At 38.4% G+C, this 72089-nt stretch overlaps 3 long non-coding RNA genes and 2 pseudogenes across 5 annotated transcripts; all 5 read right to left on the reverse strand.

Annotated features, from left to right (window-relative positions):
* Positions 1-2981: 2981 nt before the first annotated feature.
* LOC145550390 (synapse differentiation-inducing gene protein 1-like) lies at positions 2982-10907 on the reverse strand (annotated as a pseudogene). The gene is made up of 3 exons (XR_014086291.1): positions 10501-10907; positions 6017-6163; positions 2982-4269 (listed from the first exon to the last, which is right to left on the reverse strand). The product of XR_014086291.1 is annotated as a synapse differentiation-inducing gene protein 1-like (transcript).
* A 3839-nt stretch (positions 10908-14746) lies between these two features.
* Positions 14747-16208, reverse strand: LOC145550385 (uncharacterized). Its single transcript, XR_014086286.1, has 2 exons — positions 15837-16208; positions 14747-15720 (listed from the first exon to the last, which is right to left on the reverse strand). It is a non-coding gene; the product is annotated as an uncharacterized LOC145550385 (long non-coding RNA).
* A 9052-nt stretch (positions 16209-25260) lies between these two features.
* On the reverse strand, positions 25261-28889 carry LOC145550384 (uncharacterized; annotated as a pseudogene). The gene is made up of 8 exons (XR_014086285.1): positions 28674-28889; positions 28485-28584; positions 28243-28310; positions 27919-28160; positions 26426-26491; positions 26204-26338; positions 26058-26120; positions 25261-25965 (listed from the first exon to the last, which is right to left on the reverse strand). The product of XR_014086285.1 is annotated as an uncharacterized LOC145550384 (transcript).
* Positions 28890-58344: 29455 nt separating this feature from the next.
* On the reverse strand, positions 58345-59017 carry LOC145550389 (uncharacterized). The gene is made up of 2 exons (XR_014086290.1): positions 58843-59017; positions 58345-58661 (listed from the first exon to the last, which is right to left on the reverse strand). It is a non-coding gene; the product is annotated as an uncharacterized LOC145550389 (long non-coding RNA).
* A 9904-nt stretch (positions 59018-68921) lies between these two features.
* LOC145550391 (uncharacterized) lies at positions 68922-70177 on the reverse strand. The gene is made up of 3 exons (XR_014086292.1): positions 70015-70177; positions 69398-69434; positions 68922-69217 (listed from the first exon to the last, which is right to left on the reverse strand). It is a non-coding gene; the product is annotated as an uncharacterized LOC145550391 (long non-coding RNA).
* Between the last annotated feature and the right edge of the window lie 1912 nt (positions 70178-72089).

Raw genomic sequence — 72089 nt, forward strand, 5'->3', positions numbered from 1 at the left:
AGCATCAGTGAGAAAATGATCACCACCATTTAAAAAGTATAAAACTACAACAGCGTATTTGGGCCATTGAAGAGAAAAGGAGCACATTTTCACCAAAAACAATCCATATGAAATGTTGAGAGTAATCTCAGAAAAATTTTGAGAAAACTTGAAAAATATTTGGAGTTTAACGAGACAACAAATGTTTTATTTAGAAACTCAGAAATTTCCAGGTTTTTCTAAAAAATGTGTAAATTTTTCTAAAAAATTTGCAATGTTTCAAACTCATGAAATTTCAACGTTTTTTTTCTAGAAAATTTCTGAGATTATTCTCAAAATGTGTTTTTCCAAGCAAAGTTTTGATTTTTCAAAATCAAAATTTTTTAAGTTTTTATAGAAAATTTGTAAATGTTAATTTTTTTCTAGCAAATTTGCAACTTTTCAAATTTAGAATTTGATATATTTTCTTTTCCAGAAAATTTCTGAGATTATTCTCAACATGTATGAGTTTCTTCTTGCAAATGTGCAACCTTTTTTCAAACTCAGAAATCTCCATGTTTTTTCTAGAAAACTTTTGAATGTGATTTTTTTCCTAGAAAATTTGTGACTATGTAAATTTCATAGATTTTTTTTCTAAAACATTTCTGAGTTTATTCTCAATGTATGAGTTTCTACTAACTGAATGAAAAACAAACATGTTTTAACCAAAACTTCTCCACAGACACACACCTGCTGTTTTTGTTAAAGTTTAATCAGTTTTTTATTGAAAGAAACTGATTTGGAAATTGCTTAAATGCTCAGAGTCTCCATCCAAACTGTTAAATATTATAACAACTACATACCTAAATGTGATATTTTAAGTGTTTATTTTTGGTCCTTACAATACCAAAATTTTCAGTTAACTTTATATTTTGAAAATTTTAACAATTTTCAAAATCTGAAATTTTTGTGAATTTTTTTTCTAGCAAATTTGCAACTTTTTAAACTCATAAATTTCAGTTTTTGTACAAGCAAATTTTTCAAACACAAAAATGTTTTTTCAAGAGAATTTGAGTTTTTTTTGTCTGTAATTTATTCCTGTTTTTATTACCATCTATAATGATCCTGATACGCCTTTATATAAAACAGCCTTTGGGAAGCAGATGTAAATATTACAAAGCAAAAATACGAATCACAAAGATATTAATGAACCTAATTAACAGCCCTGAGAAATAATCACAGTTTTGCAGCATCACATTGAACCAGTTTAAAATAACAGATGGATTTCAGAGCTTCATTTAGATCATTTTAATTCAGTTTTTCTCATTATTTTAAGGTTGAGTTTGCGACACCAGTTGTTCTAAACAAGCTGGTATATTCATTTCAGTTCAGTTTTACAAATACGTTATTAACCTCAAAGGTAAATTAAAAGTTGTAGCTCAAATTATTCAAAGCGTTGCTGTTGATTTCTGTGGGTAGGAAGGATCTCCTGTAGCGGTCTGTATCACACCAGCTTCATTCAGTCTCTGACTGAAGACGTTAATGCTAAGCTAGCAGTTTCAGAAATCCACATTTTAAATTTTTTAAAATGTCTTTGGTTTATGGCTCTTTTTTCAATCCTGTGGCATAAAAGTTTCACCATTTCTAGCTTTCATTTGTAAACACGACGTCAAAAACTAAAAACTAGACAAAAATATGTGGTAAGGTTTTGATTTGATCCGTTTTACTGATTCTGCTAAATTCTAATTTCTGTATTTTTTTTACTAACCAAACTTCACTGGTACCATCCTATTGCAGAGACGTGATGTGAAATGCTTCCTTCATTTTACTGGGATATTTTCTTTAAATGACTACTTAAACCAATATGGTCAGATTTTTTTTTTTTAGGGTTTATCAAAGTTTTTCTTTCAAGAACTTTGGACCCAATAACAAAACAGATAAAGCTATGAACATGTTTGTAAAACACAAAAGTGCCATGCAGACAATGACTCGTCACATTAGCTTTTCCAGCTTTTATCTTACCTTATTATTATTTTTTACATCTAAACATGTGCACTGCTATCATTTTTTATGGCTTCAGCCTGACAAAACCATTTCCCTGTGTATTTTAGTCCTTTTTTAGCAGGAAAAAATATATGTGAATTTACATTTTTGGAAGATTTTCTTCACAGTCGGGTCACTTCGATATTTTTGGCACTTTTCCTCCCAGCAGCATTTTCTTCACTCCAACTTCCAGATGCGTTTCAAAATATCCACATTTCATATCTTGATTTCATTTCGTTTCATATATAATGGCACTCTGTTTTTATCATCATAAAGATAAAACTTGGCTTTAAAACACAGCAAAAGGCAGTTCTTTCTGCAGGTAAACGACAGGTGAAGTCAGGGTGGGACGTTGAGGAAGAAACTTCGCTTCGGCAGGCGCTGGATGTGGAAAGTCCAGCTGGATTCGCCTCCAACTCTGATAAATATGCGAACTTTGACTCTTCCTGTGTCTACTGTCATCCATTCACATTGTGGAAAATTCTGCATTTACTAAAAGGTGACCTATTATGCATAATTTGGGTTTCAAATGCTTCTAAAAAAATCACCTTATTGCATTTTTGACAATAAGTTAATGCTTTCTGGTGTCTGGAAAATGAGCCGTTTCAATAACTTACAGATTTTTAAATCACAATAAAAGGAAACTGTGCCATTGGCTAGCAATGCCAGCTCAGCCCCGTTACCTAGCAACGCCAGCCCAACCCAGCCCCGTTACCTAGCAACGCCAGCCCAGCCCAGCCCAGCCCCGTTACCTAGCAACGCCAGCCCAGCCCAGCCCCGTTACCTAGCAACGCCAGCCCAGCCCAGCCCAGCCCCGTTACCTAGCAACGCCAGCCCAGCCCAGCCCAGCCCAGCCCAGCCCCGTTACCTAGCAACGCCAACAAACTAACAAACTACGGCTCATACAGCGGTAATAATGTAAAACTACATCATTGACATTGCAAAAGAGAAATTTGCTCAATACGCTCTTGGATCAATCAAAGTGTTTCCAGATTTTTATCCGGGGACAGTACATATTATACATCAGCAACCTCTTAGCTTTAATTTAAGCCATATTTTATAGAAATTAAAAAAAGGGCGATAGATACAACTATTTTGTGACAGATTCCTGCTCATCCCACAATTGAAGCAGAATGGTTTTATGGACATGACTCAATGTGTATTAATGGCCCCTGGACGTTCACTTCACGAGCTTCAGCAGCTAACAGCAATCTAGTAATATACATCTATGGCTTTACCGCTGCAAAAGTGTTTTTCTATTGGTTTACCATTCATAAAATACGTTTGTATGAAGTTTAAAGCCCATCTGTTTTCAGCCATTTTTATGTGCGAGTGTAAACGTTGAGTTTAGTGGGCGTGGCTAAATAAACCATTTATTTGGATTTAAAGTGACAGAGGCTCATTCTGAACGCCGCTAAACACGAGTACTTTTGGCAAATTCCCATTATCTAAGAATGATTTTGTGCTAAAAAGTTTAATGAAAATGTTTTGCATTGCTCTTAGGCCAGGGGTGTCCAAAGTATGGCTGGCGGGCCATTTGTGGCCCTTGAAATGATTTTGATTGGTCCCCTGGCCACAGTTCAATAGCGATAAAAATTTGGCCAACAAAATATAAAACAACTGTTGAAGAGAAAAATGTATAAATTCTCCCCTTGTTCTTTTTTTTTTTAACAAAGCAACAATCTGTAGCCTTTTTTATGTTTTGGGTTTTTAAGGTTTTCATAAAAAAAATACTTTTTATTGATCAGTTAAACTAAAGAAGAAGAAAAATTACAATAAACTAATTTTTGCATTTTAAACGTAATAAATATTTGTAATTTAAATTTGTCAGTTTTGGACACCCAAAAGTGACAAATTTTCTAGGAAGCACAATAGGTCACCTTTAAATTCAGTTTAAGCTCCACATGTGATGACAAGCGTGACACAAATGTTTCAACCTCAGTGAGAAAGACGAGCCTGAACGTAGAGGAATGTCCTCTGGGCTGCTTTTCGTCCTGTTCCAGTGAGACGTGGTTAAAATCTCTTCGTTTATTCGTTATTTTACAGATGATGTGCTGATGTTCATGGAGGATTTGTGTCTTTGTGCGCCGCGTCTATGTGCGAGCCGCGGCTCTTACGATGGCTTGCAGACAGGTAGGAGATCAGCGCTGCGATGGCGCAGATGTACGTTATGATGCCAAACATGATGGAGAGCACGGAGAGCCACAGGGCCTGGCGGGACGCCGCGTTGGCGCCCTGAAAATCCCCCTGAGCTGATGCCTTGTTGGTCTGGAAAGCAGAAGACAGTGGGATAAGGATTAGTGGTTCTGGAAAAAAATAAAAAATGAAGTAAAATCAGAGAGAGGGGTATTTGTCCTGCATGGCTTTTCTCCTCCCCTCAGTTCAATCACTCGCTAATCCCACATTATGCTCCATCCCTGAATCATAAGCAGCGTTCAGGATTCATCAGGGTTTTCTGTCCTCGTCTCCGAGTTTGACCCTGGTTTAGGCAACGCTCCACAACATCGGAAATCCATCCGAGGTTTCGCTCTTTTCTGATTCAATCTTTAAGAAAATGTTTTTTGCTGCTGTTGACACTGCAAGGCTTAGTGGATGTTTTTATTTCTGAAGGGCGACTCTGTTGAAGATGGATGGTGGAGTAATAAAGAAAAGCAAAGAAAAAAATGAATATCAAACTCGTAGTATTACAAGAATAAAGTTGAAATAATACAAGAGTAAAGTCATAAGGTAACCAGAATAAAGTTGTACGAGAATAAAGTCAAAATAATGAAAGAATAAAGCTGGAATAATGCAGGAAAGTCATAATTTTACGTGAATAAAGAATAAAGTTGTATGAGGAAAAAATCCTAATATTAAGAGATAAAGGCACAATAAAGTGGAAATAATGCAAGAACACATTTCTACGAGAATAAAGTTTAAATAAAAGAAGAATAAAGTTGTAGTATTACGAAAATATTACAACTTTATTTTATTTATTTATTGTTATCTTTGATATTTTTATGGATTAAATCAAAAATGGAAATAAATCCTAAGCAGCTAAATGTTCTGGTTATTTTTTCTGAAAATGGAGGATAGGAATCAGAAAAAAAACAAAGTTAAACAATAAATTCTGATTTCATCGCAGCAAAATAATACTTTTACAGTTTCTTAAACTTTGATATTTGCTCTAATAACATCAGGATGTTGAAGAAAACTGTTCAGGTTTCAGTTCTTACAATGTGTGTTTTTTCTGTTTGTCTCAAAATATATAAAAACTCTGTTACATTTAAACCAGGGGAGTCCAAAGTGCGGCCCGTGGGCCATTTGTTGCACGTCAACTGATTACTTTGTGGCCTCAACTGTCGTTCAAGAATAATACAAATTTGTTCATTAAGCTTTTTATTTTTAATCAGGGTGACATTATTATTATTGACAATTTTCTTACAGTGGAAAATCTTAATTATAACACAAAATATTCGTGTTTTTATGAATAAACTTTCATAATAGGTACAACCAACTTAATATGTAATTTATTTATTTAATAGATTAATAAATTAAGTTGAAGTTAAATTTTAATTTTAATTTCAAGAAATTCAATAGATAAAATATTTATTGAAATTAATGTTTTATTTAATAAATTAAAATGCAATTTGTTTATTTAATAAATCAAAATTTTTTAAAAATTACATTTTAATTTAGTCAATTTATTAAATTATTAGTTAAATATTAATTCCATATTAATATTTATCTAGTTTATTTAAAATAAAATATAAATAAATGTAACTTGAATTTAATTGATGTAATCTATTAAACTGAATTCAATAAATTAGTTAAATTAGATTTTTATTTATTACTTTAATTTGTTTATTTTTTTCTTGGCCCATGAGTATCTTTGATTTGATGATTTTGGCCCATGTGACAGAAAGTTAGGAGTTTACATCAGCGGCACGATAGTCGCAGCAGGCGTGCCGCCGCAGCAGGCGTGCCGCCGCAGCAGGCGTGCTTCATGCTGGACTGTGTGAGTTCAGGCTTGTACCTTCTGAGACAGGTAGAAGGCGGCGATGCCCAGCGGCCAGAAGCAGCAGAGCATGGAGAAAAAGGCCAGACCCAGGTAGTCCTGAGGGATCATCAGGGGAAAGTTTCCGTCGCTGTCCGTATCGCTGAGGTCATCTATCGACGAGTCCTGGGACCCAAACAGAGAACATTCAGGGGGGACAGTTTCTGCAGATATTTTTCTCTTTTAGATCCAGATCTGAGCAGCAGGAACGAGGAAACACCAGGTTTTCATTTTGAGACAAATAAAAGATTATTTAAAGAAATTTACGTCCATTTTCAAGTTATTAAATTTGAAAACTCAGTAGAATAATCTTTCACTCTCACGAAAGCAGAAAAAAATATTCTGCTTTTATTAATCTCCCGTGTTTTTTACAGCAACCGGAAAACTTTGCTCGTGACTTAATGGGTTACGCTGTGAATGTGCACAAACTCCACTGACTGCAGGCCAACGTGACTCATACGTCTGCGCACGGCTCCACATATTCGATCCGACTCCCCAACCCGACCAGGCTACTCTGCTTAGCTCATTTTTTTTGCATGAACAAGCTGCACATCAAGCGAATGTCCTTCTGTTTTAAAAGCACATTTCCAATCCTATTAAATGCCTTTTGTTGCTCCTACAAATTAATTATGAAGTCCTGAAATGCAAAAAATACGATTTGATGATTTATTTCCAAAGTGGGCCCAACTTTGTGTCTATGCATCTGCATGTGGCAGTCGTCGTTCTGTTCATGCTACAGTGATCAAGCTCTAAGCTGCTGCTAATGATTATTGTATTAATCGATCAATCTGATGATTAATCACTTAATCGGACTAAAACAAAATTGACAATCTGTTGATTTTTCTATAACCATTTAAGCTTTTTAAACATTAGAAATGCATTAAAAGATGCAAATAAATAATTTTATAATTTTTTTAATTAACAAAACATAGCATTCCTTTAGAGAACACTTGATTATTTATAGCAATGGATGCATCTGCAGAACATTTTCACAGAAAAGGAAGGTTTTGTTTTTTTAAGTGCAAAATGTGTATTTATTTTATATAGTTTTTTGTTAATTACTCCTCAGAGTGTTGTTCTTTCTGCAAACTGCCTTTTTTTTTTTTTACTTGGATACTCCAGTTAACGATTAATCGATTACTAAATTAGTTAATGATCGTTTCAGTAATCGATTAATCATAATCATGCATATTGTATTCCATCCCATCTCATATTTTTATTTTTTTTATCAAGTATTTATTTTTATGTATGCTTTACATGCTGCCTTTAATTGCACACTGGGGATATATAAAATTCTTTGAATTTGAATAATTCGATTAATCGTTTCCTTCCTATAATATATTGCAGATTCTATCAAACCAATTATGTTATTGTTGTTTTTTTTTGTTCATTTAATTTGCCTGATGGAGCTTTGTGTTTGTTCTGAACATTAATCCAGGTATTTGCGTTGTTGCCACACACAGCTGGTGCATTTAGGGATTTTCAAGAAGCTGTTCACAGATCGCCATCTGCCTGAACGTCCGTCCCACTGTGACGCCTGTGGGATGTACATTCCTCATCTGCGGCTAACTCCCGCTGCAGTGGACTGAGTGCAGCGCAGGATTTTACGGCGGAGCTCGTGTGCAATGATGAGACTTCTGTTCAAACTGGACAACAATGAGCAGGACAGCAACAAGAGAACTTCAATAAATATGAACAGTTCATGTAATGGATAAAAAGGAGCAAAAAGAAGGACAAGCTTATGATATCTGCCCCCAATTAACACAAAAAGAACATTAGCTATTCAACTCAGGAGACTATTACTAGCATATTTCAAATATACAATAAATACACTAAAAAACCCACAAAAATCAGCTCAATGACTTGTTTAGATGTAAAAATGAAGAATTATAAGATTGTTTCCAACTCTCCTTCCCCAATCAGTGTTTTATTTCTTCTGCTGCTCATTTTCTATTTTCTAAGACTGCAACTAACGATCATTCTGACGATTAATCAATTAATCAAATAAAAAAAATATTCTGCAGATCTTTCTATAACAATTTAAGCTTTTCTTAAACATTAGACATACATTACAAGATGGAAATAAATTATTAAATACCTTTTTTAAATTAAAAAAAGTAGGCATTTTACTTCCAAAAAGGCAATGACTCAGCATTCCTGCAGTGAACATGTTATAATTTCTTTAGTAATAATCATCTGCAGAACATATTTAGAGACATCTTCTTTTTTTTTTTTTTGCTAAATATACACATTTTGTAGTTTTGGCCAATTACTGCTCTGAGTGTGTTGTTCTTTCAGGAAATGGCCTTTTTTAATCTATAAACTCTAAATAATCAAATAATGATGAATCATTTACTAAATTAGTTGACAATTATTTCAATAACTGATTAATCATGATTAATTCGATTAATCGTTTCAGCCCTAGTGATTTCAGTCGTTAACTGTGTTTTTGTTGCTTTGACTCCTCAAACTCAGATATTTCCAAGTTTTTTCTTGAAAATTTCTGAGTTTGGGCTCAAACATTCTTAATTTTCTGGGAGAAATTTACTCATCCCCCCCAATCTATAATGGCCCTACTGCACCATCACAGAAACATGTGTATTGCTTCATATTCTCACTTGCTTTCTAGAGCTTTTGTGTTGCTCACAATCAATACTTTTCATCAGCTCATTTTGCAGCTTTCAAACATTGCAAAATTCACTACATTTGGTACTTTTACAAACAGTAAGTTTGTCTCAGGAAAAGTAAAACAGTGCAAACCCATTTTTTGGGCATTTTCTGTATTTATGCTAAATAATCTTAGCTGCAATAACATTAAATATTCTAAATTAAATTTATTGAAGTGTTTTAAACAACACAAACACAGAGGATAAATATGTTTTTAACAGATTGAGAGAAAACTTAGTTTTCTGCAGTTTTCACCTCAGCTGGGAATCTAAATTCAAAGAGTCCTTAAAATAAATAATCTAGGAGTGTTCGACACTTTCAACACATATGGTTTCATGGTTTCCTAAAAAGAGACAACATTTCTTTTTCTGTTGATACCTGTGCTAAAGCACCAGAGCAGCTTTATATAACCTTATAACCTGGCTTTCTGACAGAAACAGGCGAATTGCTGCCTACCTTGAATGCATTGCTCATATATCTATTTTAGGTTCCTGTTCAGCCGCCAGTAGCTCTACAGAGAACATAAAGGTCTCTTGCTTTCATGTAAAAATACAGTAAGAAGAGTCAAGAATGCAAAGAGAAATGAGCCGCCTTTCAGTGATTCAGTGAAAAACTAAATATGTTTCCTTAAATTTATTCCGCTTTGCCGGAAAAACATTTATTTCTGTTACTTTAGCGTCTAAAGTCCTATATTTTATGCTACTGATTGCTTTATATCTATATGAACTCAGTCAAAGTTCACTATATCTTTTCCACTTTCTTATTATTTAGTCTCTGAACTGGGAACTTCTGACTCCCCAGTTGGAAATATTAACTGAAAATCCCTCTGCAAACCGATTTCCCACTGGAAAACTGGGAACAACTTTGACTACCCCCAGTTACGACTCGTAGGACCGACTTTGCCTTTCAATATGGCCGCTCTTCGCATCAACACAAGACAAATAGGAGAGTCCAACTGCTTAGGCACCGTTCGACCTGAGGAGGGCAGCACTGAGGCAGTTTCAGGCAACATAATGTGGAACTAAACAAATTTGTCAAAATGTCAAAATTCACACAATAACATGAAGATGAAACCCTAGAAAACCTGTTTAGAACAGAAAAGGATTAGCTAAGATTAAAGACTTTTTAAATCAGAATTCTGATTATATTAAAGTCAGAATTCTTTCATCTCCGAATGGTAACCTTTTCTAGGGGTCTGATCGTTGAAGATTAAAGCCAAAATTCAAACAGAATTATCAATTTCAGAAAAAAGAATTTGAGAAAAGTCAGAAGAGGAAAAAAGTCAAAATTTTGATTAAGAATTTGACAAAAGTCAGAATTCTGAGATTAAAGTTGGAATCTTGAAAAAAAATTCAAAATTCGGAGGAAAAAAAATAAGAAAGGTGAAAAAATTTTAAGAAAAAAAAGTTTTGAGGGGAAAAAAAGGCCCAAATTCTGAGGTTAAAGTTACAATTCTGAGATTATCAGTGATAATACTGGGGGAGGCGGGGGGGGGGGGGGGGGGGAGTTAAATTTTGAAAACAAAAAGAACTTTGAGAAAAAAAGTCTAAATTTTGCAAAACAAGTCAAAATTTTATGAGAAAATACCCAGAATTCTGGGGGAAATGTCAAAATGTTGTGGGAAATTTTTTTTTCTTTTTTCCAGTGTCCCTAATCCTTTTCCATTAATTAGACACTTTATCTGCTAAGTAAAAGTTGACTGGGGTTAGCTACACTCTAAACTGTACAAGATTTCCTTATCGTAACTATTTTCTTACAGATTTCAGTTAAACTCAGGAGTTGTTTTTCTTTCTTACGTCAGAGTCAGGAAGCAGGTCGTCCTCGTCATCCATGCTGTAGGGGGCGCTGTGGAAGTCCTGCGCCTCGGCCAGCAGCTTCCTCTCCAGCGCCGAACCGGGCCGGATGTCCACAAACGTGGTCTCCAGGTACTCCTTGCTGAGCAGGTCCGCTTGGCCCCACAGCGGCCCGGCCGGGTAGAGCGACTCCAGGCTGCGCGGCAGGGCGCAGGTGTCCAGCAGCTCCGGAGGATGGCCGCAGTAGCCTCTCCAGCCCAGCGGAGGGTACGCTCGGTCCTCCTCACACTTCACCAGAATGCCCTTAAAAAGCCTGACCGGCACCTGGTTCTGCTGGTTCTGGCCGGACGGCAGCCTGTTGGCGGCGCTTTCTCCCAGCAGGGGTGCTCCAGCTCGTCTCTGTTCTCCATTAAAGACGAACCGCTCCAGTGGGATCTTTTAGAGTGATCCAAAAACGGTGTGAAGCATATAGTCAAAGGGGGTGAAATGCTAATGTTTGTGTTAATGTTAATAAACTGCCTTGCTGCGCAATAACATAAAAAAGGCTAATATTATTGCACCGCCTACGGCGGTGCACTGAAGTGAGAGGAGCATGCAGGCTTTTATTTTGAAAGTATCAGTAAGCCTAATTTTAATGACCACGCTAATTCAATGTGCAACTGTGGTTTGTTTAAACCAGTACCATAAAGCCCAAAAGACCAATAACCTGATGTGAAAAATGTCAGGGCTTTTATTTTGAAATTTTAAGTAAGCTTCATTTTAAATAGACACACTAATCCAATGTGTAACAGTGGTTTGGTTAATCCACCAATATAATGCCCAAAACAGCAAGTAGCTCTACATTCCAGCTCCTCTGTAATAACTGAATGATCCGCCATGTTGTAGTTCCGACCTTCTGCTCTGCCCTCTGTATTAAGGTGTTCCACCATGTTTAGAACTACAGAGACCTTGTAGGCCAAACCAGCAGTTGCCATAGCGATCAAGCCTCTGCCAACTGCTGTGTGTGTGTGAGAGACACTTCATGCAACTTTGAGAACACCCAGTCACTTTTCATGAAAAAAGTAGTCTGAACGACCCCTTCCAGTTCAGGAACCGTTATGCCGATCCAAAAACCGTTTGAAGCGTATGAGAGGGCTTCTTGTCGTCTCCGATAGTCCTGTGATTCATATCTGTAGGTCATTCACAGTAATTGCACTGATGAGAGAAATATGGTGTGTGCAGAGCTCAGTAATTTTTCAAAAACCTATATTAAACACTGAGGAGGAGCGTCAGTTGGTCATGTCCCATCACTTTGCTCTGAAGCACCTGGACAGAAAACCGTAAGCCCTAGAGAAATTTTGAAAACATTTTACCGGAGCAGGCATGCGGTGCTATTTCCTGACCAACTTTCATACCAATAGCACAAGTTTTGCGGCCATGAGAGCGATTTCAAAATTATTTTTGGGTCAAAATTCCACTCTGTTTCTCACTCTAAAAAAGCGGCAGTTGGTGTCAGTTACACTCTGCGTTTCGGCAGTTGGAAATTTCGCTCGTTTTTCGCTTTTTACGTCGCCGTCGTAAGTCCGATCCCCAATAAAAGTAATAGCTCACTTGCCGGGATTGAGCCGCACGTTTTGATACCACTTTTGTGGGTCGGCATGCAGCGGTACGAGCCGCATTAACGGTAACGGAAGAATAATAAATTATATTTATAATAATAACTAGAAAATTCCTGCAGAAATTTTAAAGGGGCATGCCAAAGTGTGCCCGTCGGCTTTGACGCAGCGCTTTGATGCTAAAAATTAGCATTAATGCTAAAGAAAGCTGCAACGTAGTCAATAACCTGTGGAGAGGCAGAAGCATGTTGACTAAGCTGTACTTGTACCATTCATTATGTTAAAATTGATGCATAAGCTAAAATTAGCCAAAATGCTAATGTTAGCTTAAATGCTGGCAGTAGCATGTGGAGCAAAAGGACCATGTTGTTTTAATTTTACTACTCCATTCAGTATACTAAACATGTCTAATTAATGAGAAAATTAGCTAAAAGCTAACTTTAGGTAAAAGTGCTAGTGCACTAGTCAAAGACAGTGAAATGCTAACTTTTGTACAAATGCTAATGAACTGTTACTATCCTGAGAAATAAATAACATAAAAAACACTAATATTATTGCACCGCCTACAGAGGTGCACTACCACAAGAGAAATATGCAGACTTTTATTTTGAAACTTTCAGTAAGCTTCGTTTTTGTTTCACATTGGATTCATGGCCACATTAATCCAATGTGTAACAGTCCAGCTATATAAGGATTAAAAAAACTACATATTATTGCACCGCCTTCGGCGGTGCACTGACGTGAGAGGAGCATGCAGGCTTTTATTTTGAAACTTTCAGTAAGCTTCATTTTAATGACCACGCTAATTCAATGTGCAACTCTGGTTTGTTTAAACCAGACCCATAAAGCCCAAAAGAGCAATAACCTTATGTGAAAAATGTCAGGGCTTTTATTTTGAAATTTTCAGTAAGCTTCATTTTAAATAGACAAACTAATCCAATGTGTAACAGTGGTTTGGTTAATCCACCAATATAATGCCCAAAACAGCAAGTAGCTCTACATTCCAGCTCAGCCCTCCACTGTAATAACTGAATGATCCGCCATGTTGTAGTTCTGACCTTCTGCTCTGCCCTCTGTATTAAGGTGTTCCGCCATGTTTAGAACTACAGAGACCTTGTAGGCCAAACCAGCAGTTGCCATAGCGATCAAGCCTCTGCCAACTGCTGTGTGTGTGTGAGAGACACTTCATGTAACTTAGAGAACACCCAGTAACTTTTAATGAAAAAAGCAGTCTGAACGACCCCTTCCCGTTCGGGAACCGTTAGGCCGATCCAAAAGCCGTTTGAAGCGTATGAGAGGGCTACTTGTCGTCTCCGATAGTCCCGTGATTCATATCTGTAGGTCATTCACAATAATTGCACTGATGAGAGAAAAATGGTGTGTGCAGAGGTCAGTAATTTTTCAAAAACCTATATTAAACACTGAGGGGGAGCGTCAGTTGGTCATGTCCCGTCACTTTGCTCTGAAGCACCTGGACAGAAAACCGTAAGCCATAGAGAAATTTCGAAAACATTTTACCGGAGCAGACATGCGGTGCTATTTCATGACCAACTTTCATACCAATAGCACAAGTTTTGCGGCCATGAGAGCGATTTCAAAATTATTTTTAGGTCAAATTTCCACCCTGTTCCTCACTCTAAAAAAGCGGCAGTTGGTGTCAGTTACACTCTGCGCTTCGGCAGTTGGAAATTTCGCTCGTTTTTCACTTTTTACGTCGCCGTCGTAACTCCGATCCCCTATAAAAATAATAGCTCATTTGCCGGGATTGAGCCGCACGTTTTGATACCACTTTTGTGGGTGGGCACGCAGCGGTACGAGCCGCATTAACGGTGACGGAAGAATAATAAATAACTAGAAAATTCCTGCAGAAATTTTAAAGGGGCATGCCAAAGTGTGCCCGTCGGCTTTCAGCCAGTGTTTTTATGCTAAAAATTAGCATTCATGCTAAAGAAAGCTGCAACGTAGTCAATAACCTGTGGAGAGGCAGAAGCATCTTGACTAAGCTGTATTTGTACCATTCATTATGTTAAAATTAATGCATAAGCTAAAATTAGCGAATATGGTAATGTTAACCTAAATGTTTGCAGGAGTAACATGACCACATTTTTTTCATTTTACGTGCTCCATTCAGTATACTAAACATGTCTAATTAATGAGAATATTAGCTAATAGCTAACTTTAGGTAAAAGTGCTAGTGCATTGGTCAAAGGCAGTGAAATGCTAATGATTGTGCTAATGTTGATTAACTGCCTCGCTGTGAAAAGCAGTTCACTATCCTAAAAAATAAATAACATAAAAAAGGCTAATATTATTGCACCGCCTATGGCGGTGCACTAACGTGAGAGGAATATGTAGACTTTTATTTTGAAACTTTCAGTAAACTTCATTTTAACTAAACCAATTCAATGTGTTACAGTAGTTTGTTTAATCCAGCTATATAATGCCCAAAACAGCAAGTAGATCTAAATGCCAGCTCAGCCCTAATGTGTGGTATCTGAGAGTTCCGCCATGTTGTAGTTCTGGCCTTCAGTCATTGTAGTTCTAAAAAGCAGCTCAACCATCATGTGAATGAGACACACAGGGAGAGATTGAATTCTAACTGTTTGAAGCAGTTAGTTTTTCTGAACAAAACAAAAAAAACACACACAAACAGGTCACAGTTTAAATATATATATTGAACTTTTGTTAAAGATTTATACAAACTTTTTACAGGTGAAGATTACAGTGAACAAAAATTACAACATTTAAAGAATACAACAAATTAAATTTAAAATTGGATTGGATGCCTCTGCAATAAAAATATTTTGCTATCTTTTTTTTTTATTTTACATGTGTCCTGTCCGGCCGTGTGGCACTCAGGGTTGTTTTCTGAGTGTCAAGGTGAGACCCAACAGTTTTAATTTCACAAGCGAAACATTATGGCTTCTGCCATAATGATCCACTTGTTATAAATATGAAACTATTATAAACATATACATATATGAAAAAGTATTTGAAACTATAAAAAATAGTTTTATGTCTCTTTTTAAGCTACTTGATTTGATTAACTTCTATTTTCAAACATCCAATCTATTTTATTATTTTTTTACATATTGCAGTTTCTACAGTACAAATGAAACTAATTTAAATATATACATACATGAAAAACTATTTGAAACAATATAAAAAACTGCTCCAAAAGCTCCAAAGCTCTTTTATTTGGCCAAGTAGTTCTTCGGGATCCAATCTGGAGTGACACATCACGGACTCTGTAGTAAAAAACAACAAACAAAAAAAAGACAAATTAATATACATGAAATTTTTAAACATCTATTTGATTTATGAATGAATAAAGTAAAAATGAAACTTTGTTTAAACAAAGGTTTCAGATTGATTAACATAGATAACAAACATCACCCAAGAAAAAAGAGCATATATACCCACTGGATTCCTCCCATCAAACCTAGATATACAACATCATCAATCTCAAGTTAAAATAAACAAAATCAGCAAATATATTAGCCTTAATTAGTCATGTACTTATCTGGTCAGATTGCACCACCTGGGACATCTAAAGAAACAAGAACTCCATCTTCTCCTCAGATTGGGTGAGTGTCCAAGTCCATGAGGTAGGCGAGAGTGTCTTGGACTAAAAATACACAGTCATTCCATCAATAGACAGCTATCATCAACAACAACGAAAAAAGTAACTACTTTTGAGGTTGCTACAATTTAGATACATTTGCTACATTTCATGGGCCTAACCTCCAGGTCTCGTTTCCTCTCTCTCTTCTTGGGCAGCCTCCATAGGATCATTTTGCTTGAAACTACCTGCAAAACAACCTGCTAAAACAGACTAAAACTGGGAGAAAAAGGGTTAACTCCACCAAAACCAGACAAATTCTCACCATGTGGAGGGAGTCTAACAGGACAAATGTGAGTTTAACTTTTGTTCTGCTAGAGAAGTGAAGGTAACCACTAGGAGGCTGCAGCAGTAAAAATGCAGTGTGATTGGGGAGCGATGAAAAAAGGAGAGCTTTAATTAAATGACGCAAATAGTGACGAATAAAAAAAGGAGTTTCGCAAAAAATTATCAAAGAAGGGCAACAGGTACTCTAACTGGATTAGAAAAATAAGGAAAAGGTGGGCCACATTGAAGACCTATTTAAAATTATTTTTATTTCAAAACAGAACAGAATATAAATGTAGTAGCTGATTGTTTTATCTACTTCTCCCTGGTGCAATATTTCCAACAACTCCTCTGACAGAGAACCGATGAGTGTTTCAAGATCAGCCACTATCGTATTCTCAAAGCTCAAACTTTCATGTGCACATACAAACCCTATTTATGAAGCCTCCTTTCTATGGAACTAAATAAGTACTGAAAAGATTCACAAAGTGTACAAGAATATTTGTAAGCCTACAGCAAAATCCACAAGCATACACCATAATTCACAAATGTGCACAATGAATAAACATATATCAAACCCACTGCAACAATGATAAAGAAAAACAATCCACAATGTCTTCTGATTGTCACATGTACGAAGGAAACAGTCAGATAAAGTGACATTAAAAATGAAGTGAGATCTTAACATTTTCTCCAAAAAGAATCCCATGTTATGAATTCAGGGTTAAGATGTACAGTGCTTACAAAGTAATTATACCCCTTGAATTGTTCCATACTGAGACATTACAACCACAAATATATTTCATCGGAATGTAATATGAAAGACCAAACTGAATCCCCCTTATGATGAGTGAGACCGTTTGATTCAGTGCTCCCTCACTCAGACACAGGTCACCGGAGAACACCCTACCGTGCCTTTTTTCAAAAAGGGGAACCGGATGGTGTGATCCGAATAAGCCTCCCTGGCAAGGTCTATTTGGGGGTCCTGGAGAGGAGGCTCCATCGGATAGTCACCAGGGCAGAACACTTTGCGGGGGTTCTTCTGGGAGTATGGAGCACTGGACCCTATGTTAGAGGCTGTTAGGTTCCTGTGTGACTGGTACCCGGGTCTGGTGTGCATTTCCAGCAGAGTCAGACTCGTTTACTTGGTGGAGTCCAACTCTCAGCAGAAATGAACCAAACTTACTGTCAACAATGCAGACCAAACTCTGGTATCAGTCACACAGAAACCTTACAACCCATATCAAAAGACCTTGGATGCCATACTCCCAGAGAACCCCCCCAGAAGGTTCCCAGAGGGACACTCTCAAATGCCTACTCCAAGTCCACAAAACACATGTAGATTGTTTGGACAAACTCCCATGCATTCTCCAGGACCTTACAGACCCTCCTTTCCAGGACCCCAGAAAAGACTACCAGGGAAAAATCAACAGTGTTGTCCTGTGGGTCAAAAGCGACCCATTGGCATGTTTAGCTGTAGAAAAAAATATCTTAACCCTGGTGCGATAGTAACTCCTCGTTTACTCCTCTTGTCCTACGGGTCAAAAATGACCCACCCTAACAAAAGCCCATAAATGAAACAAATTAATAAAATTTTAAATCCAAAATCTATTTTGCATGATGACACAATCTGTTATTTATTAATTCAATTAAGTTTAATTATTTTTTTATCATGTAAAATTGTCTTTGAACAGCATTACACCTTTTTTTCTTTTTACCACAAACCAAATGTCATAAGTTTTCTTTTACACAGTAAAGATTTATTATTGAAATTAGATCAATGTTAAATTATTACTTCTGGATTAATTATAATGAAAGAGAAAAAGTCAAGAATTTGGATCTTTTTTTATCAACAGTTCACTCTTTTATAATTTACTTATAATGTTGAAGGACGTTGTATGAGAGAAGAATTTTCATAATTGATGTCCTAAACTATATAAAAGAATTAACTGTTGACAAAAAAGTTAGATTGTTGACTTTTTCACCTTTCAATATAGTTAATTCAGAAGTAATTACTTCACATTTAAATAATTATAATAAACCTTTACTGTGTAAAAAAAACCTTATGGCAGCTGGTTGTTCGTAAAAAGAAACGTTTAATACTGTTGGTTGTCTTTTTATGTTGTGTACCAAAAAAAACACACTATAAAAATGAATTAAACTTAATTTAATTGATAAGATCGTTTCATCATGCAAAAATAGATTTTGGATATCAAATTCAAGTTGCTTTATTTTGGGGCTTCTTTTGACCCGTTTTTTAACCCGCTTTTTGACCCATAGGACAAGGGGAGTAAACAGAATGTGACGATCGCACCAGGGTTAAATACTAGTTTCCCCCACTGTATTTTTACATTTGTGGTTGTAATGTGATAAAATATGAAAAACTTCAAGAGACATGACTCTTTTGCAAGCCACTGTAGAAGCAGCTTATACTAAAGTCAACACACAATATATAGGATTGTGGTAACTGTAGTAAGTCTGCAAGACACCCGACTGGACACAGTATTCTGGATGGGAGATGTAAATGTGATCAAGGAGAGTGCGTTTTTCTGTAGTTGGATCAGAGATAAGTTGAATAAAGCCTTTTGCTCTGAACAACTCATTGATGGATTTTTTACCAGGAGGAATAAGATCCTCATTAAAGTCTCCTAATATAACAGTGGGCTTAATATTCATTGAATTCAGGCCATCCAAGAGGTTTTGAAGATTTCTTAAGAATGTTCCAAGATCAAAACTTGGTGGCCTGTAAACGGTCGCGATAAGGGCTGTGATTGGGGAGTCCACTTTGACAACGTTGAACTCAAGATCTGTAACCTCGTTAAAGAATCTCCGTTCCTGCGGTTGGAGAAGACTCCGGCAGTAAGTCGCTACTCCCCCACCCTCTTTGGTAGCAATGTCGACTCTGTTTGAGTAGGAGACATGTCTGTTCCGTGAAAAGAAACAATAGCCCTCCAGTTGGCAAGAAGCTGGAACAGAAGATCCAAATAAATGAGTCTCCGTTAGGCATAAGATATCTGCCAACATGAGTTCATGATGTTGTTTCATGTCCTCAGAGTGACAGACAAGACCTTCGACATTGTGGTGGACAATTGTTAAAGTTGGACCCTGATGACCCGACTGAAAATTCAAGAGGGGTCTGGTGTGCAAGAACGATGCTGGTCTCATTGATTCCATAGCTGCTCTGATGTTTTCATCAGCGTAGATCTTACCTTCATCGAAATCAATGATTTTAAGTCCTTCAAGAGAAGTTGTGCGACTGAGGGCCACATATGCCATTCCGGGTTCAAAAATCCGCTTCAAGGAAATTACCGCAGACTTCATGGTCATCCCTTGCACTTTGTGTGCTGTACATCCAAAGGCCAACTTCATTGGAAATTGCCGTCGTACCACTCCCCTTACGCTAGTCTGTTCCTCAAATCTTTCAATGTAAACAATGCCGTCTGGTTTACCTCGAATCTTTTTTGTGTGTCCAGCTGTGGGATTATCCAGTTTGAGTCCAATTAACTTTACACTAGTCGCTCCATCTTTGGTACTGGTAACAATATCAGCAATGGTGCCAAATGTTCCATTTACAAGACCATCCTCTACATCCAAATTTCTTATAATCATTACCCTAAAACCCAAACCAGCCTGTATGCTGTTAGACAAGTCTCGTTTGTTACCCGCTATGCAACAGCCCAAGTTAATCATGTTTCCCGTCTTTGTAACCCTTTTGTAGTCCTCTGCCGGAATGTCAACTGTTGCTGCACCTAAAGAGGCCACAACTGCTGCGTTATGGGTGTCCACCTGTTTGTTTGTAGCAAAAATGTGTAGGACATCCATTGGACACTCTTTGGGGTCAGTAACAGCTTGGATCAAAAGAGCCCTGTCATCCTCACTGAGCAAATCCCCTTTACCTTTAACTCTAATCCGGTTCAGGAGCTCTGCAAATGCCCTGTCGTCTTTCTGCCGCATGATTTCCGTTAGGCTGACCATCTGGAAATTTTCATTCCAGATATCAAGCATGCCATCCTCGGTGACACAAAGAGGTTTTGCTCGTCCAAGGGGTGGCAACTGGAAGAAGTCGCCCACGGCCAAAACCGAGACCCCCCCCATAAACCTTGTGTTTCCCTTGATTTGTTGAAATCTCCAGTGAACATATGCAAGTAGGTCTTTGGAGACCATGGAGATTTCGTCAATGATTAAGATTTCCACATTAGAAAAAACTGCCCGCACTTCATCCAATGAATTTCCAAGTCCCTTGTACGGTGGTTTTAAACTCTTGGGCAGTTTCAAGATGGAATGTAAAGTCTTCCCCGATATGTTGTACGCTGCAGTACCAGTAAAAGCTGTGAGGAGCACAGTGGGCTTGGACATGTCACCAATGTCAAGAAGTCTAGGAAGCTGGCGCAAGAGCTTGGTTGCCTCCTGGTAAACACATTTGATGACATGAGATTTGCCACAGCCAGCTCCTCCCGTCAAGAAATAAAGAATGGTTCTGGGTCGTCACCCCAGACGCGCTTCAGGCACCAATCGCGAATGGCGTAAAACACAGATGCTTGAGTCTCATTTAAACTCCTGTACATTTGTCTGATGAAATCAGGGCTCAATTTAGGAGCTTCAATTTTTGGCATGTCTCCACTGTTGACATTAATTTCATAATCTGGAATAGGGTCCTGTTCTTCTTCCTCTTCCATTGGTGGTCTTTCAGCAGCGCATTCCAAACGGTCCAACTCAACCTCGGGTGCAAAAGTGTTCCAAGCGTTACGAACCGGGCCTTGCTTTTTCAGTTCTTCCATAATCTTGTCAATTTTCTTACCTTGCCCTTCATACCTTTTGCGGTTGAAATCCACATACCGTTTTACCTGATACCTACCTCGGGAACCATTGTTGTAAAAGGCTTCGTAGGTTGTGTGTTCCTCGTTTCTAAGGTCCTCATCTCTTCTGTGTGGAAAATACAACTTCAGAAGTCGTCTGTAAAACTTTTCGGGGGTTTTTTTCTCAGAAAAGCGAGTAAATCTAATGACTGCAGGTTTGCCCATAGTTCTTTTCTGGATGTATCCTGCATCATTAAGGAGAGGAATTGCGTTTGGCCCTTCAATTTGATTACCGTATAAAACCCTGTATTCTGACGCAAATTCTGCCAGGCACATGTGTTCAAATTCCAGCGTTTGTGGTCTGTTGAGATATTTTTCTGGCAATCCTGTCATCCAAACATTCTCCTCATCTGGGGACATGTTCACAAGTTTACTCATCGGAAGGCTCATTTTCATACCGTCTTCATCTGTTTGAAGAAAAAGGACACTGCGCGAGGACTTTTGAGCGGTAGGCTACAAGTGCGCGCAACTGATTCTTGAGCACTAACCTCTCTCTGTTTTGAATAAGCCTGCATGATTTTTTTCATTTCATCCCTTTGGCTGACATTGGCCGTCTTTAAATCATCAACAACAGACTTCAGGAACTGTGCCATTTCGTGTTCCGGCTTGGCTATGTACGACATCATGTACTCAATACAGCTATACTCATCAAGCACATACTGAATGTCCATGTTGGCGTTCCATGCACGTAGGAGATCAGGGTTGTATGCATTCACCCAGCTGTCTTTAGGATCACGTTTCATCATTACCACCATTCCAGAAGTCAGAGCATCAACATGGCCATTGTACTCCACTTTGGTCATGTTACAAGCATGGAGTAACTCTTCTAAATCCCTGAAAGATGATTTCTCATCCTTCAGTAAGTCCCTTATTGGTTTCAGTTTCTTTTTAGCCTCTCTTTGTAGGTTTGAGACAAATTTTGATCTGGATTTTTTGGACTTTCTCCTACCTTTTTGCTTTTCTAGCTTTGGTTTTTCGTCATCATTTTCCAGATCAAAGTCAATTACAGGGACAGTAACTCTGGTGCGTTCCATTGGTAATTTGGGGAATCCAAATCGGCATTCAACATTACCTTTTTTGCATGACTTTGAGTGCTTTTTGCTGTGCATTTGAACCTCTGATACAATTTTGTGGAGCTCGGGATCCTTTGTCTCATCAGGCAACTGACAAGATATGTAACGATCTATGAACTTTATCACTTCATCGCAACAAGAGGGGTCTTCCATTTCAGGTGTGTCCTTAATCCATATCACAGCATGTATATGGGGTGAACCCCTTGCCTGAAATTCCACGCGATAAAAGTAATCCTCAACTGGTCCAATGGGTTGTGCAGGGGAAAGAATGAGGTCTCTAAACAGCGCATCCACCCTCTTTTCAAACATGCGCATGACTGTGACAGGGTTGCTTCTAAGAATGTCACACTTTGCATTCCAGTCAAGCTCAGAAAAACTTACCTGCTCTCCATGTTGACCTTTGATGGCCTCAATGACTTCTGGCCATCTCATTTCAGCAGCAGAGAACGTGCAAAAGAAAGTGGGCTTTCCAAGTTGCCTCACCATGGCGTGCAAATCACGTAATCCTTTCTCCCAATAAGCAGGAGTTCCTCGTAACGGCTGCATGAAACGAGTGGCTTCTTTATTCTGGATCAGTTTTTCCAACTCTTCTTTGTCCTTTAGCATTTTGCTGGAAATGTTTTTTCCATCTTTGGTGCTTGGTTTCCCTTTCCTTGTCTGAATGGACATACTATCATTGGCAATATTAGTTTCTGTAACAAACTGAGCAAAGAAAAGGTAACTCTGGTCTTTCGCAAACCGACTATCTATTGAGAACAGACGTGCATTGAAATACATACTTGGAGAAAGTTTAACACGGCGGGATTCATCTAACGTGTTTACTCCAGTTGGGAAATGCACAGGATACGCCTTGGCTTCAAGTCTCGGAACACTGAAGAAGGAGATGGGCTTATTCCCCTGGGCCGGCGCAATGCTAAAAATTCCCTCTCCATAAGACAGCACTTCCTGTGCTATGTCAGGAGGCTGCATGCAAGTGTCCAAGATCAGACCAGGTCGAAGTGCCTGATGCTCTGCCCCTATATGGTCAGGTTGCTGGTCTGCTGCTGCATCCATTTCAGTCTCCTCTGCATGTGTATCTAAGTCCTCGACTGGCTGATCCTCTTGGAAACCCTCAAATGTGGCACTTTCATTTATACTTACCTCTTTGTAATCTGGATGAGTCTCTTTAAGCTTGCGCAGTCCAGCTAACACATTTTTCATGTTGACCGTGTAAAAGTATTGATGGCCTTTGTACTTGGTTTTCCTCTTCAGCTTCACCTGTAAAAGCTGGGCTTCCGCACGGGGCCTCGGAAGACTGTTTACAACAGTTTCCATGTCAGAAGGAACACAGACAACTGCTCCATGTATTGCCCTTTGCTGTCCCTTGGGCAAGGAAACAATTTTTGCAAAAGGTAGAATTTTTGCAATTAATTGCCTTTCAAGTACGTTCAATTCCGCAAGCTCTGGGGGAACAGGAGCTAAATCAAGGTTATTGGCAACAGCAATCGATGGCATCTTTCCCCTGCTTAGATGGCTGTCACACGTGTAGCAGATCCACTCCCCCGTCCTCTCTTCGGGTACAGAACATGGAGTTGAGCAAGCAGATTCACACACGTGAACATACATACCTGTTAAACAATCAGCTACTACACGCATATTCTTGGTATATTTATCTCTTTTACAGTGCTTCACTTGATTGGGAAAAAGAGCTCTGTGACACACAGTGCAAACGTATGTCGGTCCGTTTTGAATGTTCTTATAAAGTTTTGTATTGCAGCTTTCATTTCGTCAGTCATTAGAGGGCGTGGTGTTTGAAGGTGGAAGCCTACGTTTCTTTTGTACTTCCTTCTAATTCGCAAAGCATGCTGCAGTGTGAAATTTCTGGAAAGTGCTTTCTTGATATTCTGACTCTTCTGTCAGCAACACATTTTTTATTATGTTTGACCCGATAACTAGGCTCACTGTGATACTTCACCTTCCTATATTCACGCATTGTTTTTTTGTGTTGGCTTCTGAAGTCTGGATTGTTTTTGAACCGATTCCTGGTGTACGCTTTTTGTCTGCTTCTAAAAACAGGATCATCTCTGAAACGATTCCTGATGTATGATTTTTGTCTGCTTCTAAAAACAGGATCATCTCTGAAACGATTCCTGATGTATGATTTTTGTCTGCTTCTAAAAACAGGATCATCTCTGAAACGTTTCCTTATATACTCTGCCATGTAGTCTTTATGAGTGGCTCTGAAGCTGTGGACAAAGTTGAATCTGTATTTGAAGTAATTTATTTTTCTCTGCCGGAAAGACGCATCTGCCCTATATCTATTTTTGAACTGATCCTTTCTCTGTGCTTGGTGAAGCATGTATGTTTCTTTTACGGCTTGTAGCTTTTTGGTCCTAAATGTTAGAGATTTCAGATATTTTTCTTTTTGAGATGAACTTTGTTTCATTTTATTTGCGACATTATGTCCATGTTGCGTGTTGACCCTGTTTTTAATTTTTCTTCTCTTAGCTTTTGGCACTTTTGACAAATTTGGAATGGTTGGAGCCGTTTCCTCTAATACGTTTGCAACTTCCCTAAGCCAAGGAGGAATTTCCTCTTCAGAGGTGCTCTCTGTTTTGAAAACAGTTGGACTTACTTTTGTGCCTTCAGGTGGAATTTTCTGAAAGGCAGAATCCTGAGAAGAGCCGTCATTTTCCCTGGCAAAACCTACTGGCACAAACTCATAGGTGGCATTGGGTCCGCGGTTTCGAAAGAGCTTATGCAGATGGTTGACCATGTCAGACAGATTGCAGAAAGTCATCATCACTGCAGTACCACTGGGATGCGGCAGGCCTACTGAATTTCTTGAATGGGAATCAAAAACTCCAAACCGACCGCTTCTGTCCCTGAAGACTGCAATGCACTCAGGAGTCACCAAAGAAAAGCATGGGTGACATTTTCCGACAGACATTCCAGTTGCAGGGCAAGAGGCAAACCAAATGTCGAGATCCTTGAGGGCTCCCGCTCTGAGCAAAACATGACCTACTCTCAAACCAGTGGTGTGTACTGCATAGATGTTCCCATCTGTCAGTACATGGTCAGGCATCTCTTCAAAAGTCAAGTGATTGTCACGAAATGTTCCATCACTGATCAGTTGCTGTTTAGCACCAGTATAAAGTTCATCTCCTTTTTCAATCACTCTGTCAAGCAACACTGTGTCAAACTGCAACCCCTCATTGTGGTAAGCTAAAAATGTGAGTGCCATGCATGTGCACTGGTGATTACGGGAAAATGCAGCATACCTCTGTCAGCCTGGGAATGAGTAGCACTTACCAACAGACCGGTGGACCACTGATCCCGGGTTCCAGCGCAGAAGCCTGTAACATAAAAAAAAAACATTTCAGTATTTATACAAATATTTAACTAATGACTACCTACCACCACCAATTAGGCCTGTTGTAAACAAGTTTTTAGCAGTTTAGAAATCAATTATTCTGATGATCAATAGATTAATTGAAATAAAATTTTAATAAAGTAACATATTGGTAAATACCGTCATTACAGCAGTTTCGGATCGGATTACAAAATAAATCCATATGTTCATATTTGTACATCTCAAATGAACTTTTCTGTACTTTAGAAATTAATCTGTAACATTGGCTAAGTTTTTTAGCCAATCTGAAAAACAAAAACCCATTTTTTTTAAAAATGATATTAGATTCAATAAAAATTAAAAAGGCACAAAAAATGAAGCATCATGCCCACTAAGTCAAAAAATTGAAAGTAAATTTTTTTTAGATACATAAACTCACTATGCACAACCATTTGTAGCTTTTTTGCTCATGTGAGTGACGGGATGTTTTGCACCTTTGTCATACACAGAACCACGTAGGCCAACTTTTTGCACATGTCGCAATGTTCCACGAATTTGTTATGACTGAGATGGTAGGAAGGAGTTACCTGGCAGCTCCCATCCCGGACATGGTCCTCTGGTGGCACGGGAGAGGACTCGGCAGGGGCCTCGACGTCCATCGGGGGACCGGTCTCCGTGCCTCGCGACGAGCTGGGCTGGTGGTCTCTCTCGGCGCTCCCTCCATCTATAAATCAACAGAAGCCCTCAACTTGGTGCAAAGTGAACATACATCTATGTACATAAATCTGTGATATGTTTTCTGAAACGGTGTCACACCTGCTGCTCCACCGGACTCAGCTTGGAGGGATCAGAAACTGGACGACGCCTCGGACTCGCCTTCTAATAAAAAAAATATATAATTTTTAAAACCAATTGTGGCACATCAAAATCACCTGGATATTTAAAAAAATAGAATAAAATACCTTCTTCCCCTTCGGAGAACATGTAGGTAGCGGAGCGTCACGGCCAGACGCAGGAACGATCCGGTCCATCTCCTCCAGCAACGCTGGGCTGAACCACACAGGATTCGGGGGGATGGAAGAGTCCAACAGGTCTCCCTATAAAATAAAAGAAATAGCTTAAAATAGATTCATTTGTACATTGAGGACACAACAAGTTTTGCTTTGAGGTGAAGAAAAGTGTACCTGATGGTCAACCATCCTCCCAGTGGTGTGTGGACAGCCATCACCACCCTGGACCTCACGCGATGTCTGTAAACATTGAAAAATCATTTTCAGTGGCAGCAAACCCTCTGGATCCAGGGTATACATATATAGTAATTTTAACAAACTTAAATTTTACCTTTGAACTTCCTCCACAGAAATCATATTATTGCTTTATGTGGTATTTTCTGCTACACAACTTTAAGAGTGTAATGTTACAAATTATTTTTTCATTTGGAAACACAGTTATTTCACATACACAAGTTACATAAATTTCAAGTTGGAAATTGTTTTATTTTTTATTGTGAGCTCACAAAGGTTTACTACCTTAACTCCTGGAGCTCACCACAACTGGATGCTGCTTGCTAGCTGCTTGGGGAGTGGCTCTTCTTCATCCCCTGGTGATCAACTCCTTACAGCTGCGCAGCGCCGCCATTCCTCAGCTTTGATCTCTGAGTAGCTGCCTCTACACCTGTCTTGACCTCATCTTACCCTTTATGCCTATAATTCTCTAGATTTCTAATACAAATGCCATCATCGTTATCATCATCATCACAATCTTCACTGTGCCTCAGACTCTTTTTGCAAGTTTCACTTTTTTGTCTTGCAGTTAAAAACAGACCACCCCTGTATGCTGCACGTTTATTAGTCCCATAATTCTTTGTGTACAATAACCAACTCTAAGTGTCTTTAAGTTTTTTCTTGTCTCATTATAGATTAATAAATATTCATGTGTACTCTAGTTATTTCATTTATTATTTTATATTAGTCAAATTATTTAAACTACTTAACAGTTATGTATACATTTCTATAAATTTTATATTGCTTATGGTTTCATTCCCATTTACTAATATTAACACCCTGGACAAACCACCTTTACAGCAAATAAGCAATTTCCACTTGGGCATCAATAAACTACATTTATTTCATAAACCACTAAACTACGTATTACAAAATATGTTTGACAAACTTCTGTCACACCAATCAATATCACAATCTCGCCATCCGGTCCAACTTGTCATAGTCGCTCTTTTCGTCGTTACTTGGACAACTTTCCCCAGTTTCTTAAAATACGTCTAATTATTTTTTGAAGATGTGAAATTTCACATAACAGAGAGACGTCATGTAGCACTTCATATTTTATGTTTGTAAGCTAATTCCCTTTCACATTTTCAAAATGCCAGTTTTTAAGATTTACCTGATCTTCTGGGAAAAAAATGGCTTAATTATTATAGCAGAATTCCAGTTTTTCTTCTCAACACAATTAAAAAAAAAAACTTTAAAAAAAAACTATTATGTAGTTTCTAATCAGCACTTTAAACAAAAGTTGAAATGAACACTCAGGGAGGCGGACTCTTGCTAGTACCCCATCACAAAACATACATGTTAAAAAGACAAATATACACATTCGTGGACTTTTAAAGAGTTAAACATGCAAAAACATTGCTTAAATCAACTAAGTATGTATCAAGTACCTTCCGGCCACCAACCACAGTCCAGTCGAAGGGGTCCGAACGACGGGGAGCCGCCACCTCACCAACCACAACCAGCCGGGGCAGGGGACGTCTCACCGCAGGGGGGAAGCCGTCCCAGGAGGGGGAGGAGCCAACGTCACGGGAGCTGGAGATTTCGGTGCACTTAACTCAAGTTGCGAGCAGACCGCCGCCTGAAGCAACTGAGCAAGGACCTCCATCCCAGGATGGTCGCTCAGGTGAACCTATAACAGTTAAAGACATTTTATAAAATACAGTACACCTAAATAATATTTTTAAAATTACAAAAAAATCTATTTAACTTACGCCATCCCTGCTCCACAAGTGCAGGCTGCTCAACGGGAAATGCTCGGTAACAGGCAGGTACCGAACATCTGGACAGGAAAATAAAAAAATGTCATTCTTAATGTCCGTCACACTAACAATTTGAGATAAAGTAGATACGAAAGGAAAAATAAGTAAATTTTTCATACATCTGAACCCTGAACACCATAAAATGTTAATTTGCTTAAGTTTTAGTATAAACACAAATTGAATCCGTCACTTACTTCTCTGAGCAGCCACACGGCGATACTCCTGCCGCAGCAGATGTTGCGAACTTTGGTCCACGACAAGTCGTGGAGGAAAGTCCACAACAACCACCTGTAAATTTCAATCAAAATAAAAGGACCAAATTAACATACGACAAGTTTTCAGATGTATTTGATCATGAATAAATGCAGTATACTTATACTTACATTAGCAGAGAGTTCGCAGAAAGTACGCAACAACCTGGCAAAGGCCCGTCCGGCCACCACGATGGTCCTGCTGGCGGTCAAGTTGTTGCTTGGGGCCAGAAGACAGATCACCTCGGGGGACCGAGGCAGAAGTGTATTCAGGACCTCAAGCCGCAACTCTTCCGCAGAGGCTCCAGGGGATGCAAGCAACCCTAAGGAGAAGTCGCCCTTTGGCATGGTAGAATACCCATCCACGATAGCACGCAGATGAGAATCACCAACCAAAAGAGCAAACTGAAGAAAAAAAGAAAGAAAAACCATTAAAGTTTGATTGATTTTATCATCCAAACAAGATTTGCATATGAAATTGCAAAAAAAGTACCTTCTTCTCCAGAGCCTCGGCAGAGGCAGAACCAACTTGCAGCTCCGTCTGGTCACCCGGGAAGCTGGCCACGTCTCCACCCGATGGCGACGCCCCGTCCCACGGCCTGTTTAGAGACATGCAATTATCAAGATTAGACTTTATGCCTCTGAAAATTTAACAACAAAACAACACAATTTTATACACATACGTGACCCAGGAGAGGTCGATGGCGCACGGGGATCCTCCTGGCGACCACGGCAGGGACATCTACAAAAAAATAATTAAAAAAATGTTTAGATTAACCACAAAATAACTGGATTAGGTTATTGTAAATAAATGATCCTGAACTTGTCATGAACTTACCTGGTCGGGCAGGCCACCCTCCAGCAGTCGCGACGTCTAAAGACATAAATGGAATGAGTAAAGCAAAGACTTTATCATCTAACAATAAGTTAATGAAAGTAAAATGGTAGCATACCTTCTTCGGCGGAGACTCGGTGGTGGTCCAAGCCCGAGCATGAGCGCTGATGTCCCCGGCTGTCAACACAGAAACAATTATGATCATGCTTAAAGTCAAAACTACAGTAAAACTACTGTTAGACAAAAATAATTAATGTGATGTGTAATTTATATACCTTGGCGACGTCCGGCACACTCTCCAGCTTCCTCCATCTCACCTTAGCAGACTCGGACCGACGACCTCGACGTGGCATTCTGCAAGACCAGAATAAAAAAAAAAGACACCTGGGGGGGAAAGCTGGTTATTTACAAATGATATCTAAAATTAAAAAGTATTTGTAGGACTATGTGTGAATGTTACTATGTGCAAAAAACTTATTTCAATATGTAGATAAAGTATGTGAAGGATGAAGAGTTATTTGTATCTAGACGGATTAAGCTGATGGTGTGGTGATGCAGAGGTTAGGATCTCAGCAAGCAGCAGCAGAAAACTTCCAAATCTCAGTCTCGCACAAGTGAAAAGCTGTAATGAGAAGCAAAATAATTGTCCATTAAAACAAGGTGTAAAAATAAGTTTTTTACATAATTTTAAAAATCTTTTTAGAAGTTCTGAGGCTTGTAAGCAGGACCGAGATACTTTTCACAACTGTTGCAAACATCAATACATTTTACAACTTGGTTCAAAATATAATGAAAAAGCAGAGATTAAACAAATAAATATAAAGGGTTTTAAATATGTTAATTTAAAAAATAAATTTTAACCAAATGAACCAAGTCTTTTACTGTATGAATAAATGAGGACTATGAGGATTAAGCTGTTAATATGCTGCTCCGGTCAGACAACTTCAAATATGTAAGCTATGCTCCACCATTAGCAACCATGTTTACTTCCGCAAACACTGAGCTCTTCTTCTTTTTATGGCGGTTGGCGGAACACAGAGAACGCGGACTCTATTGCGCCCTCTACTGCACATGCGGGACACTTTCAGGTCGTTTGCCCGTTCACTCTGCAGAACACATACAGGTCGCATTTACTGGTAGTGTGAACGGGCCCGGTAATCGGAATTACCAAATAATCAGAATTGGATCACTTCAGGCTGCAGGGTGAACGCACCCAAAAACCCTCGAAAGGCTTCAACTGCGAATCGCTATCTTCGCGAAACGTCGCTACTACGCTTTGATTATGTACCAGACGCCCTAACATCGATCGGTGTGGACTCGCAGTAGTATGAAGTCATTGGGATCTGCCACTGCTGTGCTTCTAACTAAAGCAAAATAAAAACCGCACCCTCCCAGGTGGAAAAATATCTCACATAATGCCGGTATATGACTATATATCACATATAAAGATACGAAAGAAATTACATAATAATTAAAAACACCACAGCAATTTATTCTTTAGCGTCTTGTGGGCGTACAACATTTAGCTTCCCGTAATAATCCAGAAAAATCCTGTTCCATCAACCTAACAAGTAAGCAATCAGAGCCACAACGAAATATTCCACAGCAATTAAACTTTTAAAATCGACCAACTGTCTCAAACAACACATTAAATCTAACAACTGTAAGCATTTACAATAATATTCTAATCAAATTAAAAATTAAAATACTATATTTTATGGAGAAAGCACAAACACGTCTTACCTTGACCGTAGCAGACTCGGAAGCAGAGAGTGCCAGAAAGTTCCAGAAGCTTCAGCGGCTTGGGAATTCATGTCAGCCAATCAGAGATTGGCATTTTCCAGCGTGTATGACGTGTCCTACAGCTGACCAGTCAGCTCAGCAAAACAACAATTTTAAAAAATGCAACTAAATTGCTTTTTTTGAGACTGTCAACACAGCTGGCTGGCAGATTTAGCACCTTACGTCACAGGCGCAGATACAAGATGTTACGGGTCAGCCAATCAGAGATTGACATTTTCCAGCGAGTATGACTACTCTTCTGCTAACCGGTCAGCTTTGCTAAACAACAAATGTTAAAAAGGCAACAACAATAGTTAAAATGCTTATTTTTAAAAGAGACTGAGCAAGGCAGTCTACAAACCTGAGACAAAAAAAATAGGTAAACTGCTTACTTTAACCCTTTAATACGTGAATTATGATCATGCATTAATGAATTATGATAATTTGTGTCAGGATTTTTTTCTATTTTTTTATTTTTATTTTCTTGATGCATAAAAACTGGTACGAAAATAATTTCTGGGGGAAAACAGGATTTTAATTTATTTTTTTTTGTGATCAATTGTAATTTTCTCCAAATACAAATTTATTTCAAAAATGCATCAGTAGTATTGTTCTTTAGGGGTTATATGATGTAACAATATTTTTTTTTACCTGCAGGAGTTGTCTACAGTAGAAGGAGGAACAGGGTCTTAGCTTAAAATGCTAATTTTAAGAAAGACTGAGGTAAATATACTAACCAGATACCAAAGCAAAATGGGTAAAGTGCTTATTTTAAGAAAGACTGATGTAAATGTAAAAACCTGACAGGAAAAAGTTACTAAAATTGCTAGAATGCTTATTTTAAATAAGACTGATGTAAACACAAAGTCAGATTTGATGAAAAAAGCAGTCTGAACGACCCCTTCCCTACAAGATCCGTAAGGCCGATGAAAAACTGTTTGAAGCGTATGAGAGGGCTTTTTGTATTCCCTGATATTTATTTCTCAGGATATTTATTGATATTTATTTCAGTAAACTGCCTTGCTGCGCAAGGCAGTTTACTATCCTGAGTGAAAAAAAAGGTAAAAAAACCTGAATATTATTGCACCGCCGGTGCACTAATGTGAGAGGAATATGCAGACTTTTATTTTGAAACTTTCAGTAAACTTCATTTTAACTACCACACCAAATCATAGTGTTACAGTAGTTTGTTTAAACCAGTCACATAAAGGCCAAAAGAGTAATGACCTGATGTGAAAAATGTCAAGGCTTTAGTTAGGAGTTAGTTAGGCTGCAAAGAAATATACAGGCTTTTATTTAGACATTTTTAGTAAGCTTAATTTTAAATGGCCACACTAATCCAATGTGTAACAGTGGTTGGGTTAAAGCAGTGATATAATGCCCAGAAAACTCTGCCCTGCTTGTAGATATAACATTCTGTTCACCCTCCATCTGTAGTAACTCAAAAACCTATATAAAACACTGGGGATGAAGCGTCAGTTGGTCATGTCCCATCACTTTGCTCTGAAGCACCTGGACAGAGAACCGTAAGCTCTAGAAAAATTTCGAAAACATTTTACCGGAGCAGACATGCGGTGCGACTTCATGACCAACTTTCATACCAATAGAGCGATTTTTGTAGGCATGAGAGCGATTTCAAAATTATTTTTGGGTCAAATTCCACCCTGTTTCTCACTCTAAAAAAGCGGCAGTTGGTTTCAGTTACACTCTAGGTTTCGGCAGTTGGAAATTTTGCTCGTTTTTCGCTTTTTACGTCGCCGTCGTAACTCCGATCCCCAATAAAAGTAATAGCTCCCTTCTCGGGAACGAGCCGCACGTTTTGATACCACTTTTGTGGGTGGGCACGCAGCGGTACGAGCCGCATTAACGGTAATGGAAGAAGATGTTATAATACTAGAAAATTCCTGCAGAAATTTTAAAGGGGCATGCCAAAGTGTGCCCGTCGGCTTTGACGCAGCGTTATGATGCTAAAAATTAGCATTAATGCTAAAGAAAGCTGCAACGTAGTCAATAACCTGTGTAGAGGCAGAAGCATGTTTACTAAGCTGTACTTGTACCATTCATTATGTTAAAATTGATGCATAAGCTAAAATTAGCCAATATGCTAATGTTAGCTTAAATGCTGGCAGTAGCATGTGGAGCAACAGGAACATGTTGTTTTAATTCCATTCAGTATACTAAACCTGTCTAATTAATGAGAAAATTAGCTAAAAGCTAACTTTAGGTAAAAGTGCTAGTGTACTAGTCAAAGACAGTGAAATGCAAACTTTGTACAAATGCTAATGAACTGCCTTGCTGCGCAAGGCAGTTCACTATCCTGAGAAATAAATAACATAAAAAAGCTAATATTATTGCACCGCCTATGGCGGTGCACTAACACGAGAGAAATATGCAGACTTTTATTTTGAAACTTTCTGTAAGCTTCATTTTTGTTTCACATTGGATTTATGGCCACATTAATCCAATGTGTAACAGTCCAGCTATATAAGGTTTAAAAAAACTACATATGTTGCACCGCCTTCGGCGGTGCACTGACGTGAGAGGAGTATGCAGGCTTTTATTTTGAAAGTTTCAGTAAGCTTCATTTTAATGACCACGCTAATTCAATGTGCAACTCTGGTTTGTTTAAACCAGTCCCATAAAGCCCAAAGACCAATAACCTGATCTGAAAAATGTCAGGGCTTTATTTTGAAATTTTCAGTAAGCTTCATTTTAAATAGACACACTAATCCAATGTGTAACAGTGGTTTGGTTAATCCACCAATATAATGCCCAAAACAGCAAGTAGCTCTACTGTCCAGCTCAGCCCTCCTCTGTAATAACTGAATGATCCGCCATGTTGTAGTTCTGACCTTCTGCTCTGCCCTCTGTATTAAGGTGTTTCGCCATGTTTAGAACTACAGAGACCTTGTAGGCCAAACCAGCAGTTGCCATAGCGATCAAGCCTCTGCCAACTGCTGTGTGTGTGTGAGAGACACTTCATGCAACTTTGAGAACACCCAGTCACTTTTCATGAAAAAAGCAGTCTGAACGACACCTTCCAGTTCAGGAACCGTTAGGCCGATCCAAAAACCGTTTGAAGCGTGTGAGAGGGCTACTTGTCGTCTCCGATAGTCCTGTGATTCATATCTGTAGGTCATTCACAGGAATTGCACTGATGAGAAAAAAATGGTGTGTGGTGAGCTCAGTAAGTTTTCAAAAACCTATATTAAACACTGAGGGGGAGCGTCAGTTGGTCATGTCCTGTCACTTTGCTCTGAAGCACCTGGACAGAAAACCGTAAGCCCTAGAGAAATTTCAAAAACATTTTACCGGAGCAGACATGCGGTGCGATTTCCTGACCAACTTTCATATCAATAGCACAAGTTTTACGGCCATGAGAGCGATTTCAAAATTATTTTTGGGTCAAAATTCCACCCTGTTCCTCACTCTAAAAAAACGGCAGTTGGTGTCAGTTACACTCTGCGCTTCGGCAGTTGGAAATTTCGCTCGTTTTTCGCTTTTTACGTCGCCGTCGTAACTCCGATCCCCTATAAAAGTAATAGCTCCCTTCTCGGCATCGAGCCGCACGTTTTGATACCACTTTTGTGGGTGGGCACGCAGCGGTACGAGCCGCATTAACGGTAATGGAAGAAAAATAAATAAAGAGACATTCTATTAGGTGTAGAACAATAGGTGCCTGCCATGCAATGCATGGAGGCAGTGCTCTCCTGCTCTCCTTATGCATTGCTATGGCATGCCCCTAACTAGAAAATTCCTGCAGAAATTTTAAAGGGGCATGCCAAAGTGTGCCCGTCGGCTTGGACGCAGCGCTTTGATGCTAAAAATTAGCATTAATGCTAAAGAAAGCTGCAACGTAGTCAATAACCTGTGGAGAGGCAGAAGCATGTTGACTAAGCTGTACTTGTTCCATTCATTATGTTAAAATTAATGCATAAGCTAAAATTAGCCAAAATGCTAATGTTAGCTTAAATGCTGGCAGTAGCATGTGGAGCAACAGGACCATGTTGTTTTAATTTTACTGCTCCATTCAGTATACTAAACATGTCTAATTAATGAGGAAAATTAGCTAATAGCTAACTTTAGGTAAAAGTGCTAGTACACTAGTCAAAGGAAGTGAAATGCTAATGTTTGTGCTAATGTTAATGAACTGCCTTGCTGCGCAAGGCAGTTCACTATCATGAGAAATAAATAACATAAAGAAAGCTTATATTATTGCACCGCCTACGGCGGTGCACTAACACAAGAGGAATATGCAGACTTTTATTTTGAAACTTTCAGTTAGCGTCTTTTTAACTACCACACCAATTCATTGTGTTACTGTAGTTTGTTTAAACCAGTCACATAAAGCACAAAAGAGGAAATACCTAATGTGAAAAATGTCAAGGCTTTTATTTTGAAACTTTCAGTAAGCTTTATTTACAATAGCTTTACAATAGCTTTTTTATTTACAGTGGATTACACACTAATCCAATGTGTAACTGTGGTTTTGTTAATCCACCTCTATAATGCCCCATACAGCAAGCAGATCTAAACGCCTGCTCATCCCTATGTGCTATTTGAGAATTCCGCCATGTTGTAGTTCTGACCTTCAGTCATTGTAGTTCTAAAGAGCAGCTCAACTATCGTGTGAGTGAGACACAAAGAGATAAAAAGATTCTAACGGTTTGAAGCAGTTAGTTTATCTGAACAAAGCAGTCCAAACATCTCCATCCTATTCAGGATCTTTTAGAGTGATCCGAAAACCGTGTGAAGCATATAGTCAAGGGGGCTCAAATGCTAATGTTTGTGCTAATGTTAATGAACTGCCTTGCTGCGCAAGGCAGTTCACTATCCTGAGAAATAAATAACATAAAAAAGGCTAATATTATTGCACCGCCTTCGGCGGTGCACTAACACTAGAGGAATAGGCAGACTTTTATTTTGAAATTTTCAGTAAGCTTCATTTTAAATAGACACACTAATCCAATGTGTAACAGTGGTTTGGTTAATCCACCAATATAATGCCCAAAACAGCAAGTAGCTCTAAATTCCAGCTCAGCCCTCCTCTGTAATAACTGAATGATCCGCCATGTTGTAGTTCTGACCTTCTGCTCTGCCCTCTGTATTAAGGTGTTCCACCATGTTTAGAACTACAGAGACCTTGTAGGCCAAACCAGCAGTTGCCATAGCGATCAGCCTCTGCCAACTGCTGTGTGTGTGTGAGAGACACTTCATGCAACTTTGAGAACACCCAGTCACTTTTCATGAAAAAAGCAGTCTGAACGACCCCTTCCAGTTCAGGAACCGTTTGGCCGATCCAAAAACCGTTTGAAGCGTATGAGAGGGCTTCTTGTCGTCTCCGATAGTCCTGTGATTCATATCTGTAGGTCATTCACAATAATTGCACTGATGAGAGAAAAATGGTGTGTGGTGAGCTCAGTAATTTTTCAAAAACCTATATTAAACACTGAGGGGGAGCGTCAGTTGGTCATGTCCCGTCACTTTGCTCTGAAGCACCTGGACAGAAAACCGTAAGCCCTAGAGAAATTTCGAAAACATTTTACCGGAGCAGACATGCGGTGCTATTTCCTGACCAACTTTCATACCAATAGCACAAGTTTTGCGGCCATGAGAGCGATTTCAAAATTATTTTGGGGTCAAAATTCCACTGTTTCTCACTCTAAAAAACCGGCAGTTGGAGTCAGTTACACTCTGCGCTTCGGCAGTTGGAAATTTCGCTGGCTTTTTGCTTTTTACATCGCCGTCATAACTCCGATCCCCAATAAAAGTAATAGCTCCAATGCCGGGATCGAGCCGCACGTTTTGATACCACTTTTGTGGGTGGGCACGCAGCGGTACGAGCCACATTAACGGTAACGGAAGAAAATAAATAACTATAATAACTAGACTAGAAATTCCTGCAGAAATTTTAAAGGGGCATGCCAAAGTGTGCCCGTCGGCTTTGACGCAGCGTTTTGATGCTAAAATTAGCATTAATGCTAAAGAAAGCTGCAACGTAGTCAATAACCTGTGGAGAGGCAGAAGCATGTTGACTAAGCTGTACTTGTACCATTCATTATGTTAAAATTGATGCATAAGCTAAAATTAGCCAATATGCTAATGTTAGCTTAAATGCTGGCAGTAGCATGTGGAGCAACAGGAACATGTTGTTTTAATTTTACTACTCCATTCAGTATACTAAACCTGTCTAATTAATGAGAAAATTAGCTAAAAGCTAACTTTAGGTAAAAGTGCTAGTGTACTTGTCAATGACAGTGAAATGCAAACTTTTGTACAAATGCTAATGAACTGCATTGCTGCGCAAGTCAGTACTGCTCTCCTTATGCATTGCTATGGCATGCCCTAAAATTCCTGCAGAAATTTTAAAGGGGCATGCCAAAGTGTGCCCGTCGGCTTTGACGCAGCGTTATGATGTTAAAAATTAGCATTAATGCTAAAGAAAGCTGCAACGTAGTCAATAACCTGTGGAGAGGCAGAAGCATGTTGACTAAGCTGTACTTGTACCATTCATTATGTTAAAATTGATGCATAAGCTAAAATTAGCCAATATGCTAATGTTAGCTTAAATGCTGGCAGTAGCATGTGGAGCAACAGGACCATGTTGTTTTAATTTTACTACTCCATTCAGTATACTAAACATGTCTAATTAATGAGAAAATTAGCTAAAAGCTAACTTTAGGTAAAAGTGCTAGTGCACTAGTCAAAGACAGTGAAATGCTAACTTTTGTACAAATGCTAATGAACTGCCTTGCTGCGCAAGGCAGTTCACTATCCTGAGAAATAAATAACATAAAAAAAGCTTATATTATTGCACCGCCTACGGCGGTGCACTAACACGAGAGGAATATGCAGACTTTTATTTTGAAACTTTCAGTTAGCGTCTTTTTAACTACCACACCAATTCATTGTGTTACTGTAGTTTGTTTAAACCAGTCACATAAAGCACAAAAGAGGAAATACCTGATGTGAAAAATGTCAAGGCTTTTATTTTGAAACTTTCAGTAAACTTCATTTTAACTACCACACCAATTCATTGTGTTACAGTAGTTTGTTTAAACCAGTCACATAAAGGCCAAAAGAGTAATGACCTGATGTGAAAATTGTCAAGGCTTTTATTTTGAAACTTTCAGTAAGCTTTATTTACAATAGCTTTACAATAGCTTTTTTATTTACAGTGGATTACACACTAATCCAATGTGTAACTGTGGTTTGGTTAATCCAGCTATATAATGCCCCATACAGCAAGCAGATCTAAACGCCAGCTCATCCCTATGTGCTATTTGAGAATTCCGCCATGTTGTAGTTCTGACCTTCAGTCATTGTAGCTCTAAAGAGCAGCTCAACTATCGTGTGAGTGAGACACAAAGAGAGAAACAGATTCTAACTGTTTGAAGCAGTTAGTTTATCTGAACAAAGCAGTCCAAACATCTCCATCCTATTCAGGATCTTTTAGAGTGATCCGAAAACCGTGTGAAGCATATAGTCAAGGGGCTCAAATGCTAATGTTTGTGCTAATGTTAATGAACTGCCTTGCTGCGCAAGGCAGCTCACTATCCTGAGCGGAAAAAAAGGTCAAAAATGCTAAATATTATTGCACCGCCTTCGGCGGTGCACTAACACTAGAGGAATAGGCAGACTTTTAATTTGAAACTTTCAGTAAGCTTCATTTTAATGACCACGCTAATTCAATGTGCAACTCTGGTTTGTTTAAACCAGTCCCATAAAGCCCAAAAGCAATAACCTGATGTGAAAATGTCAGGGCTTTTATTTTGAAATTTTAAGTAAGCTTCATTTTAAATAGACACACTAATCCAATGTGTAACAGTGGTTTGGTTAATCCACCAATATAATGCCCAAACAGCAAGTAGCTCTAAATTCCAGCTCAGCCCTCCTCTGTAATAACTGAATGATCCGCCATGTTGTAGTTCTGACCTTCTGCTCTGCCTCTGTATTAAGGTGTTTCACCATGTTTAGAACTACAGAGACCTTGTAGGCCAAACCAGCAGTTGCCATAGCGATCAAGCCTCTGCCAACTGCTGTGTGTGTGTGAGAGACACTTCATGCAACTTTGAGAACACCCAGTCACTTTTCATGAAAAAGCAGTCTGAACGACCCCTTCCAGTTCAGGAACCGTTAGGCCGATCCAAAAGCCGTTTGAAGCATATGAGAGGGCTTCTTGTCGTCTCCGATAGTCCTGTGATTCATATCTGTAGGTCATTCACATAATTGCACTGATGAGAGAAAAATGGTGTGTGGTGAGCTCAGTAATTTTTCAAAAACCTATATTAAACACTGAGGAGGAGCGTCAGTTGGTCATGTCCCGTCACTTTGCTCTGAAGCACCTGGACAGAAAACCGTAATCCCTAGAGAAATTTTGAAAACATTTTACCGGAGCAGACATGCGGTGCTATTTCCTGACCAACTTTCATACCTATAGCACAAGTTTTGCGGCCATGAGAGCGATTTCAAAATTATTTTGGGGTCAAAATTCTACCCTGTTTCTCACTCTAAAAAGCGGCAGTAGGTGTCAGTTACACTCTAGGGTTTCGGCAGTTGGAAATTTCGCTCGTTTTTCGCTTTTTACGTCGCCGTCGTAACTCCGATCCCAATAAAAGTAATAGCACCCATCTCGGCATCGAGCCACACGTTTTGATACCACTTTTGTGGGTGGGCACGCAGCGGTACGAGCCGCATTAACGGTGACGGAAGAATAATAAATAACTAGAAAATTCCTGCAGAAATTTTAAAGGGGCATGCCAAAGTGTGCCCGTCGGCTTTGACGCAGCGTTTTGATGTTAAAAATTAGCATTAATGCTAAAGAAAGCTGCGACGTAGTCAATTAACTGTGGAGAGGCAGAAGCATGTTGACTAAGCTGTAGTTGTACCATTCATTATGTTAAAATTGATGCATGAGCTAAAATTAGCCAATATGCTAATGTTAGCTTAAATGCTGGCAGTAGCATGTGGAGCAACAGGACCATGTTGTTTTAATTTTACTACTCCATTCAGTACACTAAACATGTCTAATTAATGAGAAAATTAGCTAAAAGCTAACTTTAGGTCAAAATGCTAGTGTATTAGTCAAAGACAGTGAAATGATAAGTTTTGTACTAATGATAATGAACTGCCTTGCTGCGCAAGGCAGTTCACTATCCTGACAAATAAATAACATAAAAAGCACTAATATTATTGCACCGCCTACGGCGGTGCACTAACACGAGAGGAATATGCAGACTTTTATTTTGAAACTTTCAGTTAGCTTCATTTTAATGACTATGCTAATTCAATGGGCAACTGTGGTTTGTTTAAACCAGTCCCATGAAGCCCAAAAGAGCAATAAAATGTGAAAAATGTCAGGGCTTTTATTTTGAAATTTTCAGTAAGCTTCATTTCAAAAAGCCACAATAATGCAATGTGTACCTGTAGTTTGGTTAATCCACCTCTATCGTGCCCCATACAGCAAGTAGATCTAAATGCCAGCTCATCCCTATGTGCTATTTGAGAGTGCCGCCATGTTGTAGTTCTGACCTTCAGTTTTTGTAGTTCTAAAGAGCAGCTCAACTATTGTGTAAATGAGACACAAAGGGAAAAACAGATTCTAACTGTTTGAAGCACTTGGTTTATCTGAACAAAGCAGTCCAAATATCTCCATCCTATTCAGGATCCATTAGAGTGATCCGAAAACCGTGTGAAGCATATAGTCAAGGGGGCTCAAATGCTAATGTTTGTGCTAATGTTAATGAACTGCCTTGCTGCGCAAGGCAGTTCACTATCCTGAGCGGAAAAAAAAGGTCAAAAATGCTAAATATTATTCCACCGCCTATGGCGGTACACTAACCTGAGAGGAACATGCAGGTTTTTATTTTGAAAGTATCAGGGAGCTTCATTTTAATGACCACACTAATTCAATGTGCAACTTTGGTTTGTTTAAACCAGTCCCATAAAGCCCAAAAGAGCAATAACCTGATGTGAAAAATGTCAGGGCTTTTATTTTGAAATTTTCAGTAAGCTTCATTTTAAATAGACACACTAATCCAATGTGTAACAGTGGTTTGGTTAATCCACCAATATAATGCCCAAAACAGCAAGTAGCTCTACATTCCAGCTCAGCCCTCCTCTGTAATAACTGAATGATCCGCCATGTTGTAGTTCTGACCTTCTGCTCTGCCCTCTGTATTAAGGTGTTTCACCATGTTTAGAACTACAGAGACCTTGTAGGCCAAACCAGCAGTTGCCATAGCGATCAAGCCTCTGCCAACTGCTGTGTGTGTGAGAGACACTTCATGTAACTTTGAGAACACCCAGTCACTTTTAATGAAAAAAGCAGTCTGAACGACCCCTTCCCGTTCGGGAACCGTTATGCCGATCCAAAAACCGTTTGAAGCGTATGAGAGGGCTTCTTGTCGTCTCTGATAGTCCCGTGATTCATATCTGTAGGTCATTCACAATAATTGCACTGATGAGAGAAAAATGGTGTGTGGTGAGCTCAGTAATTTTTCAAAAACCTATATTAAACACTGAGGAGGAGCGTCAGTTGGTCATGTCCCATCACTTTGCTCTGAAGCACCTGGACAGAAAACCGTAAGCCCTAGAGAAATTTCGAAAACATTTTACCGGAGCAGACATGCGGTGCTATTTCCTGACCAACTTTCATACCAATAGCACAAGTTTTGCGGCCATGAGAGCGATTTCAAAATTATTTTTGGGTCAAAATTCCACCCTGTTTCTCACTCTAAAAAAGCGGCAGTTGGTGTCAGTTACACTCTAAGGGTTCGGCAGTTGGAAATTTTGCTCGTTTTTCGCTTCTTACGTCGTCGTCGTAACTCCGATCCCCAATAAAAATAATAGCAATAATGCCGGCATCGAGCCGCACGATTTGATACCACTTTTGTGGGTGGGCACGCAGCGGTACGAGCCGCATTAACGGTGACGGAAGAATAATAAATAATATACAGACATTCTATTGGGTGTAGAACAATAGGTGCCTGCCATGCAATGCATGGAGGCAGTACTGACTTGGCAAGTCAGTACTGCTCTCCTTATGCATTGCTATGGCATGCCCCTAATAAAGAGACATTCTATTGGGTGTAGAACAATAGGTGCCTGCCATGCAATGCATGGAGGCAGTACTGACTTGCTTCGCAAGTCAGTACTGCTCTCCTTATGCATTGCTATGGCATGCCCCTAACTATAACTAGAAAATTCCTGCAGAAATTTTAAAGGGGCATGCCAAAGTGTGCCCGTCGGCTTTGACGCAGCGTTATGATGCTAAAAATTAGCATTAATGCTAAATAAAGCTGCAACGTAGTCAATAACCTGTGGAGAGGCAGAAGCATGTTTACTAAGCTGTACTTGTACCATTCATTATGTTAAAATTGATGCATAAGCCAAAATTAGCCAATATGCTAATGTTAGCTTAAATGCTGGCAGTAGCATGTGGAGCAACAGGAACATGTTGTTTTAATTTTACTACTCCATTCAGTATACTAAACATGTCTAATTAATGAGAAAATTTGTTAAAAGCTAACTTTAGGTAAAGTGCTAGTGTACTAGTCAAAGACAGTGAAATGCAAACTTTTGTACAAATGCTAATGAACTGCCTTGCTGCGCAAGGCAGTTCACTATCCTGAGAAATAAATAACATAAAAAAATCTAATATTATTGCACCGCCTACGGCGGTGCACTAACACGACAGAATTATGCAGACTTTTATTTTGAAACTTTCAGTAAGCTTCATTTTTGTTTCACATTGGATTTATGGCCACATTAATCCAATGTGTAACAGTCTAGCTATATAAGGTTCAAAAAAACTACATATTATTGCACCGCCTTCGGCGGTGCACTGACGTGAGAGGGGTATGCAGGCTTTTATTTTGAAAGTTTCAGTAAGCTTCATTTTAATGACCACGCTAATTCAATGTGCAACTCTGGTTTGTTTAAACCAGTCCCATAAAGCCCAAAAGACCAATAACCTGATGTGAAAAATGTCAGGGCTTTTATTTTGAAATTTTCAGTAAGCTTCATTTTAAATAGACACACTAATCCATTGTGTAACAGTGGTTTGGTTAATCCACCAATATAATGCCCAAAACAGCAAGTAGCTCTACATTCCAGCTCAGCCCTCCTCTGTAATAACTGAATGATCCGCCATGTTGTAGTTCTGACCTTCTGCTCTGCCCTCTGTATTAAGGTGTTCCGCCATGTTTAGAACTACAGAGACCTTGTAGGCCAAACCAGCAGTTGCCATAGCGATGAAGCCTCTGCCAACTGCTGTGTGTGTGTGAGACACTTGATGTAACTTTGAGAACACCCAGTCATTTTAATGAAAAAAGCAGTCTGAACGACCCCTTCCAGTTCAGGAACCGTTAGGCCGATCCAAAAACCGTTTGAAGCGTATGAGAGGGCTTCTTGTCGTCTCTGATAGTCCTGTGATTCATATCTGTAGGTCATTCACAGTAATTGCACTGATGAGAGAAATATGGTGTGTGCAGAGCTCAGTAATATTTCAAAAACCTATATTAAACACTGAGGAGGAGCGTCAGTTGGTCATGTCCCATCACTTTGCTCTGAAGCACCTGGACAGAAAACCGTAAACCCTAGAAAATTTTGAAAACATTTTACCGGAGCAGACATGCGGTGCTATTTCCTGACCAACTTTCATACCAATAGCACAAGTTTTGCGGCCATGAGAGCGATTTCAAATTGTTTATGGGTCAAAATTCCACTCTGTTTCTCACTCTAAAAAAGCGGCAGTTGGTGTCAGTTACACTCTGCGCTTCGGCAGTTGGAAATTTCGCTCGTTTTTCGCTTTTTACGTCGCCGTCGTAACTCCGATCCCCAATAAAATAATAGCTCACTTGCCGGGATTGAGCCGCACGTTTTGATACCACTTTTGTGGGTCGGCATGCAGCGGTACGAGCCGCATTAACGGTAACGGAAGAATAATAAATTATTTTTATAATAATAATAAAGAGACATTCTATTGGGTGTAGAACAATAGGTGCCTGCCATGCAATGCATGGAGGCAGTACTGACTTGCTTCGCAAGTCAGTACTGCTCTCCTTATGCATTGCTATGGCATGCCCCTAATAATAAAGAGACATTCTATTGGGTGTAGAACAATAGGTGCCTGCCATGCAATGCATGGAGGCAGTACTGACTTGCTTCGCAAGTCAGTACTGCTCTCCTTATGCATTGCTATGGCATGCCCCTAATAAACAGACATTCTATTGGGTGTAGAACAATAGGTGCCTGCCATGCAATGCATGGAGGCAGTACTGACTTGCGAAGCAAGTCAGTACTGCTCTCCTTATGCATTGCTATGGCATGCCCCTAATAAAGAGACATTCTATTAGGTGTAGAACAATAGGTGCCTGCCATGCAATGCATGGAGGCAGTACTGACTTGCTTCGCAAGTCAGTACTGCTCTCCTTATGCATTGCTATGGCATGCCCCTAATAATATAGAGACATTCTATTGGGTGTAGAACAATAGGTGCCTGCCATGCAATGCATGGAGGCAGTACTGACTTGCGAAGCAAGTCAGTACTGCTCTCCTTATTCATTGCTATGGCATGCCCCAAATAATAAAGAGGCGTTCTATTGGGTGTAGAACAATAGGTGCCTGCCATGCAATGCATGGAGGCAGTACTGACTTACTTCGCAAGTCAGTACTGCTCTCCTTATGCATTGCTATGGCATGCCCCTAATAAGAGACATTCTATTAGGTGTAGAACAATAGGTGCCTGCCATGCAATGCATGGAGGCAGTACTGACTTGCTTCGCAAGTCAGTACTGCTCTCCTTATGCATTGCTATGGCATGCCCCTAATAAAGAGACATTCTATTAGGTGTAGAACAATAGGTGCCTGCCATGCAATGCATGGAGGCAGTACTGACTTGCTTCGCAAGTCAGTACTGCTCTCCTTATGCATTGCTATGGCATGCCCCTAAATATAGAGACATTCTATTGGGTGTAGAACAATAGGTGTGCCATGCAATGCATGGAGGCAGTACTGACTTGCTTCGCAAGTCAGTACTGCTCTCCTTATGCATTGCTATGGCATGCCCCTAATAAACAGACATTCTATTGGGTGTAGAACAATAGGTGCCTGCCATGCAATGCATGGAGGCAGTACTGACTTACTTCGCAAGTCAGTACTGCTCTCCTTATGCATTGCTATGGCATGCCCCTAATAAAGAGACATTCTATTAGGTGTAGAACAATAGGTGCCTGCCATGCAATGCATGGAGACAGTACTGACTTGCTTCGCAAGTCAGTACTGCTCTCCTTATGCATTGCTATGGCATGCCCCTAAATATAGAGACATTCTATTGGGTGTAGAACAATAGGTGTGCCATGCAATGCATGGAGGCACCTATTATATAAGCATTTTAATTGGATACATTTTAATGCATAAAATATTTCTCTACAGTGAAATATGTATGAACAGCATAATTTTGTTTGTCAAAGAGCAGAAAAAGTTCAAAAACGGCAGTTACTAGAGCAGGGGTGTCAAACTCCAGTCCTCGAGGACTTTTAGAGGTGCCTCTGCTGCACCACACCTGAATACAATAATTAGGTCATTAGCAAGGCTCTGGAGAACTGAGGAGGTAACTAGAGTGTTTGCCCAATTCCACCATTCATTTCTATGGGGAAAATATTTGCACAAAAGTGCAATTATTTCAAAAAGTGCAATAGTGAAGTTTACCAAAAGTCATAGCACCATTCTCCTGAAGGAGCTGAACGTTTTGATATATAAATTAGTACAATTAGTGAAAGATAGTGAAAGTAGTTAAGCGACAAAAAACGTACGGAAGTCAGAATAATAACTAGAAAAATAGCTGTTCCTAGCGAAACAGCCGTGAGAATGCATATTTGCAGAATGACTGCTGCAGAAATGCCAGAAAAAGTAGAGAAAAGTTTAAGGAGTAGAAGAAAGTAGAAGAAAGTAGAAGAAAGCAGAAGAAAGCAGAAGAAAGCAGAAGAAATAGAAATAGTTGAATCAGTTGAATAGTGAATATACTATATTAATATATTTAATAGTGAATTAATAGTGAATTATACAGCATAAATTATACAATTATATAATATATAAATTATAGCAGAATTCAGCAGAAGCAGGAGTTTGTGTGCAACCTGAATTATTTGAAAAAGTGAAACAGAGTTTAAGAAAGAGCATAATTGAAACAACAGGAAAAAATTAGTGCAATCCCAGGAATAGTTGAAACAATTGAATAGTGAAACAGTAATAAGTATAACAAGCAAAGCCAGTGATGCAGCACCTGGGATTGCACAACTTCTCGCTAACTGCACTGGTTGTTATTCTATGAGAGCATGCTCCGTCTGTCTGTACGTCGCAAATAACATGGTTAAAAACATTTAATGTCTTAACTGATTTCCCATAATTAATTCCAAGTATTTAATGTACTGTTTTTATAGTCACCAACTGTGTGTGTAACGTGTTTCGTGTGCTGAGGAGCGATCGAAAACGGCATGTTACTCGAGACGGCAAACGCCATACAGATTCGAGGTGAGGTATTCAGTTCTCTGCCTCATCGCTGGGGGCGCTCATGAACCCAGATATTGTAACTCCACAAACGAAGAAGGGAGAACGTAACGGCAGAGAACGCCAAGCAGAACGTCAGAGACATTCAGGAGCACTTGGATATTTTCACTTCGAAAGATTTGGCACCAGTTTGGCACACACACACTATATATCAGTGACGTACGGTGAGGTTCATTGCTGGTGAGGCACTGACTTATGACTTAGACACCATGCATGCTATTGGACCTACGGAAATTTCGCGCATGCATACAACGCTGTGGGGCAAAAAGACTAATATTTTACATGTCATCTATAGCCGCGTTAACTCAGTGAAACTTAAATGTAGGTATTAATTTCGTGCTATGATCCACAGCAAAGTGATCTGTTTTCCCCAAGCTACGCAGACTCGCTGCCATAGCAACTGACAATAATGCCACTTTATGTTTTAGGATTTAACACCAAAAGAAAATCAAGTATTCTGCACACACAACAAATCATTCAGTCTGTTGTTGTAGTACGTTTTAAGCTTAATGTTTTATTAATAAATTATTGCTGTGGTAGATTAGCTACCGCTTCTACTTTACTGAATTATTTAAACATTAACTGTAGCCCACCAAATGCACATTTCATTAAAAAACTAAACAAAAACATCTTATTGCTGTCTTACCTTTACCTATCAATGAAATCCATGCACCCCTAATTCTGCACAAAAATATCTGTTCATCCAAAGCCAAGTTGATCCTCGGCATGTCTTTTCTACTCGGTTTGAGAATCATCAAACTGTCTTGAAGTAAAACCTTCAGCTCCGGTGTTGGTCTTCCTTTAGTTATCATCTCCTGCTTCAATTGAAAATCCACTTTAGAAAACTGTTTAAGGGTAGAAATGTAATCTTTCATGTTGACGTCGGAGGAGAGAAGAAAACAAATATATCGCTGTACTTTACTGTGGCTAGCTCCATGGCTAGCTCACTGTGTATTACTCTGCAGTTGTGCAGTCACAATATCTGGGATCATGAGCGCCCCCAGCGGTGAGGCAAGAGAACTGCCTGCCTCACCTCGAGTCTGTTCTCTGCCGATTGTTATCGCTCCTTCGCACACAAAACACGATACACACACAGTTAGAGACAAAAAACAATGTGCATTATATACATAAGCAAAATTATGGAAAATAAGAATATATATATATATATATATATATATATATATATATATATATATATATATATATATATATATATATATATAGTGAAACTTAGTGAAGGTATACCAGAATTCAGCAGAAGCAGGAGTTTGTGTGCAACCTGAATTATTTGAAAAAGTCAAAAAGTGAAACAGAGTTTAAGAAAGAGCATAATTGAAACAACAGGAAATTAGTGCAATCCCAGGAATAGTTGAAACAATTGAATAGTGAAAGTAATAAGTATAAAAAATTAGTGGAAACAGTGAACCAGAAATATTTGAAGGAGTAAAACAGAGGAAAACCAAAAGCAAAAAGGTTCAGAAGAAGTAGAAATGTTTGATATATGAATTGATAAAATTGATCAAAGTTTGCAGAAGACCTTATCCGACAGTAAAACCAGTAGAACCAAAGGAATATACAGAAAAGTAGACAAGCAAAATGCATAGAAACATAGAAATAGTTGAAACAATTGAATAGTGAATATACAATATTAATATATTTAATAGTGAATTAATAGTGATATATATATATTGTATAAATTATATAAATTATATAAAATATAAATTATAACAGAATTCAGCAGAAGAAGCAGGAGTTTGTGTGCACCCTGAATTATTTGAAAAAGTCAAAAAGTGAAACAGAGTTTAAGAAAGAGCATAATTGAAACAACAGGAAATTAGTGCAATCCCAGGAATAGTTGAAACAATTGAATAGTGAAACAGTAATAAGTATAAAAAATTAGTGGAAACAGTAAACCAGAATATTTGCAGGAGTAAAACAGAGCAAAAGCAAAAAGGATCAGAAGAAGCAGAAATGTTTGATATATGAATGTATAAAATTGATTAAAGATTGTAGAATATCTTAAAAGATAGTAAAACCAGTAGAACCAGAAGGCAAACAGAAAAGTAGACAAGCAGAATGCATAGACACAGATAAAAACAGAGCACAAGAAGAAAATACATTGAAAGAATAGGAGAAAGTGTGACAAGGTTGTACTCCAGAGGAGTTTGACAGAAAGCAGTAAATCCTGTAGCAATGACAGTAATAATTCCATAAAGTAGACACGTGTGGCTACATTTTAATGCATAAATATTTCTCTACAGTGAAATATGTATGAACAGCATAATTTTGTTTATAAAAGAGCAGAAAATGTTCAAAAACGGCAGTTACTAGAGTGGCCACTCTAGTAACTGAAATCAGTTACAGAGTTCCACCATAGGAAATAATGGGGCAAAAGATTTGCACAAAAGGGCAATTATTTCAAAAAGTGCAATAGTGAAGGTTACCAAAAGTCATAGCACCATTCTCCTGAAGGAGCTGAACGTTTTGATATATAAATTAGTACAATTAGTGAAAGATAGTGAGAGTAGTTAAACCATGAAAAACGTACGGAAGACAGAATAATAATAATAATAATAATAATAATAATAACTAGAAAAATAGCTGTTCCTAGCGAAACAGCCGTGAGAATGCATATTTGCAGAATGACTGCTGCAGAAATGCAAGAAAAAGTAGAGAAAAGTTTAAGGAGTAGAAGAAAGTAGAAGAAAGTAGAAGAAAGCAGAAGAAAGCCGAAGATAGTGGAAGAAATAGAAATAGTTGAAACTATTGAATAGTGAATATACTATATTCAAAAGTAGCAAACCCTTCAAAAGTATTTAATAGTGAATTAATAGTGAATTATACTGCATAAATTATATAAATTATATAATATATAAATTATAGCAGAATTCAGCAGAAGCAGGAGTTTGTGTGCAACCTGAATTATTTGAAAAAGTCAAAAAGTGAAACAGAGTTTAAGAAAGAGCATAATTGAAACAACAGGAAAAAATTAGTGCAATCCCAGGAATAGTTGAAACAATTGAATAGTGAAACAGTAATAAGTATAACAAGCAAAGCCAGTGATGCAGCACCTGGGATTGCACAACTTCTCGCTAACTGCACTGGTTGTTATTCTATGAGAGCATGCTCCGTCTGTCTGTGCGTCGCAAATAACATGGTTAAAAACATTTAATGTCTTAACTGATTTCCCTTAATTAATTCCAAGTATTTAATGTACTGTTTTTATAGTCACCAACTGTGTGTGTAACGTGTTTCGTGTGCTGAGGAGCGATCGAAAACGGCATGTTACTCGAGACGGCAAACGCCATACAGATTCGAGGTGAGGTATTCAGTTCTCTGCCTCATCGCTGGGGCGCTCATGAACCCAGATATTGTAACTCCACAAACGAAGAAGGGAGAACGTAACGGCAGAGAACGCCAAGCAGAACGTCAGAGACATTCAGGAGCACTTGGATATTTTCACTTCGAAAGATTTGGCACCAGTTTGGCACACACACACTATATATCAGTGACGTACGGTGAGGTTCATTGCTGGTGAGGCACTGACTTATGACTTAGACACCATGCATGCTATTGGACCTACGGAAATTTCGCGCATGCATACAACGCTGTGGGGCAAAAAGACTAATATTTTACATGTCATCTATAGCCGCGTTAACTCAGTGAAACTTAAATGTAGGTATTAATTTCGTGCTATGATCCACAGCAAAGTGATCTGTTTTCCCCAAGCTACGCAGACTCGCTGCCATAGCAACTGACAATAATGCCACTTTATGTTTTAGGATATAACCCAGAAATACTTGAAACAATTGAATAGTGAATATACTATATTATTAGTATAATAGTGAATTAATAGTGAATTATATTGTATAAATTATATAATTATATAATATATTATATAAATTATAGCAGAATTCAGCAGACGAAGCAGGAGTTTGTGTGCAACCTGAATTGTTTGAAAAAGTCAAAAAGTGAAACAAAGTTTAAAAAAGAGCATAATTGAAACAAAAGGAAATTAGGGAAATCCCAGGAATAGTTGAAACAACAAAAGGGTCAGAAGAAGCAGAAAAGTTTGATATGTGAATTGATAAAATTGATAAAAGTTTGCAGAAGACCTTTGCCGACAGTAAAACCAGTAGAATCAAAGGAATATACAGAAAAGTAGACAAGCAAAATGCATAGAAACATAGAAATAGTTGAATCAGTTGAATAGTGAATATACTATATTAATAATATAATAGTGAATTAATAGTGAATTATACTGTATAAATTATATAAATTATATAATATATAAATTATAGCAGAATTCAGCAGAATCAGGAGTTTGTGTGCAAGCTGAATTATTTGAAAAAGTGAAAAAGTGAAACAGAGTTTAAGAAAGAGCATAATTGAAACAACAGGAAATTAGTGCAATCCCAGGAATAGTTGAAACAATTGAATAGTGAAACCGTAATAAGTATAAAACATTAGTGGAAACAGTAAACCAGAAATATTTGAAGGAGTAAAACAGAGGAAAACCAAAAGCAAAAAGGGTCAGAAGAAGAAGAAATGTTTGATATATGAATTTATAAAATTGATTAAAGATTGTAGAAGATCTTAAAAGATAGTAAAACCAGAAGGCAAACAGAAAAGTAGACAAGCAGAATGCATAGAAACAGATAAAAACAGAGCACAAGAAGAAAATACATTGAAAGAATAGGAGAAAGTGTGACAAGGTTGTACTCCAGAGGAGTTTAACAAAAACAGTAAATCCTGTTTCAATAATGGTAATAATTCCATAAAGTAGACACTAGTGGCTACATTTTAATGCATAAAATATTTCTCTACAGTGAAATATGTGTGAACAGCATAATTTTGTTTGTCAAACAGCAGAAAAAGTTCAAAAACGGCAGTTACTAGAGTGCACACTCTAGTAACTGCCGAATTCCACCATTCATTTCAATGGGCAAAATATTTGCACAAAAGTGCAATTATTTCAAAAAGTGCAATAGTGAAGGTTACCAAAAGTCATAGCACCATTCTCCTGAAGGAGCTGAACGTTTTGATATATAAATTAGTACAATTAGTGAAAGATAGTGAAAGTAGTTAAGCGACAAAAAACGTACGGAAGTCAGAATAATAAAGATAAAGAAAAACAGAAACACTATAAGTGAGAATGCATTGAATGCATTCTCACTGATAATAAAGATAAAGAAAAACAGAAACACTATAAGTGAGAATGCAGAATGCATTCTCACTGACTAGAAAAATAGCTGTTCCTAGCGAAACAGCCGTGAGAATGCATATTTGCAGAATGACTGCTGCAGAAATGCAAGAAAAAGTAGAGAAAAGTTTAAGGAGTAGAAGAAAGTAGAAGAAAGCAGAAGAAAGCGGAAGAAATAGAAATAGTTGAATCAGTTGAATAGTTAATATACTATATTAATATATTTAATAGTGAATTAATAGTGAATTATACTGCATAAATTATACAATTATATAATATATAAATTATAGCAGAATTCAGCAGAAGCAGGAGTTTGTGTGCAACCTGAATTATTTGAAAAAGTCAAAAAGTGAAACAGAGTTTAAGAAAGAGCATAATTGAAACAACAGGAAAAAATTGCGCAATCCCAGGAATAGTTGAAACAATTGAATAGTGAAACAGTAATAAGTATAACAAGCAAAGCCAGTGATGCAGCACCTGGGATTGCACAACTTCTCGCTAACTGCACTGGTTGTTATTCTATGAGAGCATGCTCCGTCTGTCTGTACGTCGCAAATAACATGGTTAAAAACATTTAATGTCTTAACTGATTTCCCATAATTAATTCCAAGTATTTAATGTACTGTTTTTATAGTCACCAACTGTGTGTGTAACGTGTTTCGTGTGCTGAGGAGCGATCGAAAACGGCATGTTACTCGAGACGGCAAACACCATACAGATTCGAGGTGAGGTATTCAGTTCTCTGCCTCATCGCTGGGGGCGCTCATGAACCCAGATATTGTAACTCCACAAACGAAGAAGGGAGAACGTAACGGCAGAGAACGCCAAGCAGAACGTCAGAGACATTCAGGAGCACTTGGATATTTTCACTTCGAAAGATTTGGCACCAGTTTGGCACACACACACTATATATCAGTGACGTACGGTGAGGTTCATTGCTGGTGAGGCACTGACTTATGACTTAGACACCATGCATGCTATTGGACCTACGGAAATTTCGCGCATGCATACAACGCTGTGGGGCAAAAAGACTAATATTTTACATGTCATCTATAGCCGCGTTAACTCAGTGAAACTTAAATGTAGGTATTAATTTCGTGCTATGATCCACAGCAAAGTGATCTGTTTTCCCCAAGCTACGCAGACTCGCTGCCATAGCAACTGACAATAATGCCACTTTATGTTTTAGGATTTAACACAAAAAAAAATCAAGAATTTTGCACACACAACAAATCATTCAGTCTGTTGTTGTAGTACGTTTTAAGCTTAATGTTTTATTAATAAATTATTGCTGTGGTAGATTAGCTACCGCTTCTACTTTACTGAATTATTTAAACATTAACTGTAGCCCACCAAATGCACATTTCATTAAAAAACTAAACAAAAACATCTTATTGCTGTCTTACCTTTACCTATCAATGAAATCCATGCACCCCTAATTCTGCACAAAAATATCTGTTCATCCAAAGCCAAGTTGATCCTCGGCATGTCTTTTCTACTCGGTTTGAGAATCATCAAACTGTCTTGAAGTAAAACCTTCAGCTCCGGTGTTGGTCTTCCTTTAGTTATCATCTCCTGCTTCAATTGAAAATCCACTTTAGAAAACTGTTTAAGGGTAGAAACGTAATCTTGCATGTTGACGTCGGAGGAGAGAAGAAAACAAATATATCGCTGTACTTTACTTATTTACTGTGTGGCTAGCTCCATGGCTAGCTCACTGTGTATTACTCTGCAGTTGTGCAGTCACAATATCTGGGATCATGAGCGCCCCCAGCGGTGAGGCAAGAGAACTGCCTGCCTCACCTCGAGTCTGTTCTCTGCCGATTGTTATCGCTCCTTCGCACACAAAACACGATACACACACAGTTAGAGACAAAAAACAATGTGCATTATATACATAAGCAAAATTATGGAAAATAAGACCATATATTAAATGTTTTTAGCCATTTTATTGCTGGCGTACAGACAGGACGAACAGGCTCCCATAGAATGGCAGCCAGTGCAGTTAGCGAGAGGTTGCGCAATAGCACGTGAGGCTAAGCTCGCTGCTTCCTCACCGGCTTCGCTCCTGAGGTTTTACAGTCATGTTTTTGGACTGTGGGAGGAAACCGGAGTACCCGGAGAGAACCCACGCATGCACAGGGAGAACATGCAAACTCCATGCAGAGGGACCCCAGGCCGGGAATCGAACCCAGAACCTTCTTGCTGCAAGGCAACAGCTCTACCAACTGCGCCACTGTGCCGCCTACCAATTAAACCCAGAAATTAAATAATAATTTCTGGGTTTTTGCCAACGCTAAAGAGAACACTCACCTTTAATGCTTTTCTTTATTATCATTATTATTTATTTTTTTAGCTTTTAAAAAGAGGCTTGAAGTCATATATGAAGTATATATGACTTCAATGTATATATATATATATATATATATATATATATATATATATATATATATATATATATATATATATATATATATATATATATATAGTGAAACTTAGTGAAGGTATACCAGAATTCAGCAGAAGCAGGAGTTTGTGTGCAACCTGAATTATTTGAAAAAGTCAAAAAGTGAAACAGAGTTTAAGAAAGAGCATAATTGAAACAACAGGAAATTAGTGCAATCCCAGGACTAGTTGAAACAATTGAATAGTGAAACAGTAATAAGTATAAAAAATTAGTGGAAACAGTAAACCAGAAATATTTGAAGGCGTAAAACAGAGGAAAACCAAAAGCAAAAAGGGTCAGAAGAAGTAGAAATGTTTGATATATGAATTGATAAAATTGATTAAAGATAGTAGAATATCTTAAAAGATAGTAAAACCAGAAGGCAAACAGAAAAGTAGACAAGCAGAATGCATAGACACAGATAAAAACAGAGCACAAGAAGAAAATACATTGAAAGAATAGGAGAAAGTGTGACAAGGTTGTACTCCAGAGGAGTTTAACAGAAAACAGTAAAACCTGTTGCAATGATGGTAATAATTCAATAAAGTAGACACTAGTGGCTACATTTTAATGCATACAATATTTCTCTACAGTGAAATATGTATGAACAGCATAATTTTGTTTGTCAAACAGCAGAAAAAGTACAAAAACGGCAGTTACTAGAGCAGGGGTGTCAAACTCCAGTCCTCGAGGACTTTTAGAAGTGCCTCTGCTGCACCACACCTGAATACAATAATTAGGTCATTAGCAAGGCTCTGGAGACCTGAGGAGGTAATTAGAGTGTTTGCCCAATTCCACCATTCATTTCTATGGGGAAAATATTTGCACAAAAGTGCAATTATTTCAAAAAGTGCAATAGTGAAGTTTACCAAAAGTCATAGCACCATTCTCCTGAAGGAGCTGAACGTTTTGATATATAAATTACTACAATTAGTGAAACGTAGTGAAAGTAGTTAAGCGACAAAAAACGTACGGAAGACAGAATAATAAAGATAAAGAAAAACAGAAAAACAATAGTGAGAATGCATGGAATGCATTCTCACTGATAAAGATAAAGAAAAACAGAAACACTATAAGTGAGAATGCAGAATGCATTCTCACTGATAACTAGAAAAATAGCTGTTCCTAGCGAAACAGCCGTGAGAATGCATATTTGCAGAATGACTGCTGCAGAAATGCAAGAAAAAGTAGAGAAAAGCACAAGAAGTGAAGGAAAGCAGAAGAAATGGAAAAAATTGGAAAGTGGAACAAATCAAAAAGTGTAAATATAGCAGTAGCAGAAAATACTTTAAAACCAGAAAAAGTTGAAACAGTGAAACATATCGAAAGACAGGAAAAACAATAAAATACGAGAACCAGTAATTATTACAAAGCCAGAAAGATTTGAACTGAGACAGCAATACAAGAAAGCATAAACGAAAAACAGAAGCAGAACAGTTTGATACATGATTACTGAACTTGATTAAATCTTGCAGAAGACTTTAAAAAATAGTTACGAAATTGAAGTAGAAGTATATATATCTATATATATATATATATGTATATATATATGTATATATAGATATAAATATGTGATACATATATATATATATACATATATACATACTTTATATATATATATCACAGGAAGCAGGTAACAGACATTATCATTGAAAGATAAGAATGAAACCATTTATAAAGATATGTTCACCCTGTGATTTGTATTATAAAGTATCTATTTATCATTTAATTTGAACAAGCAAAGCCAGTGATACAGCACCTGGGATTGCACAACTTCTCGCTAACTGCACTGGTTGTTATTCTATGAGAGCGATGCTCCGTCTGTCTGTACGTCGCAAATAACATGGTTAAAAACATTTAATGTATGAACTGATTTTCCATAATTTATTATGTGTATTTAATGTACTGTGTTTTTATTGTCATCAACTGTGTGTGTAACGTGTTTTGTTTGCTGAGGAGCGATCTTTAACGGCAAATTATTGAAGATAGCAAACAGCATGCAGATTCTTAATTGAGGCAGACAGTTCTCGTGCCTTATCGCTGGGGGCACTCATGAGCCCAGATATTGTAGCTCAACTGCAGAGTAAGAGACAGTACCAGGGAGCTAGCCACACATTAGCTGTGCTGATACAGAGAGCGAGAAAGACGTGGTTTTGAGTTGTACTTTAACGGTTTCTCCCTTTGCTGTTAAGCACAGCACGAATTTAATAATATCTACATGTCTAAGTTTGTTTGACGGAATTATAACAGAATTATTCTGCGGAGGCGGCGCTGCTATGGATGTCATAGCAGCGTAAAGCTCTCCAATGCTGGAGAGCTTTAATGCCCTCCAGCATTGTACGCATGCGCATAATTTCCTTATGTAAACAATAACATGCAGGGTCTAGATTTGTAAATCTGATTATAAGTAAGTTGGAGCCTCACCAGCTATAAATATCACTGCACAAAATGTTTTTTGCAGATTTGCATGCAACAAACATTTTTTGTTGCATGCAACGATGCAATGATGATGTACATTTATTAATTAATGTTTGTGATGGAAAACCTTACATGGATTTAATTTTTGTAAAATAGCCAAATGAGTTTTGTAAACCAAAAGATTTTTAATTTGTAAATGGATTGGAAAATTTGGGACTTGAGGTCAAAAAATGACCATAACCACACTCACTTTAAATGCAAAATAAATAAATGAATATAAACCTGGAAAACAGCACTAAGTGTAATAATGCTGCGCGTATCAAAAGGCAAACTAAGAATGTACTCAGTTCTATTTATTTTATTTACATACTGTCAATACACAATGTCACACATTTTGTAAAATGTCATAGAACTTTTTCTTTTCAGTCCATTCATACAAACATTTCATTTGATTCAGACTATCAAGCAGTACAATATTCTGAATTATTCAAAGTAAACAGTTTCTAAAGAAACCCAGAAGATTGCATTGCCTTAATGATATTACCATTTATTCCTCCTCAATGGGACATAAAAGTGAAACACATTTGCTGTGTATCATTGACTTTTTGCAATCCCTTGTACCGAGCAACAGTGGAGAGGAAAAACTCCCTTCAACAGGAAGAAACCTCTGACAGATCCAGGCTCGATACAAGCAGCCATCTGCCACGACTGACTGGGCTTTTTAGAGGACATGATATGAGAAGTAGGTCTTCTCAATCATGCACAATAAACAGCTTTCTGTGCAAAAAAAAGAACGGAATTATTTTTGATTATGAAATGATCAAAAATGATTCATGCTTTATACTTCAGTAAAGAAAAAACTCACTAAAGCATAACACAGTAGTAGCAATACATTGTGAAACTGGAGGTGTACAAGTTACACAGATACAGAAAAAACCTATGAGGACATGGTCAATTATATTTAGAAATGTATTGTATTTTCATTCTTAAGCTTAAAGAATGGAATGTCAAGATTACAAAGCCTCTACTGAAAAGAATGTGACCAAACCCCACCCAAGAAACAAATTCAGTTTAAAATGTAGTATCTGAGTGTAGTTTATCCTATGCTAAACTATACTAGTTCAACACCCTCATTCTAATTTTGCTAATGATTCAAATTAATTGACAATGCTTTTCTCTTTTCTTTTCCCTAATGTCTATATTAGCTACTCGAATAGTACAAGTGTGGCAAACCTTTGCCATAACATGTTACCAGCTGATACCCCTACCCCCACATAAATTCAGGATTCACGCCTGTGTAATATGTGACTTTAAAAATATTACAATAGCATAATTTACTTTTTTTGGTTTCTCGTAAAGATTTAGTTTTTCTTTTCTTTTATTGTCACCATGTTCATTAATATCAACAGGTGACAAAGCATTTCTCATTGCATAAAGTCACAAGTTTACACACTAGGAGTCCCGTCTTATTCCCACTTTTAGTATGATGAAATAATCCTGCTAAACTAAAACACTTGAGATTTGATATCTTACATATTTAAACTTTCACTAGTTGACACTTTAACCCAACATGTGGAAACCTGATTAAAAAAACACATTTGTACGTAAACATGATGTAAATCTGCAAATCTACAGAGATTTTAGCAGAATGAAATGAGCTTAATTACAAATTTGTCAAAACTGTGTATAGTTCACATTTACATGGTTGTTGTGAAGATGATTCTGGTGATACAAGTTAAAATAATAATAAAAATCAGTCACTGTGAAGATATAATGTTCACACTCGATGGGGCCTTTCTGATTGCCGCTGCAGCTTCCTTTAACCTGCTCAGTGTTTGCAACATCATTGGACAGATGGGTGCAGATCTTCAGGAAAAAAGTGAGACACTTTAACCCTCTGAGCAAACAGTTCAAGTTTCTTACTTCTTCCTACTTCTTTTCAAACATGTTAAGATAACTGTGGTCCAAAAATATCTGTCTTCTGGATTTCTTGTTCCTGTGCAAGATTTTATACTGTAATATTCTAAATAAATCAATAAAGTGAAGCCTCAGTCCTCGTCACAGGTGTCCTGAAATGCTGACTGTTGTATCATGTCATCTGTCACAACGCGTTTTGCTGTCGTAACACGCTAACATTACGGCCACTAAAGATGAAAAAATAAATACGACAGTCAGCTGGACAAAGATTGTAGTTATTTCTCAGTTAGTTGAACAGAAGCAATATTGAGTTCTCCCCAGAGTCGGCTGCACTTCATCTCTGCTGGTGAAAGGGATGCCTTGGGATAACAGACATGCATGGGAAAGTCCTCCTGAGAAACCAAGAGAAAATGTAATGACCTATAAACGGTAAACGTCCTATGACACATGATAGGTAGTTACCTTCAACCTTGCTGCAGGAGACACAATGTCTTGTAAGTGAAGTTTCATGAACAGATGTTAACTTCATGTTTAGCTGTGAGAGTCTCAGCTTGATTGGAGTGGATGGCCGAGCTACGACTTTAGACACTAATCTGTAATGCAAAGAGATTTATCATGAGTAACAATAGCATTCTCAGAGAAAAGAAGTGAACATTCACACTCACAAATCAAATAGCTCCACTTCAGCCGCAGCAGTAGGATATCCCTTGACTGATGCAGCAAGAGGAGATGTCTCTGAGTGCTCAAGCTGGAGAACATGTTTCTGTGTAAGGAAGTTCTTTTTTTTCCCTCAGTGGTCACCACTGCTCAGTTGTGAGCTGAAAGGATGCATTTCACCCTGTGCCTTCAATAACGACTGTCATGTTAGGATGCAGTAGGATCTTCTGTTTTGGTCGAGTGTGAACTGGAGGAGATGTTGAAGCTTGCAGTCGTTTTTCAGGTGGTGTTAACTGATGTTGAGACTAAAATGTTCCTAGTCAAAGCCCCCCACCCACCTACCCACCCACTATGCCTGAACCCTTCCTAAACTCCCATATTTCATCCCAAGGGGGCATCAGCTGGCATATGTTATTGGTTCATGAGGAAGCCTGTGTTACACACAGACCTCCTGGTGAATTTTTTTTGTGATCTACTGTAGCAGCTTGTTTAGAACTGCTGAAAGAGTTGTGGTTTGTGCACTTATCAATATAAATGCACAAGCCACAACTTCTTTAAAGTTTTTATGAATTTGAATTTTACATTAATCATATCCTATATTACATACTATATATATATTTATATTATATTAAATTGATCTTTAATTTAAAGTCTCAAATCTAAATGAGCAGACTTATTTAGGTTTAATCAAATGGTTAGATTTTGTGACAAAAGCCTCATATATATAACTTTAATAGTTTCTACCACAAAGTTTATCACTGGAAAATTGCAATATTCTTAAAACATAAACTGTTTGGATTCCTAATATTTTAAAAAATGGCATAACTCTTATTGGCTGAATAATGTAATGATTTGAAGAAATATAATTAGGAACGCTGTTGTGTAAGACATTTTAACATTCGGTTGTGGACAGGACACAGAACACAGGATCATGGTAACTGTAGTATGTTCTCATCACACCTGAATGTAAAGATTTCTGTGGCTGAGAAATGAAAATTAGATCAAGCAATGTGTTTTTCTCTGTGGTAGCAGAAGTGATCAACTGAACATATCCCCGAGACTGAAACAGCTCCAGAATTTGCCCTGGTGAACTGCGTACCTGATTCTCGTTGAAATCTCCACATACAATGACAGGGTGACAGTCCAACATCTCCAGTGCATCCAGAAGGCTTACCAGATTTTCCAGGAACGGTCTCAGGCTGTAGTCGGGAGGTCGGTACACAGCTGCAATCACTGCCCTGAATGGAGACTCAACCTTCAAGCCACAAATTCAAGATCAGTCACATTTTGCAAATATTTTCTTCCTTAACCTTAAAATGGTTTTTCACATAAACCGCCACGCCACCTCCACTTTTGGAAGCTATTTGGGGAAAATTTGAGTATGACACATGTCTGTTTCGTTTGAACATATTGTAGCCATCCAGATGCAGATTCTCGTAAACAAAAGATTCTTTTAGGTGAGTTTCAGTCAGACACAGCACATCTGCCAGACACAGTTCGTGATGTTTTCTTATGTCACAGATGTGAGATGGGAGTCCCTCAGTGTTATGCGAAACAATTACCAGTGTTCTGGCCTGTTTAAAGTTTCTTTCACCTGAAGAAGAGGCATCATGTCATCTATGCTGGCTTGTCTCATGGTCTGAAGAGCTGCAGTGACTTGAGGATTGGCAAATATTTTTTTTCGTCGAAATTCAGTAGGTAGAGTCCACTGAGAGACGTTACCCTGCTGAGAGCTACGTATGCCATACCTGGTTCAAAGATTTTCTTCACAGACACCACAGCTGCATTTGTTGTTAGGCCTTGGGTTTTGTGAATAGTACAAGCAAAAGCCAGTTTCACAGGAAACTGTCTACGTACCACTCCATTTAGCTTCAGATTCTCCTCCGCTCTCTCGATGTAAACAAGATTGGCAGTCTCTGAAGGTCCACTTGGTTTCTGGTCCCACTTGTTTGATTATCCATTGTCAGGCCCAGCTTACTGATGCTGTGTTCATCAGTGTCAGAAGTTACAACAGCTGTTAGGACACCAAATGCACCATTAACTAGTCCATTTTGAACATCGATATTTCTGGTAAGCATGACCTGAGCTCCAACGGCAACTTCAAAGTGTCTGCTAAATCATTTCTACCTCCCTTGCATGGTCTTTCTTTGCGTGCCATTCTGCCTGTTCGTGGATCCTTTTGGAAGTCATCTGCGTCGATGGTGATGATGTTGGAATGTAACAAGTTCAGAGTGCCAAATGTGTTCATCCACCAACTTATTGGTTGCAAAAATGTGCAAAACGTCAGCAGGGCAAAGACTTGGTTCTGTGATGCTTGTGATAACAAATCTCTGTCAGCCTGAGACAGTTCATCAGTTTTTCCTTTCACCCGAATTCTGTTCAGCATCTCTGCAAACGCAATATCATCTTTTTACCTCATAATCTCAGTTAGAGAGGTCATTTGAAATGTTCCTGCCACAAGTCAATATCCGCTGGGTCGTGTACACAAAGAGGTGTAGATTGGCGAATTGGTTTCAGCTGAGTGTAATCGCCGAGCACCAATACAGATACATCTCCAAATGGTTTATGACTTTCTTTGATTTGTTTGAGCCGTGCATCCACATAAGCAAAGAGGGGCTTAGAAACCATTGAGATCTCATCAATGATCAAGATTTGAACGTTGAATAGTTCTGACCTGATTTCATCCAACTGATGCCAAGACCTTGAATTGGAGGTTTTAACGACCTTGGAAGTTTAAACAAAAGTGCAGTGTTGTTCCACCGATGTTGAAAGCTGCCGTTCCAGTGAAAGAAGTGAGCAGAACGGTTGGAGCAGAAATATCAGCATCCTCTGAGAAGCGTGGCAGCCTGCTGAGTATTTTGCGTGCCTCTGAGTAAATGCATCGAATCAGATGCGACTTTCCAGTACCTGCCCCACCATTTACATACAGAAAAAATGGCTCTGGTTCAGACCGCACACAAGTTTAAGGCAGAAGTCTCTGATGGCATTGAAAATACAGGCCTGCTTCTGGTTCAGGTTCTGATACATTTGTCTCAGCAAATTCGGATCCATAGCGGGAGGTCTCTGATGGCTCGCATTTCATTGACGGCAGAAGACTGAGGACAAAGTCTGGTACATTTCCTGTCGTTTTCAGGCTCTGCCGCTGAAGGTCGTCGTCACACTGCAACCTCACAACTTCAGATTCAGGAGCAAGATTACACCACTCATCAATCACATGGTCTCTGCTTCCTCAACTCTTCAAGGGCACTCTCAATCTCCTCACTGTTTTCTCATATTTGTCTCTGTTTCTCTTGACAACACTTTGACGGTTTCAAGGAGGTCTGAACCTGGTAGGCGGACACAGCCAGAGGAGTAAAAGGACTCGTAGGTAGGAAGACTGACGCTTCGAATTTCAAACTCTGACCAATGAGGAAGGTACAGTCTCAGTAATCTGGCATAAAACTGCTCCGGTTCCTTCTCTTTAGAACAATGATAGTAGCGGATGACGGAGGCTTGTCATTTTTTCGCCTTGTTACAAATCCCAGCTGATTTAAAAGTGGTAAAACACCATTAGTGCTTGCCTTCTCTGAACTTACAAACCTGCAGGTAGCAGCGAAATCAGCCAAACACATTTCCTCATATTCGGGTATTTCAGCCTTGCTTTGTACTTATCCGTCAAACTGTCATCCATATATTGCAGGAATCCGATGGGATATCCTCCAAGAAAGACATGGCCGACTCATCTTACAGGATTATCGTCTGTGGGTATGAACACAACACTGCGGAACAGTTTTTCATCTTTAATCCACAGGCACGAGCAACACACTCCTGAGCACTAATTTCTCGCTTTTTAGAGTACGCTTGCATGATCGCTTTCATTTCATCACACTCATTGACTCAGTCCAGGTTTGAATTGTCAATCACTGTTTTCAGGTACTCTGACAGTCCACTTTCTTTCTTTGTGATGTATTTGTTAGATACTGTATACATGAGTAGGCATTTAGTATGAAAGACGCATCAATGTTACTGTCCCAACTTAAGCAGATGTGGATTGTAAGCATTATCCAGCAATCTTTGGGATCACGCTTCAAGTAGATGGCAGTCTTTTTGTTCATGGTCTGAAGACAAGATTCATACTCTTCTAGCGTCAAGTGACACCGAGAAAGGATCTGCTCTAAACTCATGGAAGCGACTTCAGGTTCGTTCAGGAGTTGCATCAAAGGTCTGAGTTTGGCTTTGGCAGTTCAGTGTCATTGTTCTCACCTGGTCTGGAGATCGCTGGTTTCTGCAGGGGGGCTTTGGAAAAACCAAATCGACAACCAGAGTTCACACTCTTGAAACAAGACCTGGTTGTGATTCTTACTGTGCCTCTGAACTTCAGAAACTTCGATACAGTTCTGGTTCTCTGTCTGGATCAGGAAGCTGTGCCGAGATGTATTATCAACAAAATTACACACAGTTTGATCGTCTGACTCATCCAGCTGTGGAGCTCCTTCAACCCATAGCAATCGCATGGATGTGTGGACTTCCTCTGCGAAACTCAACTTGTAAAAATAGTCAATCACTCTTCCAAAGTCTGAGCATCTGACAGCAACAAATCTCTGAAAAGTGCCTCAACTCGCTTATCAAATAAACGCATGCAGGTGACAGGATTGGATCGCAGAATCTCAGACTTGGCGGTCCAGTCAAGAGCATCGACATCAATTTCCTCACCTTGTTGCCTCTTGCTTGAATGATTTCAGCCATCTGAACTCTGCAGCTGAAAACGTGACAAAAAACAGGGGTGCCAATTGACGAATTATACTGAACAAGTCTTTGTGCTTGTTCCAGTATGCTGGAGTACTCTTAGAGGTTGCATAATCTCATGGCGTCTTATTTCTCACCAGTTTCTCAACCTCTCGTTTGTCCTGCAACATACCTGAGTTATTCTGCGACCATCTCTGGTTCTGGTCTTTCCTTTTCGTAGCTGAATCGTCATGCTGTTGTAGCCAAGTGTATCTCTGTCACAAACTGTGCAAAAAACAAGTATGTTGGGTCTCTGGCAAAGCGATATCACATTAAATAGCCGTGACTTGAAATATCCACTTGGTGTCACTTAATGAGTCTCCTTGTGTCCAAAGTGTCTCTGATGTTGGAAATTGTACCGGGAAGCTCATGGATTCCAAATTTGGGGTCTTAAAAAAGCTGACGGGTGAATTGATGTGCCGGGGCTAAGCAGTATGTACTTCAGAGAAACAAAGTATCTCTTCTGATATGTCAGGAGGCTGAAGGCATGATTCTATAGCGAATCCTCCATTTGGCAATCACCTCTTCTCCATCATTCATCTGTGGCTGGAGTTGTTCACAATCACTGTCCTGATCATTTTCAGCCTCACATAAGCATTTTTCTCATACTCATCAATTTCCATGAGATCTGCTTCATCATAGTCATCCTCATCCATACTTACATCACTATTGCCATCGTCATCTCATCATCATCAGAAGTGTAGGTCACAAAGCTCAGCTTCATGTCTATATCTATCTCCCGATACTCTGGATGAATCTGCTTAAGTTTTAATAATGCAGAGATTAGTTTAGACCAGGTTACTGTTTGAAAAGCTGATGACCTCTGTAGGACAAACGTCGCTTCAATTTACTCTCATCACTTGTGACTCGCTCCAAAGCCTGGGCAAGGCATTGATGTCTCTTGGAGCTCTGATGGTACACACACAAAATTGCCCCTTATTAATCTTTGTCTGCCTTTTGGAAGCGGAATTATTTTTGCAAACGGTATGCACTTAGCAATTAGATGTCTTTCCAGAATATTCAAATCTGACAGCTCACTGGGAATTACTGCCAAGTCAGTTTGTTAGCTACTGCTAGCGGTGGCATGGATCCTTTCTTAGATGTCGTGGCACGTGTGACAAATCCACTCTTGACTTCTCTCATGAGGAACCGTACACTGTCCATCCATGCAGCTTTCATCACAAACATGAATGTACTTGCCTGTCAAACACTGTTTAACCACATCTGGTTTCTTTATATAATTCGACCTTTTACAGAGTTCAACTTGGTTGGGAAACGAGGACTTGTGACAGACAGTGCACACATAAGTGGGGCCAGCTTTTATATTGATCTGAAACTGAAATGGCTTCATTAATCAGTCTGTTCTCTGGCGTATTAGTTTGTGCAAACACGTGTTTCAAGATTGTCCGTTTCTCTCTGAGGAATCCTTTCATCTGTCTGTATTTTCTTTTACATTCAGTGCACATCTCTTCTTTTGCAGCATCCTGAATGAACTGTCTTTATTGTATTTGTCTCTCATTAGGGATTTCATCAGTTCTTTGTGTCTGAGCCTGAATTCTCTGTTTTTTGCATAAAGCTCAGTCATATAAGACCTCTGTCTCTGTCTAAATGTTGGATTATTTCTGTATAAATTTCTGATGTAGCTTTTCTGTCGTTCCTGAAATCTAGGATTATTTCTGTATAATTTCTGATGTAGCTTTTCTGTCGTTCCTGAAATCTAGGATTATTTCTTTAAAAATTTCTGATGTAACTTTTCTGTCGTTCTTGAAATCTAGGATTATTACGATAATAACTTAGGACATAGTCTTTTTGTCATCGTTTAAATATTTCATTCTCCCTGTATGCTGTCCTGATGCGTGATCTACATTTCTCTCTAAACTCAGAACTCGGTCTATACAGATTTTCCATGTAAAGGTTCTTCTTCTTCTTTCTTTCAGGGTTGTTTTGAAAATTCCTGCGAGAATAAGATATTTCTTTGCTCTGAAGGACTCCCTTAACGCATAGTTTTCTCTTTCCTTCCTTTTGATTCTCTTTTCTTTGTTCGGTTCTCTCTAAGTAGTCTCATCTTCATCTTTTTTCTTTTCACTTTAGGGACTTTGACAGTTTCAAAGACATTTCCAAAAGTGCACTTGTTGCATTTTGTTTCACTGGAAATGGGAGTACTATATTTTCTTGTGTGACAGACGACATAAAACTAACTGCATTAGATACACCTTCAATTACATCATCAGAAGGACCACTTGCAACAGGACACATGACTTCAACATTGATGTTTGACTCAAGAGCAGGAATGTTTGTGTCAGGGAAGCAGACTCAACCTCTTGCTGAACAGCAGTTGGTGTCTCGGATTCATTTAACAGTGGAGAGGTGCCAACTGTGTCTGAAGCGTCTCTCTGGTAAAATGAGAGGGGCTGGAGTTCAAATGCACAAGATGATGGAACATTAAGCATTGTGTACACTGATTTTAATCTGTGAATCATGTCACTAAGACGGGATAATTTCAGCATCACTGCTGTGCCATAGTTTACAAGATCGCATGTCATTGGCATTCCATTTTTGTTTCTTGTGTGTGGGTCAAAGTATCCATACTCACCAAATCTGCTTCTAAAAACCCCAATGGCAAGCCTGACATGATCAGCAGCCCATATTGTACATCTGATGACAATTGTCTCAATGCTTTTTCCAGGCTTGGAAACTCTGTCCACCTCCAAATGTTCCACATACGGGTACTGGAGTCATGGCGATCTGATATGTTGACCTGCGTGCCAGTACCTCATTTGGTAGTTCATCAGTTGCCAAATGGATGCTACGAGGAAATCTTTCTCTAGCCTGTCTGTACACGGCATCACCTTTATCCAGAATGAGGTCAAGATCTGGTCTGGTAATTGTTTCATTCTCATGGAAAAAAGCCAGAAAAACCAAACTGTTTGCCATACACTGACTGTTCCTGTATTTTCCATATTTTAACGAATCTTGACTCCGTGAGGCACACACATTTATCACTGATGGCTGAAGTTCTACATTAACTGTCAGCATAAGACATTTGTGATGCACTTTTTGTATCTCTTGCATTATGCTGAAATACTGGTTTGGCAGTGTTTCCATTAGATAGTGTCACAGAGGATAAACTGTTTTCACTTATATTGTTTACCTGCTGTCGTTCAAAAGACTCTCCAACTGACTTGTTCTCCGAGTCAGTACCTGTCACTTTATCGCTCTGAGGCTGTTTCTCCTTCTGCCATCTGAGCTTCTGAGCCTGGGAACGCTGATTCTTTCTGGGCATTGTTGTTTAGACTTCTGGACAGGTCAGGCAGGAAACAGCAACTCCAATGGTCGTTGTTGATCTTTTTATCTCAAGATAAGCAGATACAACACAAAACTACACCAATGCACTTACAATCAATGTATTAGTGTTGAATAGCTAGTCAGTACAAACCTGTGAACAAACCTGAAGTTCAGTCCAACGTCAGTAGCAGCAAGCAGGAACACGAATTAGGCAGCTCAGATAAAAACTGAGCTTTACTTCAGTCCAATTGGAATTTTGTTCAATAAAGATTTAGCTCAGAAGATTAATTTTCAGTTTTTAAATGTATACAGATCAAGTATTTAGTTGATCTGTTTCAGAAATTATTTAAAATAGAAATTATAATCCAATTTTGAAATAGAAGTGTTTTTAAACTTCAGGTCCAAATCAGATTACTCAAAAAGACGTCTTAGAAATATCAAAGTTTTACGTTTTTCTTTTTACCGTTTTCGACTTTATGCCAATAGTGCTCTATAAATATATTTTGTCAGACAAGACCAGAGCTTTACTTAAGTCCAATTAGAATTGGAGCAATGTAGTTCAGCAGAAAGCAAACTTTGCTTTCAATTTCAAAATTTATACAGATCAAGTTTTTAGTTGACCTGTTTTGAGTAATTATTTTTGGCCAATTTTTAAATGGAAGCTTTTCAAACTTAAGAGATTACTCAAAAATGACGTCTTAGATGTGTGAAGCTTCCCAGTTATTTACTCTTACGGTGGAGAGAGGTAGACAGGAAAGACAGAGCAGTGAGAGGGGAGATTCTCTCAGATTCTCAATGATAGTCAGATGAGTTACTGATGAACTCGATAGAAGTAGGATTTCTCAAATATATAGCCACAAAATCAATGCCACAAAATTCATGTCACAAAATCAATAGAAGAACTGTTCAGAGGTCACAGGACGTAAGATGTGAGTGGAAAACAGATCTAGTTACTGGTAAACTAGATTAAGAGAGACAGGCAAACATCAATTTGGCAGTAAACTGATGGTTGAAGAAATAAAGGGAACTCTGGTTACTGGTAAACCAGGCTCCTGAATTCGGAAAAACCAGGCCACCTATTGGGATGCTGGTTTTTGAAGAAATTCGTAGGAGAGTTTAGGGATGGGATAGTAAAATGCACAGTAAATGGTTTTCCAAAAACACAGTTGGAAAATTAAAATGCTTCCGACAGTGGTTAGAAAGAGGGTCCGTGGAACACCTGCGAGACAAAGAACAGCCAATAGACATCAAATAAAACATTCTCAACAGAGCAGCTTCTGGGTCAGATTTCATCTGAAAAGGTTCAAACTGTGAAGAGATTCATACCTACTACTATTGTGAACTAAGCTTTGTGGTGTGAATTGGGTTGTTGCTGTGTTTTCATGACCTTTATTGAAATAGTTCAATGAATGTAGATTATGATATTCTTACTGAAATAAGATGCATCCCAGCATACCAACAGATAAAACAGCCAGTTGCTTTAGCAGAATTTAATGTTGACTTGACTTTCTTCATCACAGAGATTAAAGTGAGTGACAGAAAACCTCATCATGAGTCCAGAAAACAACTCAGACGGTTGTTGCTGTACTGAGTCATGTTTCTTACAGGGTTTTGGACAACAGGGTCGTCATGTGAGCATAACCAACATATCCTGTTTGGATCTAATTTAAAGCAAATGTTTGTGGATATGATTTTATTCAAATTGTGTGTGAGTCAAGTTGGATCAGCTGTGACAGCTCGGCTGATCCACGTTGAAACATCCGCTCACCAGGGAGAAAGGTGTTTGGGTCCACTTCTCTCTGTGAGGGAGAGTAGAAACAGTTTGTTATTAGCTGACCAGAAAACCTTCAGGAGTCCAGAACACACATATCCGCTAAGGTTCTTTGTCCTCTGTACACAAGCTGCTTTGATCTAGACATTTCTGGACGTTTCAGCTAACTTTTTTAAATCAAATAAAGCCACATGCTGCTAGTACTCACCTCACTGAGCAGAATTTGGTGGAAATATCTAGGTTGTCTGAAAGGAGGGAAATAACAGTTAAATTTATTGAATTTATTTAACAAAGGCACATAGACAAAACAGACTAACGTAAAAAGCAGCAGTCCTATGTTTGCATCACTCTGCTTCTGCTGTGAGCATCTGTCCCTAATAGGGCCATTTTAATAGTGCGTTTGAAATTCTATTGCAATGAAGAGTTGGGAGTGACACTATTACCTTATTTATGTTTTCAGACAAGGTTCTGTCTAAGAGGATTTTTTAAAAGACATCGAGTCTGTTTTTTAGATACTAAGATTGTAATGTATATGGATTTTAGACAGCTCATAAGATCACCACCTTGTTACACATTTGTTTAGTGCACAAAGATGGTAGCACAGTCCAGAAAAAAATATTTCAACAAAATGAGGAAGTTTGCTAAAAAGCTTTAAATATTTTCAGTCCAATTTGTGAGATTTCTGTGTTCATAAAATGTTGGTTCAGAATGAAACTGTCAAAACATTCAGGTTTTCCACATTGTCACTGTCTAATCGTATATTTCCAAATTTATTGTTAAAAACATTTGCGCTCGACAGGCTGCTGAACTTTGCAATGTACTTACCAGGCAAAGAACGCTGGTGAGCAGTTTTCTTTCATCTGTGAAAAGACACTGTGTGTTATCTCACAATTATTGACTTGATCAGAAAAATACACAACACGTTGTGTATATTTAGGTGAATTCCAACAGTTAACGGAAAGCAACGTTTTTTAACCGCAAAGTCCAATTAATTGCCGCGGTTGCATTTCTTTTTAACTACTTGATGACCATAAAGACAAATGCTAACAATATGTTTATAAATTAGATTATGGAAACTATACTGCATAAGGTTAATTAAATTATTATACATTCCTCATTCTGAATAGAATGGTTTTCAGTTAAGACATATAGTAGTCAATGATAGCATATCATGCTAACGGTCGGCACCCATCAGAAATAGGAGGGTTAGCGGTTTATAACTTCATTATGGTATGGCGATTCGTTAAGAAGCGATTATTAATATCTTTAAGAATGAAACCGTCTTTCATCTCTTACATTTTCTGATTATTGCAAGCCAGCTCTGCACGTCACAACCAAGAACAAAGCAACGTTTATCGAACAGCCTCTTAACGGCTGACAGTCCGTTTCAGTTGAACTGAAAAGTCTAATCAACTCCGAGGTTACGTAGCAATTTTATACATATTTAGCTGAATAGAAGCTGATCATGAAGACAAATACTAACATACATGGTTATAAATTAAGTCAATTGGAAATACCCTCTGCAATCTGAATGGACAGGTTTTCATACGAGTGATACCGTCAATTTTAGCATATGCTAATGATTGTTTGCTATCAGAAAAAAACTCCGTATAGCGGCTTTCAGCTTTATTAAGTTACAGCCACACTTAAGAAGCAATTATGTAATAACTATTTGACAAGGAAACCGTTCTCATTGTTTATAATTTTATTATCACGACAGACCCAAATAACACACCGCTTACCTGTTGGGGACAAACGAAGAAGTGAGAAGTAACGGCAAAGAACGTCACGTCATGCGTCAGAGGCATTCAGGAGGACTCGGATTTCCACTTCGATTACGACTGTGGCTTTTACATGCTTGTTAAATCAATTCAAGAAAGATTTGGCACCAATTTTAAGTCTCATGTACAATTCGGGTTTTGAAACAAACATTTTGAACTGCATTTATTTTTTATCGAATTAGAATTAATTATAACATTCAAAATTATATAGACTAATTATTAATTCCCTTCGTTACTTATGCCTTACTGTGACTTTTGTTGAAAGTTCAAAATGTATTGGCATAAACTGTTATTAAATAACACTGCTTCTTCATCACTGTCATAAAAAAATATTAAATAGAAAATATAAATGTAATTTACTGTGGGAGAGGCGCTCATCAAATGCTGGTGACGTTCATTGAACGCCACTTAAAGCCACTCAACTGCGCATGTCCATAAAGCCGTGGCAGGTTAACGTGTTCTTGTTTGTGCTCTTGTTCTCGCCACAGACATAACAACTAACACACTAAAGCAGGACTGTCGGCAAAAGCGGGCATTGGGAGAAATTATCCACCTCAGAGTCATGGTCACATCCATACTTATAGGTCTTTTTTTCTTCATCCCGCAGTTAATAAAATTAACGGCGGGCCAGATTAGGATTACACAAAACCACAGGTGCAAACCGGAGGTGCAAACCATTTAAGCAAAATTTAAATAATTAGATTCAAAATCAGATATACTCCTTATTTCCCTTCGTTACTCATGTTTTACTGTGGCTTTTATTCAAAGTTCAAAATGTATTAGATTTAAGTCTTATTAAATAGCATTGCTTTTTCATCACTGTCATGAACAGCGCTCTGTTGATGAGTGTTGATGAGTCTCAGCGTTATGTGTTTAACAGTCACGATGACGTATCAGCGCATTTAATCAATCATAACACGCGTTTTTGTTACTGGAAACCATATTCAAACATCTGTCAAAGCTTTATAAGCAATTGTATTTTTTAAGTATGTTTTTATTACATAGTTCAGCATATTTAAATATGATTAGTGGCTATAACAATAGAATAGGAATAGAATATTCTGATATTGATGTATGAAGAGCAAATTACAAAGCACAGCCGTTCATAAATTAATAAAT

Source organism: Poecilia reticulata, unplaced genomic scaffold (genome assembly GCF_904066995.2).
Source record: "Poecilia reticulata unplaced genomic scaffold, P_reticulata-male-v2 Scaffold_39, whole genome shotgun sequence".
Classification (NCBI taxonomy): Eukaryota; Metazoa; Chordata; class Actinopteri; order Cyprinodontiformes; family Poeciliidae; genus Poecilia; species Poecilia reticulata.